Source organism: Taudactylus pleione, unplaced genomic scaffold, assembly GCF_031769625.1.
Source record: "Taudactylus pleione unplaced genomic scaffold, aTauple2 ptg000214l, whole genome shotgun sequence".
Lineage (NCBI taxonomy): Eukaryota > Metazoa > Chordata > Amphibia > Anura > Myobatrachidae > Taudactylus > Taudactylus pleione.
Window position 1 is genome coordinate 12723783 of NW_028284616.1, and position 72089 is coordinate 12795871.

Consider the following 72089-nt stretch of genomic DNA (forward strand, 5'->3'; position numbering starts at 1 on the left):
TTAGGGACACTACTACTGGGGGCACTACTAATGGGGGCATACGACTAGGGACACTACTACTGGGGGCATACTACTGGGGGCACTACTAATGGAGGCATACTACTGGGGACATTGCAAAGGGGGCACTACTACTGAGAGCCCCGCTGCTTGGGGCATTGTGTAAGGGACACCACTGCTGGGGGCATTGTGTAAGGGACACTATTGCTGTGGGCATTGTGTAAGGGACACTATTGCTGTGGGCATTGTATAAGGGGCATTACTACTGTGGGCTTTGTGTATAAGGGTCACTAATGTGGACATTGTGTAAAAGGGGCAATACTGTGGGCATTGTGTAAAAGGGGCACTACTAATGGGAGCATAGTACAGGGGGCACAACTACTGGGAGCACTTCTAATGGGGGCATACTACTAGGGACACTACTACTGGGGGCATACTAATAGGGACACTACTACTGGGGGCATACTACTGGGGGCATACTACTAGGGACACTACTACTGGGGGCACTACTACTGAGGGCACCGCTGCTGGGGGCATTGTGTAAGGGACATCACTGCTGGGGGCATTGTGTAAGGGACACTATTGCTGTGGGCATTGTATAAGGAGCATTACTACTGTGGGCTTTGTGTATAAGGGTCACTAATGTGGAAATTATGTAAAAGGGGCACTACTGTGGGTATTGTTTAAAAGGGGCACTACTGTGTGTTGTAACATAAATAAGACACACTACTTTATGGTGTAATGTGAATCAGGGGCACTATGTGCTGTGTAATGTGAATAAGATTGTGCACTGTGACTCCTTGGGCCGTAGCCCACTGTGTACACAAGTACTGTGACTCTGCTGGCCATACCCCACTTCCCAAGGACAATTCCATCTTGCACTACCTTAGATTTCTGCCACTGCTGTGTGGCAATGTTTCATAGATGTGCTTTAAACTGCGGTGTCTGTGCTGCTGCTCTGTTGCTTAGTAACCAGCCAGCTCACTGCAACCTTTGGCCAATAATGGTGAAAACAATACTATAAGCTGTGAGGTGGTCTAAATTGACTGTAAACGATTGGAAATTAATGTTACTGAGGTTAATAATACTCTAGGAAGAAAAAAAGCCCAATTTATCTGAATTTAGCTTTTTTTGTCAACTTTTGTAAAAAATCCAAATCCAGAGCCAGTCACGACAGATTTGACAAATCCAAATCCAAAGCCGGGCGACGAATTAGAACCAAATCCAAATCCAGCAAAAATGGTCCGGCATACATCCCTAGAACTTTCACACAGTTCAGCAGGGAGCCAGCTATTTTCTAAGTTAGAGACCCAGGTAAAATGGAGAAGACCTCATACAAGAGGGGAAACGTTATTGAGGGCAACAAAGCCAGCAATGAAAGTGCTGCAGAAGAAGAGAGTGATAGAGAGCCCCTGCTCCATGGAGTCCCCTGCAGAAGATGAAAAGTAGTTATAGTTACCAGAGATCAGTGAGGTACATCCTGTGAGTAGAAAAGTGTAAGACAAATCCATTATGTGAGGGTGAGTGTCACGACCATCGCGGCCATCAAACTGCACGCTCGTTTAGGCTGTGGGTGGTGACCCACAGCTATACGAGCGTCCAGGAGGACGCTCCATTTTTATGGAGGGCGGCCCTCATTCAGAGCGTGCGCTCTGCTCAGAGCGTATGGCTCTGAATGAGGGCCTTTGTTTGTTTAGCCCCCTGACAAGTGCTCCCATATGAGGGTAGGAGGGGTGGACTTATGCAAGATGGCAGCATGGCTAGAGGGTAGCCCTTACATCACAGAAATCTGTGAGAGAGCCCAACAGTAAAATCAACTCTGCAGAAAGCTGCCAGCACAACAGAGGTAAGGTCCCACGATTAGGGGATATTATGTGACAGTCCCTGAATATTGGTTTGTCAGTTCGGTCTGCTGGGAAGATAGTCCATGCAAGAAGGTATTAAGCTACCCATACATGGTGCAATGTGCACTTTGGGACATGACGGCCGATCCGATGGCCGACATATCGGGTGGTCCCCACACACGGAGCGATCCACTGCCCGACCACCCGATATGCCTGCAACCCCCACCCGCAAAGCACTGCATGGGATCGTACATCGCATCACCAGATCAAGTGAACATGCAGTAAGATCTGGAGGTGCAATGTACGACCCCACGGGAGCACGCACTGGCCGATATCATGTCCGCACATGGTACAGTATAGCAGCGATATCGTACCAATTGGATTGGCTGCTATATTGCACTGTGTATGGGCACCTTAAGGATAGAGGGTCCCTGTTGGAGGGATGATGCCGCCCTAATGGATTCTCCGGAGAGGTGGGGATCTTTGGATTTGAAGTGCCCTGTATTCTGTGTGCATTTGGTTTAAGCTGTCATGATGTGGAGCCACCGGATAGATGATTATTCACTACTGTGATACCTGTGTTTAAGACTGTGCTGGAACTGTTAGGGAAAATTGTGATTTGCAATTGTGACAAGTACTTTGCCTTTAACATCCACTTAAAGTAATGGTGGAAGAGAAATTTGGTGAAGGTTACCATGATACTTACTGTGCTGGTGGAAGTGAAGAGTTAATAAAGTATTGTTATTGTTTTCATTGCAAGATGGTATGGTGTCCAACATTCTTTGACAACATTGCACCTATACTGCCATATACTTGTCTACACTTGAACGTCCATGAAGCTCCTGTATCTCGAATATTCTCCCAGACACCCGGAAAAGATGGAAATTCTCCAGGAGCTGCCTGCCACCTCCCTGCGGCTGCCTAGTTGATTAAAGTGGCAGTCTGGGCAGCCACTAATGAGATTCACACTGAATGACATCATTGTAGCTCCGTTCCCGCATCACAATCCACTTTGCCCCACCATGCCCCCTGCAGAGCCATCCTGACTGGCCCCTTCCAAAGGGGGCATCCAGTAAGTAAGAACGTATGTGTTGTCTACATGTGTCCAGTAGATTTAGTGCTATATGCTATGCACCAAAGTATTCGTGGACCCTTCTGGTCGCAGAAGCCAATTCCCAGGCAAAGCTGGAGTGGAGAAAAGTCATTGTAAGGGTGTATTCCATACTCTATCCTGGCACCACAAATAAGTGTCATAGTACCATCAGGACTTACACTGATGTCACTGTTTCCTAGCGAATTGATAGACTGTATACTTGTGAACATCAGTTCAACCAGTCAAATGGCAGCCCTCACTGTGTGTAGCCAAGTGGTTATCTCTAAAGTGCTTCTATCTCATACACACAGGGGTGCAGAGAGGCTGAGGGGGAGAGGGTACTAATTACCTGGGCCCAGGCTTGCAGGATGAGCTCGGCAGGGGCCCGGGTCCGACACCACGCTCCTCCCTCTACCTGTCAGCAGCCTAGCTCATGTTGCTGTGTGCTGGGCTGCAGTGGAAGACTGGTCACAGCTGCTGAGCAGCAGCAGTCTCCTCTGCCTGTGGGAGGGAGCGATCACACTGAACGCCCCCCCCCCCCCCGGATTTGCGCCGAGCTGGGGGCTCACAGAGCACACAGGTTTTTTTTCTTCTGAGAAGGCATGACCACGCCTCCATCAAATAGGCCAAGCCCCTTCACCCATGCCAGCTTTCTACAGCCATGCATACACATATGTAATACCCCTGGAGGTGTTTATTGTCCAGTTGAAATAAATATATACCCATATAGTTAAAAAAACAAAACAGTTATTATATGTACATTTAACTGAAAAGTACCACACACATTGTACTTTGTTGTAAGAAGCCCCTTTTCCCCCCCACGGAGAGGACATTGGAGCAGGCTGCCCTGCCTGTACTGTTATGCACTTATGGGCACGGCAAGGGACAGATGGACACTGCCGCCGTGGAGGAGGTGAAGGGGACAGTGAGCGGCGCGTGCGGTCGGCGGGAAGCGGCCCCGCACGCGACCGCTGGTGATATATATAGAGAGACACCCGCGGGGGCTGCTGGGTGCAGTCTGTGAGGAGTCTGAGGTAACAGGACGGAAGGAGGATCTGCCGGGGGAAAGTGTGAGACTTACCTTCAGGCGCTGTGGCAGAGCAGCGCTAGACGAGGGGTGTTAAGCTGTCGGAGCTGTGAGGAGCCGCGGCTGGGCAGGAAGCTCGGAAGGAGACACTGCTGTGAGGAAGCAGCATCAGCGGGGGGCGCCTCTAAGCCCTCCCCGTCGGAGTGACGGACAGCCGGGGGCTGGACTGGAAAAGACTAAAAATACTATTCAGTTAATCTAGAGCATACAGTTGTAGGCCTAAACGACAATTGTTTGTTGTTTCCATTGGTGCATCAATCAACTACGGGTTATATTGTTCTGTTCGCACTAGTGCGTATGAGTGTGACATTATATGTTTGGTTGCAATTAACCTATTTCCTCCCACAGCTTGGAACGAGAATCCAGACTTCCGGTATTAATAAAATTTACGGATCCCAGTGCTGTTTTCTGATTCAAATGTGTATAATACATTGTAGATGATCGAGTTAAAAGTGTAGTGCTACGTATAGTAATTAATTCTTGACTATACTGTAATTGTTTAATAAATACTCTCTTTAATTGCACAACTATTGCCTGTATCTAACTCATCATATTCCAGAAGATCCCAGGACTATCAAGGGAAGTGTTGCTTGGTAAGAAACATTTCAACGCAGCCTACTAAGTGCACTGCACACCATTTAGTATTATCCTATTACACATACAGTGCAGGCAGACATTTTGTGAGAAGAATCACTTTTCATGAATTTGCAAACTCAAGGTGCATATCCACTTGCCGACAATAAAGGACTGAATGATTATGATATCGTTATCGTTCAGTCGTTCATTATACTGTGAGGTGCCCACACTGAACTATATGTCGTTCAGTGCAGGTACCCTCCCTCATCCCCGAACATACTCAACCTGACAATATCGTCAGGTTGACCGTCATGTTCGGGTGATGAGCGATGTCGATAACGACCAGCGGGAACGCGCATCGCTGGTCATTGCCGGCATTTTACCACACGATTAATGAACGATTGAACGATAACGATATTGTTCAATCATCCAATTATATCGCCAAGTGGATACACGCCTTAACAGTTAACTAGTCATGGTCATGATGGCACAATCATAAAGGCCAATTCATTCTCCAAGATGTCCTGCTGGAATGGTCATGAAGGCACTCCACAACGAAGTATCTCACTTAGGGGTTTATTTATCAAGCAGTGAAAAACTTAGTGAAGCGGATCAGTGGAGAAGTTGCCCATGGCAATCAATCAGCTTTGAACAAAAATGTATTAAGTACAGTCAATAAAATAATAGGTAGGAGCTGATTGGGTGCCATGGGCAACTTCTCCACTGGTCCATTTCACTTAAGCTGGCCACACACATAGCGATATTTTATTCGATCTGGACGATTCCGACACATTGTAACAACAGATCGTGTAAAATTTGGCCAAATTGAGAGTAAATCGTGAGTCCCCACTCACAATCACGATGCGATGCGCGTCCCCGCTGGTCGCACATCGCATCGTCAGATCTGACAATCTAGGAGGCAATGCACTGTGACTGTCTGGATGCAGGAGAGATCGTTTGAAGATTGGACACCAAATCGTGTGCAGATCGTGTGGAGATCGCGTGGAGAGCTGCCGGGGAGAGTTTCAAGGGAAATCATACACATCGGCTCATTGTGTGCAGATCGCTACAGTATGTGCGTGGGTAGCAAAAGTTTTTCACTGCTTGATAAATAAACCTATCAGAACTAAATGTGTCTGTTTTTGTACTATTGAGCAATAGTTAGAAGCAAGGTAATGTCAACTGAAGTTAATCACTGAAAACTTTCAGTTTTTGAGTTTGATAAATAAAAAAGGACAAGTCAGCCCAAAAAAATTATAAATTACATCAGAACATCCCAAAAAAGACGTAATTTTTGGGGCAAAAATGAAGAAACTGGGGGGACAAGGATAAAAAGTAGTGAAATAGGTTTATTGGGGGGCTGTATGGATGGGGCAGGTGTTTTTAGGGTTGTAGGTGCTTGCAGCTGGTGGATTTTTCACTTTTTTTTTTTAAAGTGCACTTTAGAAACAGAAAAATATGCTAGCATCCATTTTCAAGAACTCCAAATTTGACTGGGCTATTTATTTTAACCAAAAAATACTGTTTTACATCATTCTTTACCACTTTTGCAAAAAACTTCTAGAAAGTTTTTAACACAACTTAAGAGCACAAAGTACATTTATTAGGGCTAATAGTACACATCTGTAATGATTTCCAGTGTCAGTGCATCTTATGTTGGGATACAGACTGATTCCCCCATTCTATTCAGTACTTTCCACCTGTTATGCATTCGCCTATTTGCGTTTTCGCCTGTTCTGTAATTGAATAGGGCAAAACGCGGGGACGCGCATGCTGCGAAATTCACATCCCAAACAGGCAAATGCGGCGGAAAGTACAACTAAGGCGGCTATTTGAACACTGGCCTAAATAGGGATTATGAACAGGCCCCTAAATGATTTATTACAAATTCCACCAAAATAAAGTTCTATAATCTTGCCAAAAATAATACACACACACAAATGTTTATTAGCTAGATAGATTAATAAAGAAACAGAGAGATAGAGCTCTATTCAGCAAGAGTGATGATGTTACCCGGAATATTATTGGGCAACATCGTCATGATTTTTTATCAATTATTACATTTTATGGATGCTATTCAGCATTTTTGTACGCAGGCGCAGCAGTTGCGGTAACACGCTGTCCCTGTGATGTTGCAGAAAGCATTGTTTTCAGGATTCCGAAAACAAAACATTTCTGTTTCTTCTGCGCATGCTCAGTCATAGTAATAGTCTCCGTCCCTGCTTTGTGGGGGCTGCCAAGTGTAATAAGTCAGAATCCAGCCTGTCAAAACTGTCTAAATTGATTGAAATGTGTACATAGGCTTTATGTTATACTGTATACATTTATATTTATGTGCTTTTATATTTACATTTTCTATATACATTTTTAATATAAAAGCACATAAATATAAACAGACTTATATAAAGCCTGTGTACACATTTCAATCAATTTAGACAGTTTTGACATGCTGGACTTGGCCTTACAGTCATCGCACGGAGACTGGGCAGTTTCAAGATCCTGCAGGAAGTTATGAGAAAATTTCCCTCTGTCCCTGCAGTTTTCGGGATATTTAAGGATTTTCTTCATATATTGCCATGAAGAAGGTTAGGGTTAGGCACTTACCGGAGGCTTAGGGTTAGGCACTAGAAGGGACGGTTAGGGTCAGGCACCTACCAGACGTTTAGGTACCAGGAGGGAGGGTTAGGGTTAGGCATCAAGGGGAGGGTTAGGGTTAGTGTGAAGATTAGGGCTAGAAGAAAAAAACATGTGTCGACCATTTCTGTGTCGACCTAATGATCCCGTCTACCTTCTTACTAGTCGACCTTTACTGTGTCGGCCTTCAGACCCTGTCGACCTATTGCCTAACTTGTATTGTCTACCTAAACATTGCTAGACCGGATATCCAAGAGCCTATACTGTACTTTCAGAAGAAACCAGACAAAAGGTTCAGCCTTCCAGTTTCACACTTACTTCTCCTTCCCTCAGTCCCTCCCCACTACTCACTCTCCCCCTCAGTGCACAAACGTGTTTCTAACTCTTTTCCGATGCAGGAACCGCAAACCTGAACCGGCACAAGGTAAATGGCATTTGTTTCTCGTTTTGAAATCTGGGGAACAGTTCAGAATAGTTGTAAAGTGGGAAATCAGAAGAGAACATTCATAATGAGCAGGTCGTAATAAGCAGATCATTTTATGGCACTCATTTGTAAGCAGGGCGGCAGGAATAATGGCACATGATGAAGACAGCACATAAAGTAGGCAGGTACAGCAAGAGACAAGACTGAACAAATACTTCTGGTGATGGAAGAATGGAGCTACTGTATCATGTAAGGGACATGAAAAAGAGAAGTGCCAAGACCAATGCTGAGACTTTGGTCAGGGTCAGGGTCCAGAAACAGTGACAGTAGCACGTAACCCACATACAGGCTGCACTGTGCAGCAAGGGAGAAAGGAGCGAGAGGTTTATACTTTAGTAGATAAGCGCTGAAGAGATAAGTTAACAGGAAAGAATGCAGTCACACAGGAGACCGGTAATGCACAAGGGAGTGTCGAGCCTGGCATTGGTAGTGCAAAGAAAACTGAGTGAGGGGACATTTGCCAGGGTGGAGGCTCACGGTCACCACACACCAGCAGCGGTCAGAGAGCAGAGGAAGGAAATGCAGCAGCTACTTCATCGACGCTGCTGGGACAGATAGAAGAGGAGACTAGTATGTGACAGCTAGTGACACATAACACACATGTAAGTAAGCTACATTTCCTATTACATACAACTACTTCACTCCCAATGTAGTCAGCCCGTGACAGTATGTCGTACATCTACAGTAGCTCTATGTAGCATAGCATGCGTCTGTACATTGTATTTGGGTGTAACATGTTTCAACCGCTCCCTGTACACTTGCAGCAGTCAGACCGTTAAACCCCGGGGAAGGGCCATGAGAAGATCACTTGCTATATATACTGTATCTGTGGTATAACAGATCACTTGTTAATTAGTCCTCTTATCTCTGGTATAACAGAAACGACTGCTGTGACAGTGTAATCTTTATCTCTGGTAAGTGTTGTTGTGCTCATTGCTGATACTATAGCAAATGTAGCTTTTATTATTATTATTATTATTATTATTACTACTACTACGAGTAAAGGGATATACCGGGTCACATCAGTCTTTCTGCTGCTCTGCCTCCCACTCGTTCCCCTCTGTCTGCTGCCCCGCTCCATTGCGCCCCATGCTTTGGCAGAGCGGTACGCCCTCCACCTCTCTGCCCGCTCCCCTCCACCCTCCGCTCCTCCGAGCGTTCTGTACTGCTCTGCCCCCCCCCCCCCCCCCCCCCCACCAGTCCATTCCATTCCCTCATCTGCCTTCAGCTGGTGCATACAATACTTCCCTCCTCCTCTCCTGCTGGGGTCTGTCCTGTCCAGTGTTTCCCCTTTTTTCCTGTTTATACCTGACATGTTATGTTAGGTATAGTGTTTCCCCTTTATTCCTGTTTATACCTGACATGTTAGGTATAGAGGGGTATTCAATTTGAAACGTAAACTTCGACGTCTATGCGTGTCGAAGTTCTCGCCGCACATCAGAGCTTTTCACGGCGAAAAAGTATCGCACGCGCCCCCGCTTAAGCCCGTATTCAATTTGAAATCATCGAAATCACCGTAACATCCCCAAAAAGATGCTCTGACATGGGGGATCACTCTGGATACCCCCGATTAGCCCTGCTGAAGGTTTTTGGGGTCTTTAAACGGGCTCGATATCTGCTATTTTGGGGATTTGGGAAGGTGGTGAAGAAAAGTATTTAGAAGTTTTTTTTGCTGAAAATAAGTAGTCCCAGCAAATGTTGGGTACTTGAAAAAGGCGGGTGAGCATATTTAAAAGTTGCTAATGTGAAGTGTTTTAAATAAAGTGAAAAATCCACCTACCATTGCAAACGCCTGCAATGAAAAAAACACCTGGGGCATACTTGGGGACCCCCCTAGATTGTAGTTTGCTAGTTTTTAACTCTGTACCCCCCAATTTTTTTTTTTGCTCTTTTTTTTAAATTTTACATTTTTTGACCCAGTTTATCTTTGGGGGAACTGTCTGAAGGTTGTAGGGTGGTTTCCGAAATGTTGCACCCCAAAACCCCAATTCTGCACTTTTTTCGCCACCCATTCCTTGGTGAAGGGTCGAATGCAATATACTTTTCGCACCGGCGAAAAGTTTTCAAATTGAATACGGTGTAAAAGTAAAAGCGGCGAAAATGACGTCATCCGAGCAAAAACATCACAGAAACTGAGTTTTCGTTCCCTCTTTTCCTGTTTATACCTGACATGTTAGGTATAGTGTTTCCCCTCTTTTCCTGTTTATACCTGACATGTTAGGTATAGTGTTTCCCCTTTTTTCCTGATTATACCAGACATGCTAGGTATAGTGTTTCCCCTTTTTTCCTGATTATACCAGACATGCTAGGTATAGTGTTTCCCCTTTTTTCCTGATTATACCAGACATGTTAGGTATAGTGTTTCCCCTTTTTTCCTGTTTATACCAGACATGTTAGGTATAGTGTTTGCCCTTTTTTCCTGATTATACCAGACATGTTAGGTATAGTGTTTCCCCTTTTTTCCTGATTATACCAGACATGTTAGGTATAGTGTTTCCCCTTTTTTCCTGATTATACCAGACATGTTAGGTATAGTGTTTCCCCTTTTTTCCTGTTTATACCAGACATGCTAGGTATAGTGTTTCCCCTTTTTTCCTGATTATACCAGACATGTTAGGTATAGTGTTTCCCCTTTTTTCCTGTTTATACCAGACATGTTAGGTATAGTGTTTCCCCTTTTTTCCTGATTATACCAGACATGTTAGATATAGTGTTTCCCCTTTTTTCCTGATTATACCAGACATGTTAGATATAGTGTTTCCCCTTTTTTTCTGATTATACCAGACATGTTAGGTATAGTGTTTCCCCTTTTTTCCTCTTTATACCAGACATGTTAGGTATAGTGTTTCCCCTTTTTTCCTGTTTATACCAGACATGTTAGGTATAGTGTTTCCCCTCTTTTCCTGTTTATACCTGACATGTTAGGTATAGTGTTTCCCCTTTTTTCCTGATTATACCAGACATGTTAGGTATAGTGTTTCCCCTTTTTTCCTGTTTATACCAGACATGTTAGGTATAGTGTTTCCCCTTTTTTCCTGTTTATACCAGACATGTTAGGTATAGTGTTTCCCCTCTTTTCCTGTTTATACCTGACATGTTAGGTATAGTGTTTCCCCTCTTTTCCTGTTTATACCTGACATGTTAGGTATAGTGTTTCCCCTTTTTTCCTGATTATACCAGACATGTTAGGTATAGTGTTTCCCCTCTTTTCCTGTTTATACCTGACATGTTAGGTATAGTGTTTCCCCTTTTTTCCTGATTATACCAGACATGTTAGGTATAGTGTTTCCCCTTTTTTCCTGTTTATACCAGACATGTTAGGTATAGTGTTTCCCCTTTTTTCCTGTTTATACCAGACATGTTAGGTATAGTGTTTCCCCTTTTTTCCTGTTTATACCAGACATGTTAGGTATAGTGTTTCCCCTTTTTTCCTGTTTATACCAGACATGTTAGGTATAGTGTTTCCCCTCTTTTCCTGTTTATACCTGACATGTTAGGTATAGTGTTTCCCCTTTTTTCCTGATTATACCAGACATGTTAGGTATAGTGTTTCCCCTTTTTTCCTGTTTATACCAGACATGTTAGGTATAGTGTTTCCCCTTTTTTCCTGTTTATACCAGACATGTTAGGTATAGTGTTTCCCCTTTTTTCCTGATTATACCAGACATGTTAGGTATAGTGTTTCCCCTTTTTTCCTGTTTATACCAGACATGTTAGGTATAGTGTTTCCCCTTTTTTCCTGTTTATACCAGACATGTTAGGTATAGTGTTTCCCCTTTTTTCCTGTTTATACCTGACATGTTAGGTATAGTGTTTCCCCTTTTTTCCTGATTATACCAGACATGTTAGGTATAGTGTTTCCCCTTTTTTGCTGTTTATACCAGACATGCTAGGTATAGTATTTCCCCTTTTTTCCTGATTATACCAGACATGTTAGGTATAGTGTTTCCCCTTTTTTCCTGTTTATACCAGACATGTTAGGTATAGTGTTTCCCCTTTTTTGCTGTTTATACCAGACATGCTAGGTATAGTGTTTCCCCTTTTATCCTGATTATACCAGGCATGTTAGGTATAGTGTTTCCCCTTTTTTCCTGTTTATACCTGACATGTTAGGTATAGTGTTTCCCCTTTTTTCCTGTTTATACCTGACATGTTAGGTATAGTGTTTCCCCTTTTTTCCTGTTTATACCAGACTTGTTAGGTATAGTGTTTCCCCTTTTTTCCTGTTTATACCTGACATGTTAGGTATAGTGTTTCTCCTTTGTTCCTGATTATACCTGACATGTTAGGTATAGTGTTTCCCCTTTTTTCCTGTTTATACCTGACATGTTAGGTATAGTGTTTCCCCTTTTTTCCTGTTTATACCTGACATGTTAGGTATAGTGTTTCCACTTCTGGCTTTTGTTTCCTGGTCACACGGAAATTGGATTATGGAAATGCCTTTATATTGGAGACCTTTTCAGTTTTGAATTTTTGTTTTCTGTACTTCGTTTTGTTAGCTTTCATGTTATGTATTTCCCACAGCATTTTAAGTGAATTTTTGAAAGGGAATTTAGTGTTCACTCTAGCTCTGGCGGCAGGTAGGGTGCTGGAGCTAGAGAGGGCAACTTTGTGCGTGCGTCCGAAAAAGGGGCATGGCCATTAAAAGGGGGCGTGTCTATAAGACACGTCCCCATTTCGTCATTCTTGGGGGCGTGCCCGGCACTTACGGACACTCCAGGCAGCCCTCAAGCACTGCAGACAGTGAGAATAGGTGCCGGGTGCATGCGCCCGGCGTCTATTCTCCGGTGGTGACTGGGTCACCGCACATTTCTCCACCCGCGGGACACTGCGACCCACAGGTGAACACAGCACCCGCAGGCTCTGAGGGCAGGGCGCTTTTTACCAGGGTGCTTTTTGCCCTCCAGAAGGAGGGCAGGGCGCCGCGCCCCGCTAAAACAGCCAAGCGGTATCGCTAGGAATTTGACCAGGAAAAAACGGGTAGACACCAAGAAATCTGAAAATGTGAGAGTGGAAACACTGGTCCCATCACAGTGCAGTGGAAGCCGTTGAAGAGGTGGTGTGCGCTTCCACTGCGCTTGCATGTACAGTAGGAGACTGACAGACCTTAGAGGATAATTATATATACATTGTCTTATTTTTTTTTTGGTTAAAAAAAACACCATAGGGCTTATTTTCGGGGTAGGTCTTATATTAATTAATATTGACGGCAGTGCCCCTTATGCTGGCCCCCCTTGCAGAAGTGCCCCTTATGCAGGCCACCCCCTTGCAGGCCCCCTTGTAGAAGTGCCCCTTATGCATGCCCCCCCCTTGCAGGCCCCCTTGTAGAAGTGACACTTATGCATGCCCCCTCCCTTGCAAGCCCCCTTGTAGAAGTGCCGCTTATGCAGGCCCCCCCCCTGTAGCAGTGTCCCTTATTGCAGTGCACTTACCTGACTCGCCGCCGTCTGGGATGTCACTCTCACCTGCGCGCTGACTGGATCTAACATGATCCAGCAGGCGCGGCCGCACAGGATCCTCAGCGCGCGGGTGTGACGTCATGACGTCACCCACGCAGTGCATGACTGGGGACGCTGGTCTCTGCAGCGTTCCCAGCTCAAAATGAGTTCACGTAGGTATTATTTTCGGGGTAGGGCTTAATTTGGACCGGGTTACAAAATTAAGGGTAGGTCTTATTTTCGGGGTAGGTCTTATTATCGGGGAAACACGGTAGAACAAAATCAGCACTTTGTGGCAATATTGTGACACTAAGGGGCCCCGCAATGCGATCTGGGCATGACATTACCGCCCAAGATCACATATGCGATCATAGCACCTGGATGTATCATACAACACATGCAGTGACAGCGGCTCTGAAAGGAGCTCGCCCTGCGATGTGCCCGGAGAGCTGCAGGTGCTACTGAGCATGTGCAGTCTCACTGACTGCACATGCACGGAACCCTCCGCCGGGTAATTATGCACAGTGTAGCCCATAGGTTACAGCGGTTAACACCATCTTCAGATGGCATTAGCTGCCGGGGCCAATATCTGAAATGCATCGCATTCCGGATGTTGGTTAACTCGGCAGCATCGCAACCCCCATAGAAACCTATTGGGTATGCGGCTGCCTGCGATCCCTCCTTCATACATCCAGGGGGAAACTTAATATTTGCAGTTAACCCGCGAAAATGAGTTTTTTTTGGGAGATAGCTGCAAATATAGGGGGAGATGTATGCAGCTCAGAAGCGGTATCAGTGCACGTTATGTGCGCTGATACCTCTTCTCCCCGATGTATGATTGAGGGATGAGCGGAAAATGACGCCCCTGACATTATCGGCGCTGCTATCTACAAGATAGCAGCGCCAATAGCCTGGGCCGTGTATGAATGGTCAGATCGCCTGACCGCTCGGCCCGCTGTAGCTGCCGCTATCGACAGCTACAGCCTGGCACTGCCCTATCCCCACAGCAGGGACAGCTCTGTTATACATCTACCCCATAGAATGATAAATGGGATTGTAAGGAGTGTATTTATAAAGTCCATTTTTCATAAGTGATTCTGCATAATTTTGTATATTTCACAGAATATGCTAATTAGCTCTGCAGAACGCAGTCCACATTATTCTCAATGGGGACTATGGTCTAATATATATGTACTTCAAAAACCATAGCTATTTATGCCTATGGATCCCTCTCCCATAGCCTCAGACCAGCTTTGGTAACTGACATTGGAACTGATTTAGACCTGCTCGCTAGCAAGCGATTGCTCTTGGCTGGCATTGTTTTCAAATGTGCACATGCGTATAGTTCGCAGTGCGCGTGCGCAAACTAGTATGAGCGATCGGGATGTGCATGCTCGCCCTGCAAAGACAGCTCAGTGGAATGAGTGACAGGAGAAGCCGTTTGTGGGTGGTAACAGGGGCAGGGCAGTAGTAACGGGGGAGTGGAGTTGCGGAAGCAGGCGTGCCTGAGTGTTTCAATGCCGTTTCTGAGACGTACATAATTAACCAGCAGTGTCATAGTACACATCACCTTCTTGAATTATACACTGAAGTGCTCACAGGTCTTGCAGTACGGTACAGTCAACTGCTGCGGTCAGATTCGATGGAACCGATGTACTTATGGTTGTATATACTTCTTGGAGATGGCGTACGCTAGTGGGCAGCGGAAAACACAAAGTGATCTCTCGCCAATACATAGTGGGCGTGCTTATACCTTGCTGTGCGAGCGCCTGCCTTGACGTCACTTAGCTGAGTTTCCATACCCTGGGAGCGAGCGGCCGTATCTAGCGAGAGGGTCTGAATCAGGCCCATTGTGCGTATGCACAGTTTCAGTCAGAAACTTAAGGAAAGGCTTTTGAAAATGTGAAAGACTCCGATGGATGTGCCTGGGATGTAACTTTTCCTGCAAACTAATTTTAGTTCATTGCTGAGATAGTTTAGTTAACAATAAAAAATTAATCACGCACTGCCAAGATTATTAATACATAGGGACATATGTATCAAAGCTTGATGTGAGATACAATTGTGAGATATAGATCACCAACCAATCAGCTTCTAACTTACATTTTGCAGGCTGTGTTTAAGAAATGATAGTTTGGAGCTGATTGGTTGGTGATATATATTTCACAATTTTATCTCACATCAAGCTTTGATCCATATGCCCCATAGGCCGCTAATTGTTCTAAAACTATAAAAATGTAGATTTATATTTTGACAAAATTGCAGATGGCAAAATAGTTTTCAAGAGAGCAACCAGCTGGTAACAGGCAGACTTAAGGCCCCCATAAATCAGCAATTGATTGCAGCAATCGTGCAATTTGCAATCGATTGTGTATAAAAATCTTTCCCTTTTTCAATCGATTGCAGAATTGCCACAATCGATTGAAAAAGGGAAAGATTTTTATACACAATCGATTGCAAATTGCACGATTGCTACAATCAATTGCTGATGTATGGGGGCCTTTAGGGTGGCTATTAACTGGCATTAAAAAGGTGACATTGCATGTCATTTGTGATCATGTTAACGTGGTATGTAATTAGTGTTTACACATGCAAAGAAAAGGCAGTGAATATGCAGTAAATGTGAGTGAATAGAGAAAACATTGTCATGCCTAACCATCGCTCCTGACCACAGTATACATCCCCATAATTGTTTACATGCTTGTATTAGCTTGAACTATGGGCCTGATTCAGAGCCGCTCGTAAGCGGCCGCTCGTTCGCTCCGAGCGATGTTTGCCCAACTGCGCATGCGTACGAATCGTAATACGCATGCACGAACCAGTCAGTGCGGCCGAAAATCGTTTGTTCGCTAAATAGCAAATGCCTGCTAATATGAGTGACAGGAGGAGGCGTATGTGGGTGGTAACGGGAATGTGCTTGAAAATGGGGAGTGGAAAACAGAACGCAGGCGTGCTTAAAGGTCAAAACGGGCATTTTATGGGTGTGCATAATTAAAACAGCAGCGTCATTGACTACGTCACTGGGTTATTTTATAGCCAGAACTGCTCGCAAATTTGTGGTAGCAAACACCAGCCCCAAGAATAGCGAGCAGTTCATGCGCTGTCCGATGTACTCGATTAATCTAATAAATAGCGGACATGACGTATGGTGCGAGCGGCCAGGGGGCGTCTTTTTCAAAATTACAACCGCAAGTTTTGTTCGCTTGTTCAGACATAGAGGCGTCAACAGACCGCAAAGAGCGAACGGTTCATTTGAATAGCCACCCCTTTTTGTTGAACGAACGACCGCAAATAGCGACCGGCTCTGAATCAGGCCCCATGTCAGTAAATGCAGTTTCTTTTTTAACGATGAGTGACTGGCATAACTACCCAGAGTTAATAGTGCTTTATGTAGGCAAACCTGCTATCAGGGATCTAGGTGAAATACATTTTCATTATCTTGTTTATTTAAGAGGTGCCAAAAAACACAGCAGTGACTAGCAGTTAGTATAACAAACCTACTTAGAAACAAAACAAGGGCATACAAGGTTTACTGAGATGGTGTGAACGTGAATCAGGGTAGAGAGGGCTTTGCTCTTGACAGCTTACAAGCTAAAGAAAATGTTATAATACATTATTTAATATAAATTATATAGATATTAGAAATCACCAAGGAGTTCTGTAAAAACATAAAAGGATGCAGGTGCAAGGTCATAGTAATCTGAGGTGAAATCTACAATAATTTATAGTAAGAATTACATTATTCTTTATAAAATACAAGTTTTCCCAATGAACACTGAAGTGATCACATAACTCACTATTTATACCAATATTATTTATAAGAGAGTGTATACATATAGTAACATCACTTTTATGTTGTGCTCCCTGTTCTGTGATTATATATAGTAAGAATTATAACCTGGCTAATGGGTCTATTTGCTGATAATCACGGACCAGTCGCAATTATTATTTATCCATATCGCCGGGGATATTTTTATTTTTAATGACAATATCCCCGCATGTACAAAGGGGAACATGCAGGAACAGCGGTTGCGGTAACCACTGTCTCTGCGAGTTATATCCATGGCAAATTGTCCTTTGCCGCGTATCCACTACACGATATAAATGAACGATTGAACAATATCGTTATCATTCAAGCATTCATTAATCGTGCAGTGGATATGCCATCACCGACTAGCGATGCACGCTCTGGCTGGTCGTTGGCGCCGTCGCTCATCGCCCGGAACCTGCTGTCAGGTTGTGCAGGTTCGGGGATAAGGGAGGGTGTCCAACACTGTATGATATATATCGTTCAGTGTGGGCTCAATGTCCACTGCACAATATAATGAACGATAATGAAGTCGTTATCATTCAATCGTTCATTAATCGTGTAGTGAAAGACTTCTCCTGTGGAAGCTGACACTGCTCATGCGCATAGTGTCAGCTTCCGGAGCTGGCTGGGGGCTGTGAGAGAGAGATAGAATGATCTAGGCTTAAAGCAGTTTACACCATCTGAAACTGCTGTTTCTGCATAAATTTATGTAAAAAAAAACTTGATACATAGGGCCTGATTCAGACCCACTCGCGAGCGGCTGTCCGCTCGCAAGTGGGTCGATGGTCTGCACTGAGCATGCGCATGACGGAGGGAGCTCCGTCGTGCGCATGCGCCAGACGCGACGAGCGAAGGAAAGTCCTTCGCTCGTTGTGTCTGATCAAAGAGGGCGTGCTGTAGATGTTGATTGACAGCACGCCCCCTTTGGTGGGTGTGCCGGGGGCGTGCCTCCCTGACGGGGGCGTTCCCAGGCGTTCCCAAGGGAACGCCTACCGTCAGAAGCCGGCCCACTGACATCACTCTGATAGAGCCGAAATCACTCTGGGCCTTGCGGTTGAAAACCTCAACCGCAGGCTCCGGCTCGCAGTTTCGATGGTCGCGATGGTCACGACCATCGCGGCCATCAAACTGCATGCTCGTATAGGCTGTGGTTGGTGACCCACAGCTATATGAGCGTCCAGGAGGACGCTCCATAATTATGGAGGGCGGCACTCATTCAGAGCGTGCGCTCTGCTCAGAGCGTACGGCTCTGAATGAGGGCCATAGTCCCCTGTATGTCTTCATTTAATACTCTAGTGTAGAAGATAGAAAAAAATAATTAAAACAAAATTTTGTACTGAGCCTTGAAGCTCTGTATTTTTGAAAGTTAAGATGAATAAGGAGGAAAAAGCTAGTGTTTTGGAGACTCTGGGAATTAATAGAGCTCGGAAGAAGAATAGCTGGAAAGAAGAAAAAGTTGTTTGTATGCAAAAGAACTAATCATCTAATTCAATCTGTCAGTCTTGAAAGGTAGATAAACACGGCTGGGTATGAAATACTGGCAGCGTGCCGAAAGCGGAAAATCCACACAGGGGGTCATAAGTATATTAACCCTACCCCTCTCCCCCACTAACCTTAACCCTCCCTTAGTGGTGTCTAACCCTAACCCCCCCCCCAGTGCCTAACTCTAACATCCCCCCAGTGGTGCCTAATCCTAACCCCTCCTTCCCACACCCTAAACCTAACCTTCCCTAGAGGGGTGTCTGACCCTAACCCCCCCTTGGTTTGTGCCTCCTCGTAGCCTAGCCTAACCCTAAGACCCACCAGGGGTGCCTAAACCTAACCATCTCCTGTCCCCGCTTACCTTCGTTCGGGATGCCGACTGTCGGGATTTCGGTGTCGGGCTAAAGATAGGTGTCGGGATTTCAACACCTATCTTTAATCACGAGTTGGGCTTTCGACGTCGTAAATTGACTACATCCCGATAAATAAGCCAAAAAAGACATGTACAGTATTTTAGTTTATGTAATAATACAGTATGTGTACTAGGTATAATAAATGCACAATATGCTAAAACATGTTTTATGCACCACAGATAAAATGACACATCAGAATTATGTTAATGTTTTTTTTATATTACATTTTACAGTTGTTTAGTACTAACATTGCCCCTTAACGATTTTGTATCAAACAATTAGGACAACCCAACTGATTCCAGCAAAATTGAAATGTTTAGTTTTCCTGAGTATATGATACCATATATTATACTTTAAATGCAGTTCTACATACAGAGTTACAAATAACAGAATGGGTTGTCAGTGCATTGTTAAATAGATTAGATAGGGCAGTTCCACTGTTATGCTTCCTATCAGAGAACACCTGCTTTATGTGTCCTCTATACTGTCACAGAATAATATCACAGGATTTCTCCAATACACTAAAGCCATGTACAACATTAAATGCCTTGGGCTATATTTACTAAAGTGCAGGTTTTTAGAAGTGGAGATGTTGCCCATAGCAACCAATCAGATTCTGCTTAACATGAAGAAGATCATAGTTTTTCACAGTTATAACCAAATACCCATAACCTGGACGCTGTAGTTCTTGGTGTTGTAGCTTTTCATTGTGCGTTCATATTGTGTTTCATTTTACATTGTGCTGCAAGAAGTTGTGCTGCTATATTATAAGTTGGCTAATGGTGTTGTCAATAGCATTGTTAACATATTATTTTATAGAGATAGAGACATACTTTTCAAATAGGAATATAAAAAAGGAAGGAAAGTAAATTGAGAGGTAGAAAGTTAAATTGGGAGCAAAAAAGAGTGAAAGTGCAAAGGAGAGAGAAAGGCACTTACTTTGCAAATAGTAATATAATGAGACTAACGTTAAGTCAAACTGCACATTTTTAATCACCTGACGGGTTGCACACTTGGGGCAAACCAAAAAAGCAACTAACGTTGTATCTGGAATAATCCATGTTGCAATGCAAGGGGTGAAAATATATTTATTAATATTGGCTGCTTTTACTTGTTGCCCACAAATGCAGGACAGCTTTATTTTTACACTGCAAGTTACAGACGTGTTCTCACACATCTAGCCTCAAAATGCCACACAGCGCGACTTGCATGGCATGAGTGAGCTGCCAGGTCCCGCAATACTCTGCTAGCGTTGGGCGGCTTTTTTTGTTGAAAATGCGTCTAAGTAGCAAGGCGATGCGAGACCGTGCTGACTAATTTGTTATGATAATCTTGTATATCTGTGTGCACCTAAGTCTGTAAATGAAGCACAACAGAACTTGGAATGAAAAAAGTTGAGGCCGCTACTTTGTAGCACTTCGTATAAGGGACTCAGTCACACACACATATACAAGTGTCACATGTCATTGTGACTTTTAGACATATTTCTGGCAAAAAAGATGCCCGGCGCTAGCAGAGTCTTACGGGACCTGGTGCACCGAGAGCGTGACTGCAGCAAAGATATGTCAGGACACATCTGTAGATTTTCATTGGGACCCGCCCCTCTCACATCTAAATTTCTCTGTACGTTTAAATCATCCCCACCTGCAGTGCAACATGGTTTTGACAAGGTGTAAAATTACTTGCTCTTCTTTGCTTTGCTCCCATCTCAGAATCATCCCACAGTTGTAATATGGGCCACAAGGAGAATGGGACAGTACCCACTGGGCCGGCTCAGATGTGACTTGTCCCCCCTCTCTTAGGGCATGGTTGACCAAAGGTATCCGCTGCCAGATGCTCTATTACTCAGTGTTCTAAGGCCAGGCTTCATGAAAACCAGCAGTTCAGTGTCCAAAACTGGCAGCACCATGGCAGGCTGCATCTCTGCACAGCTGATGCAGACTCCCTGATAACTGGCATCCTGGGACAGCGGAGAGGGGTTGTCTATGCTGATCTCCTCTCTCTGGAAGCACTGTCATTGCTGTGGAGCCGCACAGCCCCGTCCCCTGCCGTATATGCCGCTGTGCAATGAGGGCAGCGTTCGGACTGTGGGTGAGGTCTGTGTGACAGGAAGGTGTGGGCCTGGCAGTAGCTGGGGATTGAGAGTCTCAGAGCCGGCTCCAGCTGGAGCACAGAGCAGGATCCAGTGGCATCATGAGGGGGTGTGGACCGCACTCGGGTGTCACCCTGGGAGGGGGTAACACCAAAATGCTGGCTCCTCTGCAGTGACAGGAGCCGGCTGCTGCAGTGTTACATTCTCTGCAGCTGGCAGCCCAGTCTCCAGGGGGCAGCCCAGCATCTCTGGTGATGCTCGGCTGCCCCCGGAGTGAAGTCATCGGGATCCCCCAAGAGGCCATGCCCCTTTATTTTAGGCCATTGCCCCTTTCCGGGCGCAGATGTGCCTTCGGTGCACAGGGATAATCAGAGTGTGCACCGGGTGTCACCGGACCCAGTGACGCCTCTGCTAGGATCTAAAATGCTGGCAGACCTGGAGCATCATGTCTGCGGCCAGGGGGGACGCGTTGGAGCTGATGGGTGAATCCAGCAGGTGACTGTGATTGCTGTTATATAGGGGCTGTGTTACCTTATAGAGAGCTGTGTGTTGGTATGTAGGGGTTGTGTTACCCTATGGACTTTGGTGCTATATAGAGATGTGTGTTGGTATATAGGGGATGCGTTATATATGTTGCTTGGGGTTATATAGACCTGTGTGTTGGTGTATACAGGCTGTACTAAGTATATATCACAAAGGGGACCCTATGCTGTATGACAGTGCTTTCTCCTATAATTCCCTATGGGGAGAATTCAATTGTTTTTGGGCACCTGTAGCTTGTCAGAAACTATTCAGTTGATTGTGCTGCTGGGCGCAAGTGTTGTAGGGGCCCAAAACTTATCACAGATATACGCTTACAGCCTCCTGATGTGCGAGCGGAAATCCGACCTAAGTGGAGCGTTTGGGCGCCTTAACCACAACGCGCCTGGCTTTTTTTTAATGAGAATAGCCGCTTTACGCAGCTAATCCCCTGCATTTTGGATTTAGATGCATGCACAGTTCACTGATAGTCGCTACAATCTGTAAGCTTTGCATAGTAAATTATCCTGCCCCTAAACCCCCCCACCCCTCCACAGACCACACCACCCATGTAGGACTGCTTCCAGAAATTTCCCAGCTGGTTTTACATTCCAATCCCCCACTACCTGAAAAACAGGTTGGGTCTATCCTGGGCTACTGTTTAAAGCATGGCTTTGATAACCATTTATGGTGCAGTGTAATTGTATATAATTACACTACACCATAAATATACTTAATTAGTCACCCACTTGTGCTTGAAACAGTTGTACAGGATGGAGCCAACCTGTGTTTCAGGTAATGAAAAAAGGTCTACTATGTTGCTAAGGAGCCAGATATCAGTTGATATTACCTATAATACAGATCTTCCCTTTTGAGATTTGTGGACCACCAGGCTTTCACTATTATCTCTTGGAAAACCACATTCTTTAAATTTATCTTTGTATACCTTATATTGTCGACCAATTGTAACAAGAGTTGTACAGTTTCTTCTCAAGCAAGCAAATTGAGTGAATGGAATGTTCCTTTTCCACTGATTGTAATGACATCTTGAATATTCAAGATAACCATAACTGCCCACACTTTTAAAATGTGTACATGTTTCAACTGTCTTTTTGTTTCAAAGTCAGTAGTAAATTTCAGATTAAACATATTCACATTAATTATTCCATAATTAGCATAAACCCAGTCTCAGTGCCACTCTGCACTATTAGAATGGGTCGGGTATGGGCAGAGGAGGTGAAAGGGGGGGAAGCGGGTCCGGTGTCGCCCCCCCCCCCCCTCTTAAATCACAGCAGCCCAGCACACGCTGCTGTGTGCTTGGCTGCAGTGGGAGATTGCTCACGCAGCCGCAGCAGTATCCTATACCTGTAGGGGAGAGCAATCATGCTGATTGCGCCCCCCGCGGCTTTGTGCTCGGCTGAGGGCCTTACCCTCCCCCTAGTATCTAACCCCTAACCCTTCCTCTAACCCAGCTGCATACTTTCAGGATTCAGGCAGCAGGATTCTGACAGGTGTCGGGATCCCGACGGTGGCATTCTGAGCGACGGAATCCCCGTGGTCGGTGATATGACCGGATCCCATTAGAATATCATCTATGAACCTCTTAAACTAGAATTGTAGGTTCACAGATTTACGCAGGCAGTATACATCTTTCCCATTCTACCATATAGTTATTCCTGATGCTTGCCACACAAATCATGGCCTTTGCCATTCCACACGTCTGGATGTACCATTTATCTAGAGATGTGAAATAGTTAACTATTAACACAAATTTCAAACAATGCACAATAAACGCTACTGTTATTGGTGACATATTAGGATTGGGTTGGGTATGAAATACTGGCAGTCGGCATGCCTACTGTTAAAATGCAGATAGCGGCATCCAGATGCTCGGTATCCCGACTGGGGTACCTTCTCCCCCTAAACCTCCCTTCTTACACCCTAACCCTCCCCACCCCACCCCACACCCTTCCCTCCCCATTAGTGCCTAAACCTAACCCCCCCCCCCCCCCCTGGTGCCTAAACCTAACCTCTCCCAGTGGTGACTAATCCCAAGCCTCCCTTGTGGTTCCTAACCCTAACCTCCCCCACCCAAAAGCGAAACCTAACACCCCCAATGGTGTACTTTTGATCGGGATGGCGGCTGCCGAGACTCCGGCGTTGGGATTTAGATAAGCGTCGGGATTTTAAAGACTATCTTTAGTCCTGGGTCAAGCCTCCGATGTCAGAATTTCGAAGACCGGCATCCCGTCCGCTGGCATACTGACTACATCCCATTAGGATTACATATATACAGCAGTTTCCTCATACATCCAGCCTGAATATGCCACGCAACGCGACTTGCCTGGTGTGAGTGAACTGCCAGGTTCCATGCTACGCTGCTAGCGTCAGCAGGGGTGTATTTATAATGGATGCAGGGTGTGCGGTGCACACGGGCCCCCTGGGTCGACGTGGGCCCCGCACCGCACGCCCTGCACCCATATTATAATTACCTCTCCAGAGTCCCATGTGGGCGCCGAAGCTAGCGCTGTAAAAACGTTTTGTGCATGTGCATTTCAAGGAAAATGGCTGTTGCGGCCATTTTCCCGTTTACCTGCTCATGCGCTATAGACTCTGGGCACACTCTAGTGGCCAGAGTCTATAAGTGCGGCGCTGGCCGCACTGCGCTCAGTGTGCTACCGACCGCCGGACTGAGAGGAGAGGGCCCGTGACGGTGACTGCACAGGGCCCCCCTCCTTAGATATATAATTGTCACATATCAAATGAATCAGCACAGTCTGCTGGTGGCTACGGACCTGTGTAGTGGCCCATTGTCATGCTAAAAGTGAATGAATGACATATGCATGCATAACAAATGATCCACAAGGACAGTTATGTAGTATCTGCTGGTCAGTGATGTTTGCAGATGTATCCGTTGTCCTAATGCAGCCAGCTGAAAACAGCCCACATCATAACAGCCACCAACATCCTGGACTGTCCATTGGGGGTTCATTGCCTTGTGGGGTTTTCTCCAGATGTGTAATCATCCATCTGTCCAAAATAGTTGAAACCTCGACTCATCGGACCAGTGGACACGTTTCCAGTCATCTTGCATCCAATGGCAGTGTTCACAAGCCCTAACCATGCACAGAACTTTCTGCCTTGGGGTGAGCAATTGTACCTGAGTTGGCTGCCAGCCCCCAGCAGCCCCCTGGACTCCCAGCAGCCTCCTCGCCAGTAAGAAGATGGAGGGGAGCCACAGAGACCACCGGATACCCCCGGGCAGGTAAGTGTATTATTGTTTACACGGCGCAGGGCTTTCAGAGCTGAAAACCCTACGACCACTTGTTTTTAATTGGATACCGCAGCTATTGGGAGCGAGCATACCCGCTGTAATCCAAAATTGGGCGTGAGGGGAGCAAGGTATTTTCCTCGTTAAACCTCGCGCCCAATTGAATATGCCCCCATGTCTATTTAATATAACTCACCTAACATACATTTTTTGCAGTGATTTTTGTCTTACTTTAGCCTCTTACATGCCTTGTATGCTTCACAGACTGATATTTAACAATATTGCATGTGCATTTAGTAGCTATTCCTAGCTGTACATATGCAACTTGTTTTGATGACTCCATGTAATAGGTGGTCCGACCATAACCAAACACACCGATAATGTGTAGGATGATAAATTACGGTAAGTTTTAATTATAAAAGCTCCTTTCTGGGTTTAATAGAAAGGATTATAAAGAACATATTAAAATACATATAGTTGATTTTTTTATTCCTGTTTTTCCGTTTGTATTCTGTATACAACCTAACACGCTTTATTTACCTTGGCTGAAGTTTACACCATACAGGTTCTTGTGTGGCTTTCTAGCACATCTGAGTCACTTGTCTGGCAGAAATACTGTCAAATGTGTTGTACTTTTATTACAACATCTCTCTTTATTTGAAGTAACTTCTCCTTGTGTGGTTAAATCTTTACTGTTAAGATCGTTAGTCACTCTATGTAAATAATGAATGACAGAAGTCTGATAACATTGACTAATTAGGATGCTGAGAACATTGGCCCTCATTCAGAGCCGCACGTTAACAACAGTACGCTCGTTGCGTTCCGATGTTGACTAACCGCGCATGCGTCGGTGTTACACTGCGCATGTGCGTACGGCAGATTGCGAGCTTTTTTTCTCTCGTTCCTAAAATAGCGTACAGGAAGTGACATGTCAAATGTGATTGACAGAACAGGGCGTTTTTGGGTGTTGACGGGGGTGGAGATGAAAAAACGCAGGCGTGGCGAGGCGTTTTTGGGGCGTACATACATTAGCAGATGCGAACGTCAAATGTGTTCGGACCGTCTCATACGTCACTGAAACATCCGCTTTCCCTTCAAAATGCTCGCACAGCTTAGGGTCAGGATTACTCGACCACATTGGCGATGGCCTTCTCCTCCGTCCCGGGACTCCACGATGGTGCAGCGATTAATCGCGGCTGGTCAGTAAAGTAATTAGTGTTGGATTGAAATCCGGCTTGGTATGTGTTTGGAAAGCAGTTTATTGGGATAGCACAAAAGCGTACGCAGGTGGAAATCAGAGCTGCTAATGTCATGATTACACAATCAATTAGCGTACATTTTTGAGGTTTTATTTTGGCCACAATTTGTTGGTTATGGCCTATTGTAACAATAATGTCATCATCTTTTAATTAGCTCCCCTTTTTTTTGGTTTACTGTGGAATTTGCATCGCTATGTGATTTTTGAAACGTTCCTTAAAGAGGCCTTTTTTTTTTTTTAAGAGGGTCAGTTTTTGCCTTTAGGGCCAGGATTAAATGTAACCCATTTGTACAATAATGTCACAATACAATGTCAGTGTTTTGTTTTTAATTTATTGTTTAAACACAAACAAATTGGCCTAATTTTTTTTGGCCTTTTTTTGTGGCAAAGATATTTGATCCAAAAAAAAAAAAACCATAACTACTAACATAAGCGTAAATACAAAATTTAAAAACATTTCACAAGAAAGGAGAGGGAAGTTTTGACCAGAAAGGAATATGAGCCAAGCACAGAAGGAGTGTGGGAAAAGTCGCCATTGCTGTCACCGTTTTCTCGCCCGTTTGGCTGGGTGAGGGTGGGCGCCAGACCGGGTCCGGGATACCATCGGGCTGGCCTGTCCAGAGGCAGATGTTGTGGCCTCTGGACTAGGCACAGGGCTAGGCACATTTGGAGGATTGGCTGATGTTGTGCCAGAGGTGGAGGATCCGGATGTTCCGGCAGGAAGGGAGGTCGGCTCCACCATGTGCTGGCGAACGAGCTGCTCCAGGGCATCGGCGATGCGGATGTTGGCCCTGGTATTTTCCGCCAGGGCCTGAGCAATGGTCACGTTGGCCGCAGCATTTTGCTCCAGGGCCTCAGCCACCCGTATCAGACTGGCGTCCATCCTCTGCAGAATCTCCGTATGGCAATCCGATTTAAAATTGAGTTCTGTGAGGAGGCCCACTGCCTGCGAGGGGGCACGCCCTGGACTGGCTTCTGCAGGGTCCTCAGCCGGATGTACTGGTTCCTCCCCTGCAGAGCCAGCAGAAATTCTGCGGCCAAGGCTCCCCTCTGGAGCAGACTCATCCGCCTCTGTCTCTGTTAGGAAATTGGAGAAAAGACTCACATTAGAATCTACATATTGGCACAATAGCATTTCAGAGTTGGTGACATCACAAGACTTACCTTGGCCAACATGAGGAGCCGCAAAGTCTGGCATGTCCGTATCCATGTTGGACACGCCAAACACCTCCACAGCCTGCACACACCCCTGTGCCATCTCTTCTAAGTCTGTCAACTCCAATGACACAGGGGTGGGACCCCCACCTGTCCCCCTTGCATGCCTAGCCCTGTCGGCAAGTTTTTGTTTGAGACGATATTTGAAGTCTGCCCATCTGTGGAATGAATTTGGAACCATTATCCTTTTTTTTACAATGGGGTTTGTTTATAGGATGGGAAAGTGTTTACTTACCGCCGTTTGACATCCCGGGCTAGACGGACATAATCACCCACCCTATTGACAGCAACGGCGACCTCCTCCCACATTCTCCACTTCTGGCTTTGGCTCATATTCCTGGCTGCCTGGGGCAGGATGTCAACGCACTTCTGGATCAAAACCTCCATCTCCTTGCTTGTGAAATGTGGCTGCCTTTTTTTTTTGGCAGCTTTGGCGGGTTGACTGGGGCCAGCAGTCTCTTCCATGTCATCCTCCTCACCTATTTGGGTAAATATGCAGATTTAGCCACTTCACAACTTGCACAATATTATGTTTTAAAAGAATCATTGACCCAAAATGCATGAAGGCCTTACCGCCGGAATTTTTACCATTGTTTCCCTGGTTTGAAGCCATGTCTCTGCTTCCAGCATGAAATCATCCAGAAATTCTATGTGATTTCGTGACGTATTTATACATGCGTCCTTAGTTTGCGGCCGCATCATTGATTGTGCGTCCCTATGATTCATCCTTAATTTGTGCGGGAAAATAAACACTATTTATGGCTTGGTGTGTGTGGAGTCGAGGTGGGGTTGTTGGAGTGTTGTCGGTTAAGTTGTTTGGATTTGGTTGTTTGCGGTTGGAGGATTTGGCAGAGTTGGTTTTTTGTTTGTTTTTGCTACATTTCTTTTGTTTTTCCGTTCGCATTTTTTTCATTTTTTCCACATCCTTTCCTGATTTGGTAAGTTTTGTGCAGTCAAATTTGTGGCCAATTGGTGTATTCTTCTGTTTTGTGGTTAGTTAATTTTTTTAACACTCATTTCATCTTTTTTAGTTTTTTTTGGTTTTCGGACCCAAAGAAGTTTTTTTGGGAAATCTTATATATTCGATTTGGGTAAGTCCATTTTTTGTCTTGCATTTGCGAATTAATTACCGCATTTTTGACTGTTGGTGTAGTGACTTGCATTTGCGAATTAATTACCGCATTTTTGACTGTTGGTGTAGTGACTTGCATTTGCGAATTAATTACCGCATTTTTGACTGTTGGTGTAGTGACTTGCATTTGCGAATTAATTACCGCATTTTTGACTGTTGGTGTAGTGACTTGCATTTGCGAATTAATTACCGCATTTTTGACGGCTTATTCATCATGTAAACCAGTTTTGCTTTTCCCTTTTCCATTTTTTGGGTCCATTTGAACCCTATTTGACGTACGGTGTGCAATGTCGTTTTCATCGATGGCCAAATGTGTGTTTCCGCTATTTTCTGTGTTGGCTTGCAACAATTTGAATTAAAAAAAAACACCCTCTAAATTTTTGAAGTCTCATTGTTGGCTTTTTTACAGTTTATACGTATCATGACAATACCCCGGCATGTAAGCAGCTATGGATGGTATCAGAAAGCTAAGTTGTTATTTTTTACTTTTGGGGTGGGTCAAAAGCCTTACATTGTAAACTTTGAATTTCAGGTAGATCTGGGGCGAATTGTTCTGGCCCTGCTCCCGGAAGACGACCAACCTCAAACTCGTCCGAGGCGTAGGCATCGTAGGCATGCAAGGCCCCAGATATTTCGAACACGTGTCACCCTTTTTGGAATGCCCGATGATGAGGTTTTAAGACGCTACCGTCTACCTCCCAAAATCATCATAGACACTCTCTCATTAATAGAAAGTGATCTTGAGCGGCAAATTGACAGTCCAACAGCAATACCACCACTGACGCAATTTATGGCGGTGTTACATTTCTGTGCCTCAGGATCGTTTCAAACAACGGTGGGAATAGTGGCGGGCATCTCCCAATCCTCCTTTTCCAGGATCCTGAGGGCAGTGATGGAGGCACTTTTCAAGCACCTCCATCATTTTATTAAAATGCCTTTGGATATGGGTGCCCTTAGTGTGGCCAAGGCCAATTTTTACCAAATAGCTGGCTTCCCACACATCGTAGGGGTTGTGGATGGTACTCACATACCACTTCAGCCTCCAGCACGGCTGGAGGCAATATTTAGAAACAGGAAACACTATCACTCCCTGAATGTAATGGTGGTATGTGATGCCTCCCTCCAGATCCTGTCCCTGAATGCTAAATTACCCGGAAGTGCTCATGACTCCTTCGTCATCCGGCAATCAGGGATATGGCAGAAATTAACCAACCTACAAGCTGGTGATGCGTGGCTTCTGGGTAAGTGGAGACCTTTAGTACATAACAATGTTAAGCTTGATACACAGTGTTCCTGATGTGGTCTATTTTTGTTCACAGGAGACAGTGGATACCCTTGCATGTCCTGGCTGCTCACTCCTTATTTGGCTCCCACACCAGGGCCACAAAGTGCGTATAATTCCGCACTTACAGCCACCAGGCAAGTGGTGGAGCGCTGTATCGGCCTTTTAAAAGGCCGATTCAGATGCCTCCACCGCTCTGGTGGCGAGCTCATGTATGTGCCGGATATGGTGTCGAAAATTGTGGTCCTGTGTGGGATATTTCACAACATTGCCATAAGGAGTGGTGTCCCAATGCAGCCAGAGGATGCCTTACCTGAGGATGGCCCCCCCGAGGTTGGTCGCAGGTCAGTATGTGGGGGGGCCATACGCGATGATGTGGTGGCCAGATTTTTTAGGTAAGTTTGAACAAAACTCCAGTGTTTATACCTAATGTGTTTGTGTTTTTTGGCGAACATCTAATTTATTTTTATTTTTCTCACCATCTTCTGTTTGTTCACATAATCTTTGGCACTCCAACGCTCACTACTTCCTGCTACCCTTACCAAACCTGGATCTGGTCCTTTTGGGCATATATTCTGGAACCCATATCGCAACGCCATGTTTGTGGAATCATGTTGGCATGGTCCTTCGTCAACCAGTTCTTGATTTTGTGTTTTTATTTAATTATTTCTTGGTATGTGTTGTATTTGAATTTATCACTGTGTATTTTTTTTGGGAGTGACCACTTTGTTTTCTCTGTTATGTTGTGAATAAATGTTTGAAGAGTGAAATGGTCTTCCTTTTTTGGGACGTTAACAGCAAGTGTAACCAGGTTAACACAAGTTACATTTGACTAAGGGGTAAACCAGTACTGACGCCAGTTGAGCAAAACTGAAATATGTTTTCAGCTTCCCAATCCACACCAAAAGGAAGCCTGGCCCAACCTTGGGATTTGTAAGATTGGCCTAAGCAGCTTGCGCACCAAGTAGGAACCTGGAAAATGTAGAAATCTGTAATTGACACTACACCCAAAAAGGGAAATGACATTGTTACTGTTATGTGTTTCTGGTGTCTGTTTGACATACAAAGACAAAACACAATCTAACTTTTAAAAAAGGGAAATCCTTGCAGGAACAGTCTACTTATGTTAGGCTAAACTATCTTGGTTTTGGTTTTTAAAAATGAGCCACAACGTATATTTGTCTTAATAAATTTAATTGGAAAATAGAAACAAAATAAAAAAGCTAATGCCGAAGGAGGCCAGACAGCCGGTCGAGGGCCACCAGAATGCCGATGACATGTTGGCGCATCTGCCCCACAACATCCGCCACCTCTTGCCGACGCCTCTGTTCCTCTGTGGGTGAGAAAAGTGTGTGGGTTAATACAACAATAGGGAATCCACAGAAAAATTTAAAAAAAGAACCAAATCACTCCTAAACCCAAAAACAAAAATAAAAAGGGTGGGCTGGCAAAAATACAAGGCCTAGGTACAAATTCCCACAGGTATGATATGTGTATGTTTAAATCACCAGGAAGAGGTAAAGGCAAACCTTCACAATCAACAAAAGTCAAGCCACAAAAACACGAAGAAAGGCACGACACATGATTACATACAAACAGTTTGTGCTTTAAAAAAAAAAAAAAAAAAACATACCGGGAGACAAATCGGGAGCTCCAGCCAAACCTCCATGATCCTCCTCGGAGGATCCGTCATTCCCCAAAGAATGGGGCGGAGTTATGCTGGACTCCGGGGAGGGGGTAATTGGAAGAGGGGTGGGTGGAGGAGAGGGGGAAGTGGGACGGAGGGGAAGGAGGCCCGACATTTCCGGGAGAGGGTCTGGGAAGGATGGGGAGGAGTGGGGAATAGGGGAAAGATTTGGGGTGGAGTGTTGGCTGGGGGTTGGGGAGAGTGGGCGGGAACGCCGTCTGGACGGACGGTGACGGCGGAGTCTTGGCTGTCCCCCTAAAATATGTCAAAGAAATTGCGTTTAGTTTATGGACAAATCCGGGCAACCAAACTGAAAAAATAAAAAAATTAAAAAAAAATAGCAGTAGAATTAAAAAATCAGAAATAGAGGGGAAACATGCAGACGCAGATATGAGTACAAATAATAAATAGAACAGACAGGAAAACATGCAGACGCAGATATGAGTACAAATAATAAATAGAACAGACAGGAAAACATGCAGACGCAGATATGAGTACAAATAATAAATAGAACAGACAGGAAAACATGCAGACGCAGATATGAGTACAAATAATAAATAGAACAGACAGGAAAACATGCACACGCAGATATGAGTACAAATAATAAATAGAACAGACAGGAAAACATGCACACGCAGATATGAGTACAAATAATAAATAGAACAGACAGGAAAACATGCACACGCAGATATGAGTACAAATAATAAATAGAACAGACAGGAAAACATGCACACGCAGATATGAGTACAAATAATAAATAGAACAGACAGGAAAACATGCACACGCAGATATGAGTACAAATAATAAATAGAACAGACAGGAAAACATGCACACGCAGTTTGCCCCACAAACACAAACATTAAAACCACAATACATAACACTTACTTGCCAGGATCTGCATGCGAAAGCATGCCAGCAAGCGGGGCGTTCGCCGTTGCAGGTCGGACCACCTGCGCTCCAGCTGCCCGATGTTGCGGCGTGAGCCGAAGGACCGCAGGCGGGACCGTACCTCCGCATACGCGGAGCGCTTCTGCCGGTTGGTCATGGGTTGAGGCTGGCTGGTGATCCGGCGATCCATGACCTCCGTAAGCACCAGCAGCTCACGCCTGGTGAATGCGGAGGCTCTCATGATGGCAATGGTGTTTTTCTTAAAAATCATTTTTGATAAAGTGTGTAAAAATTTTCTGATTGGCTAATGTATTTTGGAAATTAACAGGAGCAATTTTATTGGTTAGTGTATGAGTCATGTGTTCGACAGGGCCAGAAATCTCTGGAGAGTTAGGATAGGCTTGATGCAGTGACATGCGTAAGCAAATTTAAATAAAGAAATGAACCCAGGGAAATATGCGGGGATCCACAGCAATAGTACAATTGTTTAATTGTGGTTCACATGTTTTTTGAACAATAAAAGCGAATGTTTCGTCCGTACGTATTCTGCGGGTAAACACAAACACGGACAAGAGTAAAGTTTCTTGCATTGTGTTGAAAAAAAACAAACAATTAAGCTAATTGATACATTGATTGGCATGATACGATTGATGGAGGTAGGCAGAATAAAGGAGCAGGTAATCGACATCTGACAAGGCCACTTCCTGTTTATACTTGTGCGTGCGTTCCTTTCAAGCCATTTCGGGGATGTACGCTCGCTATTTCGTACGCTCGTTAGTTAGAGGAGGGGTCGTCAGAGTTTAGGGAGGAATTTTAGATGCGAACGAAAATACGAGCGAGCCATTGAATTTAAATATTTTTGTACGTACGCCTAACGTACGTGCGCCCGCTTGCGAGTGGGTCTGAATGAGGGCCATTGATTGTGAATAAGTACAGCATGAACGTGGCCTATTATTAATTTAAAAGTACTTCTCAGGTCAATCAGACTTTTTAAGAAAGATCAAAGTAGCCCAAGTAGCCCTTGAAAAAGAAATTGCATTGTAAATCATCTTTGATTCCTTTACATTAGCTTGATTTATTTTAATCCACAGGATAATGGCCCTCATTCAGAGGCGGTCGTAAGAAGCGATCACTCTCTCAGAATGAGGGCGGCTGCTTCATTTTTGAAGTGCGGCCTCCTGGTCGTTAGTTAAGCTGTGGATTACCACCCACAGCTTAACGACCGACCAGGTTGATGGTCGCGATGGTGATCACCATCGCGACCATCGGGGCTTACGACCAGACCCTAAGGTTGGGTCTGGGCACTTGTAAGCCCCAGGGAGCTTTCTGCTCTGATGGAGCAGGAAGCTCCCCACTGACATCACTGATGATGTCAGTGCGGCCGCCCACAAAACGGCAAGCGTTCCGTCAGGAACGCCTCCGTTTTGGAAACCACCCCCCAGGCCCGCCTACCAAACGGGGCAAGCTGTCGATCAACATCGACAGCCGCCCCTTTGGTAGCGAGCTCCAGAGCGACAGAGTTTCTCTGCGCAAGACTAACCATCGAGTCGGTTACGAGCGCATCGGCGCTTGCGACTGACTCTGAATAAGGTCCAATATCCCAGCAAATGTGGGAGTTTGTACAGTTTAATCTAAATAATGTATGTTAAATATAAAGATGTTGTAATGATGTATAGTTGTATAAAAAAATGTAGATGAAAAATAAACCTGCCCACCAAAAAAAAAATATTAATGAATGCGTTGATTTAACAGGAGACTTTTTAAAGTGGTGCTCCGAATTTATATTTTGCTATAAGATACACACCAACACTTCATTGTTTGGAATGTAATATAAAAATCATACCAAGGGAATCGGCAGTTTGATTCCCGGCAGCGGCAGCCCGACAGATCAGCAGAGCCCGGCAGCGGAAGCCCGACAGCGCTGGAAATCCCAATCGTCCCTAAGGTAAGTATAAACTAACCTAACCCCCTAACCCTCCTTAGGGGTGCCTAACCTCCCCCCCAAGTGCCTAACCCTAATCCCCCCTCTAAGTGCCTAACCCTAACCCCCCCCTTCCCCGCTGCCTAACCCTAAGTCCCCGTCGGGGTGCCTAACCCTAACCCTCCCTCCCCCTAGCCTAACCATAACCCTCCTGGGGGGGTGCCTAACCCTAAGTCCCCCCCGGGTGCCCTAAACCTAAGCCCCCCCCCCCCCCCGCGCGGCTGTCCACTCGCGGCGCCCGGCATCCCTTCGATCAGGATGCCGGGCGTCAGTCTCCCGGCATCGGGGAAATGACAGGCGTCTAGATATAGACGCCCAGCATTTCACCCTCGCCGGGATATGACAGTAGGGAAGCTGGCTGCCGGTATTAAGGCAGCCGGTTTCCTGTTTGTATACCATACTAATAGGGGTATTCAATATGGAGCGAAAACGCCGTTTCTGCAATGTTTTCACTCAGATTACATCATTTTCGCCGCTTTTACTTTTACACCGTATTCAATTTGAAAACTTTTCACCGGTGAGTATATTGCATTCGACCCTGCGAAAAAGTAAACCAAGGAATTGGTGGCGAAAAAAAGTGCAGAATTGGGGTTTTGGGGTGCAACATTTTGGAAACCACCCTGCAACCTTCAGACAGTCCCCCAAAGGTAAACTGTGTCAAAAAAAAAAAAAAAAAACCTCAGAAGACCCCAAAAAAAAAACACTTTCATTTTGGGGGTGAAAAAAAAATTGGGGGGTACAAAGTTAAAAACTAGCGAACTACAATCTAGGGGGGTCCCGAAGTATGCCCCAGGTATTTTTTTCATTGCAGGTGTTTGCGGCAGGTGGCGTTTTTTATGCTCACCCCCATTTTCAAGTACCCCAAATTTGCTGGGACTACTTATTTTCTGCCAAAAAAACTTCTAAATACTATTCTTCACCACCTTCCCAAATCCCCAAAATAGCAGCTATCGAGCCCGTTTAAATACCCCAAAAACTTTCAGCAGGGCTAATCGGGGGTATCCAGAGTGATCCCCCATGTCAGAGCATCTTTTTGGGGGTGTTAGGGTGATTTCCCCAAAAATCAGCGAAGTTTTCGCTGATTTCACTTTCGCCGGGTGCCGTTTTCGACAATTTCATATTGAATACGGTATAATTCGGGGCGCGCGCGATACTTTTTCGGCGGCAAAATGTGCGGCAAAAACTCTGATGTGCGGCAAAAACTTCGACACGCATAGACGGCAAAGTTTACGTTTCATATTGAATAACCCTCCAAGTGTTTTAGCTAAACGTTTTAGTGGTAGTTTTATTTTAAGTTGCATGCAGGATTTATACTATATGGTTGTTGTCAACCATCTAGAATAAAATACACTTCTTTATAATTTGTATCATGCCAATTATGTAAATAGAGCTTTCCCTTCTCACATAAAAAGTATAACACTGGGCCACCCTCGGTTCTTGTACATCATTAGACCGTGCTGGGTTGTCAGTGCAACCTTAAAATCTAGAACAAATAGTGAGATTTAGATATAATATATGTGGTTCTATATTGCCTAAGTGTAGCAGTTTGTACTCCGGGCCTGCTTCAGCAGAGGACACCAAACTGTCGCTAGACGCAGATTCCTTATAATCGTGAATCTGCATCTCTGCAGGACCCATTCTGCACATGTGCAGAACAGTTCCTGCAAGATTGCTCGCAGTCCCTGCTATGCCGTTTGCGGGGCGAGAGCAGCCTGCATTCCAGGAAACGGGGGCATATCACCCTCGTTTTCCAGGAGTGCCAAGGTCAGGGTCTGCATCCATGGACGCAGATTCCTGTCCTCACATAACGGCCAGCCTGCATAAGCTGAGACTTACTCAGCTGGCCGGCGCCGTCCAACATTGTGACCGATGGTCACAATATTGATCCCAGGCTGCGACCTTGGTCACAGCGCTGGGATCGTAGATGCAGCAGAAGGTGTCAGACACCTCCTGCTGCATTTGCATTTTAGCAAGGACGGAATTGCAAAGCTGCTTGTGTACAATTCCGTCCTCTACTGAATCAGGCTCTCTGTTAACATAATGCCTGTATGGACCAAGATACAAATGTAAATACACACTGTCAGGTCACTAGGGTTTTGTTGCTCTGGGTCAGGACCTTAAGGATAACTCTAGTGTTAGGAGAGTGTATGAAGCTAGGCAGCTTGATGAAGCTCCTCATGCAGTTTAGTAGTAGTGTGGGTATGAGACAGAGGGCCTGATTCAGAGCTGAATGCTCTGACCAGAGCGCTCACTCTGAATCAGAGCTCTCCTCCCTGAAAATGGAGCGTCCTCTTGGACGCTCGCATAGCTGTGGGTGACCACCCACAGCATATGCGAGCGTCCATGATGATGGTCACGATGGTCTTGACCATCAGGCTTGCGACGGAGACCCTGCGGTAGGGTCTCGCTGCCGCAAGCCCAGGAGTGATTTTGGCTCTATCAGAGCCAAAGTCACTCCCACTGACATCACTAGTGATGTCAGTGGGGCCGGCTCCAGACGGTAGGCGTTCCCATGGGAACGCCTCCGTCTGGCAGGCACGCCCTCAGCACGCCCACCAAAGGGGGCGTGCTGTCAAGTCAACATCGACAGCATGCCCCCTTTGGTGCGAGATCCGGAGCGACAGCTTGGCTATCGCAGTCCGGGTCTCGCGCATGCGCATGACGGAGCTCCCTCCGTCATGCGCATGCGCAGTGGGGGAACATCGACCCGTTTGCGAGCATCCTTTGCTCGCGAACGGGTCTGAATGACCCCCAGAATGCGGATAAGCTGGTGAGCCGCCTTGTGGCCTGGAATATTAAGGCAAACTGGAACAGGAATAATTGAGATACGAGATGGAAAGCACAGATTGGATCAGGCTGAAAGGCAGCAGGCACTGGGACACCAGGAGACCAGTAGATGAGTGTGAGCAAATATAATACACAGCTGAGACACATAAGAGATATATTTGGCTCACCCAACCTGAAGTAGATGGTACGATCTGCTGAAGTTTTACAGTGTTTAGCTAGATACCAGGCACAGGTGATGAATTCCCACTGGAAACAGGGCAGAACCTGGATGGAAGGAGTGTGCCACGTAGGCAGAAATTAATAATTTGATCAGCCGTTTGGAATACAGTCTGGATTGGATGTTGAAGTCTACTTTATGATGCTAAGCCTGGAACAGATCCAGTAGTTGATGTGCATATAGTGAAAAGCCTGAAACTGATATAGTAACTTGCTGTATATAGGGCCTGATGCAGAGTTGTATGTCAATAGCATCTTCTGTCAGCATCTGCGATCTGAATGCTATGTCCAAAGACGCAGTCATCATCCATCTGAGTAGTCTAAGCTTACTCAAATGGGTGATGGAACTTCATTGTCAGGGCCATGAAATCTGCAATGGAAAATGCAGACCCTGGCCTCGGCACATCCTCAAAATTGAGGAGGTATCTCTGTTTTGTGAAACGGTCCCCTTAACCATCCATTCCCCACCCTCAAATGGCAGGCTTGCACAGTCCACCCACCATTAGACTTGTACGCAAACCATCAGGGTTGCATAAAAGTCTGAATTGGGCCCATATCACACAGCCTGAAAATGTTGTAGTTGCTTGCTGTTTACAGCGCACAGCCTAGAATGGATGCTGTCACTTACTGTATGTAGCGCACAGCCTGGAGTGGATGCTGGCACTTGCTGTGTGTAATGCACAGCCTGGAGCGGATGCTGGCACTTACTGTGTGTAATGCACAGACTGGAGTGGATGCTGGCACTTGCTGTGTGTAATGCACAGCCTCGAGCGGATGCTGGCACTTGCTGTGTGTAGCGCACAGCCTGGAGTGGATGCTGGCACTTGCTGTGTGTAGCGTACAGCATGGAGTGGATGTTTGTACTTGCTGTATGTAGCTCAAAATCTGGAGTGGATGCTGGCACTTGCAGTGTGTAATGCACAGCCTGGAGTGGATGCTGGCACTTGCAGTGTGTAATGCACAGCCTGGAGTGGATGCTGGCACTTGCTGTGTGTAGCGCATAATCTGGAGCTGGTGCTGGCACTTGCTGTGTGCAATGCACAGAATGGAGCGGATGCTGGCACTTGCTGGGTGTAATGCACAGCCTGGAGCGGATGCTGGCACTTGCTGTGTGTAATGCACAGACTGGAGTGGATGCTGGCACTTGCTGTGTGTAATGCACAGCCTGGAGCGGATGCTGGCACTTGCTGTGTGTAATGCACATCCGGGAGTGGATGCTGGCACTTGCTGTGTGTAGCATACAGCCTGGAGTGGATACTTGCACTTGCTGTGTGTAGCGCATAATCTGGAGCTGGTGCTGGCACTTGCTGTGTGTAATGCACAGACTGGAGCGGATGCTGGCACTTGCTGTGTGTAATGAACAACCTGGAGTGGACGCTGGCACTTGCTGTGTTAAGAACACACCCTAGAGTGTATGCTGGCAATTAGTGTGTAGGGCACAGCCTGGAGTGATGTCATACTCATAACACCAGGAAAGGATTGGAACAGATGCAGGCACACTGGGCTGAAAGCACCAGTGCTGGTTAAAAATTGGGGACACACACACATTTTTTTAATTATTTAGTTTTTTAAAAACACCCTTAGTTTAAAAAGTAATAAATAACTGCACATACAAACATTAGTTTTTTTAATCAAATAAATATTTATTTCAGACATGTAGAAGTAGACAGTGTCCACCTACTTCTGTAACATTACAAATTGGAGACAAGTTGACTGATCTGCTGAAAAAAGTTAGCTAGTTGGATGGTCTGATGAAAAAGTTGGTTAGCACATTTCTCAGCACATTTTCAATCAGCTCCACCTGCAGTGCAACATGGTCTTACCAAGGAGCAATGTTGCTTGCTTTTTTGTATTGATCCCAACTCAGAATCAGCCTCAAAAACAATACATTGTCTGTGGTCTAGTGACATTTTGATGAGGTTCTCAATAGATCAACAGGGCCTGCATTTTAGGTTGATAATGTGGGCATTTGTCCAAGGGTCTGAGCCATTGCAATTGTTAGATAATGATGACTTAAGGGCAGTAGTTTTTCTCTAAATACAGGAAGTACAGTTCCTATAATTTAGCCTTGTAGTGAAATCTGCTATGTGAGGGTTTGCCAGATAGCCACATTTGTTTTACAAAGTAACAATGCACTGAGTTGACTATAGGCCTGATTCAGCAAGGATCGCTGATGCGAACGCGGCAGCAAGTGCCTACGCAGATCTGCTGCAAAATTATGCAAATTAGTGCAATCGCAATGCCACCACAGCACAACATAAAGACACCCACTTCCCTTTACTCACATCCATAATACCTTGCAAGTCTGCGAAAACATCGGTACTATCGACTACCATCGGAGCCTAGCACACAATTAAGGCAGGACAGACCTCACTCACAAACTGCTAAACTTCCTGTTGGTATCTACAGCTCAGGCTGCGTATGCCGTCACAGGGGCTTAATTATGCACACCCCGGTAACGGCGTTCAAACCACTCCCCGTCACAACCCACAAATGGTACTCCCTGTCAATCACTCTGCGATGGGTCTGCATACACACTGTGATCTCATTCCCGTTCGCAGTAGCTAGCTCGCACACTGCGATGCATGCGCAGATCGCGAAAATCGAGCGACTGCGTGCGTCTTAGAACTTGCGATCCTTGCAGAATCAGGCCCTATGTACCACTAATGTATTTATTTTTTGTTCCTATTGCTGCAGAGCAACAAAACAAAAAGAGAGAGACTCTTTTTTGGGGGCACATTTTTAGAACCTTTTTTGGGGGCACATTTTTAGACCAACCATGTAGGAAATACTCAATATTCTGTGCCTAGTAGAATGCTAGTTATTCGTGATATGATGTTGGTGGTGCTCCCCAGAGTCAAAATTTAAACCAGTATTTTGTTCCTATTGCCGCAGAGCAACAAAACAGAAAGAGATACTCTTTTTTGGGTGCACCCTTTTAGATAAATGTGTGTTTTAAAATATAACTTTACTAAATAGTTCAGTAAAATATGATATTAAAATATAAATATTGTATATTTTAAAACCCAAAATAAAATATTGTGTTTTAAAATATAACTTTAATAAGTAGTTCAGTAAACTATGATATTAACAAGTCTCTATGTGGTAAATTTACTAAGATTCGAGTTTGGTCGAGATTGCAATCTCGGGTGAGTTTAGCCATGTTTTTCATCTCGCAACTGTACTAATGACAAACTCGTGTGAGTTTGGGAGAGAGTTTTAATTTTTCACTGAAAAACTCTGGTGAGATTGCAAACTCGAATCAACTCACCATGAGCCAAACTCTGAAGTACTTTTCATGTAAAAGATGCAACTCGGGAATTTACCAAGAATCGAGATTACAAGCTCGGGTGAGAATGTAGCAAACTTGCAGAGTTAGCCTGACCAGCTTGGGCTGAGAATGCTTTGGCCATGGATCCCTGGTAGGGGCTCCTGGCTGTGGCATTACACCGGTCGGTTTGGGTCCGGTGCTGATTTTAAATATAGGGGGACCCCTATGCATTCCCCCCCCCCTATATTTAAAACCAGAACTGGCCCTGCAGCCAGGTGCTGGTTTCTAAATTACGGTGGAACCCTACTTGTTTTGTTCCCCGTAACTTTAGGAACCAGGACTGACAATGCTTTGACCACAGAGCCCCGGTAATAGGGGCTCTGTGGCATTACAGCCCGGCTGTTTTTGGTCCAGTGCTGTCTTTAATTATAGGGGTACCCCTACGCAATTTTTTTCCCCCTATAATTAAAACCAGGACTGGCCCTGCAGCCTGGTGCTGGTACCTAAAATATGGTGGAACCCTACTCGTTTTGTGCCCTGTCAATTCGGTACCAGGACTGGCTGGTTAAGCTTTAGGGGGGGACCCTATGTAAATTTTTTTTTTTACATTTAACCCGTTTATTACAGGTACAACACAAGCACCCTTCACATATCTCACTGATATGTGCAGACTGCTTGCTCGGGAGAGTTTTGCAGAGAGAAGACACTGCAATCTCGGGTGAGTAATCTCCTGCAAAACGTGCTACTCGGGGAGATATCTCGTTCTGCTTCACCATCGGCCATCTCACTCTCAGCTAAACTCACTTCTTGGTAAATTTGAGAGTTTGACGGCAGATAAGAACCACTTGGCCCATCTAGTCTGCCCCATTTTAAACATATTATTAACTCAACCTTATTGATCCTTACTTCTTCTGAAGGATATCCTTATGTCTAAAAATGTGTCTTATGTCCTTATGTCTAAATTTCCCCTGAACCTACCACCCTGCAGTTTTAGAACATGTCCTCTTGTACTTCTCTTTCTTTGAAGACTGTCTCCTTCCTTTACCTTGTTAAAACCCTTTATATATTTGAATGTTTCTATCATGTCCCCCATATCCCTTCTCTGCTCCAAACTATACATATTAAGATCTTTTAGTCTTTCCTGGTATGTTTTGTGGTGTAGACCTTGCACCATTTTAGTTGCCCTTCTTTGTACAGTCTCTAATGTATTAATATCCTTCTGGAGATATGGCTTCCAGAATTGAACACAGTTCATCTGACACATCTGACAAATTGGACCATGTGTATGCACCTTTAGTTTGTGTACTACTGATGTCAAACCGATGAAGCTGGGTACACACAAGAAAGATATATCCCGGTGGCCTCTGCAGCAAGTGTACAGGTGATCGGCCGACCGCCTGTACATACAGCATGATGAGCAGATATATCTGCAGATATATCTGCCATTGGCTGTGCAGCACAGCTGATGCGATATGTCTGTGAATGACGTAGTTTACAGACATATAGTCTGTATGCACTGGCTGATGTGCAGACAATATGCAGCCTTCGGCCAGTGTATACCCAGCATTACTCTGGGATAAGAGCAACTACTGGGCACAGGCTCAACTCAAGTTGATTTGCTCTTAGTATTGTCCCCTCTCTTCACTTGTTAGTTTTCTTAAGCTATAATGAAATGCTCCGCCCTGCCTTGTACCTTATTGCTGTTTGTTCTGTTAAGCTGGGTACACACTGACAGATACATTGGCCGATCAATTGATCGGCCAATGTATTAGCTGCCCGTTGGGCAGTGTGTACTCGCGATATACCAACATATCTCATCGGCTGTGCTGCAGTCCTCCCGTACACACAGAGCGGCAGCAGCGAGGAGGGGGGCGGGACATGCCCCGTCTGCCAGGACACGCCCCCTGGCCGCCGGGACGAACAACCATCATCTGCAGATATATCTGCAGATCACTCGATCTGCACGCTATGAAGCCTCAGACTGCGTATGGCAGCGCAGTAGCAAATTTGTGCACTCCTCTGCAACGGCTTGCGAACGCACTGGCACGCCTCCGTTTCCCCGACCATCCCCCCCATTAACACCCGCAAACGGCACTTCCTGTCAATCACTCTGCAATGGGTCTGCATAGCCGCTGCGATCGCAGTCCCCATCGCAGCGGCCCGTTCGTGCACTGCGCATGCGTACGCAATTGGCAGCTTGCGTGCGTATTCACAAGTTGCGTACGGTAGTGAATCAGGCCCTTTGTACAGTGCTAAAGACTCTCTGTGGTGTCATAAAATGAATTTACAATACCTCTGTACCCCTTGCCTGCTGTTTCTACAAGTTTCCTTTGCACTATTACTAAATTCTTAAAAGAAAATAGGCAGAATTTTATTTTGAAACACAATTTCCCAATCATTATTTATGTCCTGCAATCCCCACAGATGTACTTATTTACTCCCTGTATATTTTCCTTTCACTTTTGTTTTGTCCTTATCATCGTTTTAATTGTTTGCAATGCTATCTGCCTTTTTAATATTATATGAAGGCTGGAGAGACACAGCCATAAGGAAATTTAATTGTTTTATGATATGCCTTGGTGTTTCTTCTTGACATAAAAACTTACTTCTGCTTTCTTTTTTAGCGTCAACATGAGGCGAACCTCTCTCAAGGTAGAGAGCATACTCCTTCTCAGTGTGGGTTTTGCTGGTCTTCTGTTTATTATGCATGCTAAAGAAAATAAGGCACCATCTTTGGACAAACCAGAACATCAGCCCGCTCTTGCCAAACGGCTTACTGTTGCTCCGGCTGAGTTAAAAAACCTTGAGTGGGTGTCTAGATGCCTGGAGAACAAATCAGTGGAAAGTCTTGATGGTTTTCTTAAGCTACCTGCACACATCCAGGATTTCTTGAGATATAGACATTGCAAGAGCTTTCCACAGATACTTAACTCACCAAGGAAGTGTGGAAGTGCAGCAGCATCTAAAGGAGTTTTCTTGCTTCTTGCTATAAAGTCTTCTCCAGGGAATTATGAAAGGAGAACCATCATTCGTCAAACATGGGGGGAGCAAAACAGCTATGAGGGTGCCCGTGTCAAACGGATTTTCCTTTCTGGAACTTCCAATAATATGCGTGAGGACAAACATTTGAGGCAGCTTCTGAGAATTGAGAGCCAAACATATGGAGATATCCTTCAGTGGGACTTCCATGACACCTTTTTCAATCTCACCGCAAAGCAGTTGCTTTTCTATCAGTGGTTAAAGGAATTCTGCCCAGGGGCTCATTTCATTTTCAATGGAGATGATGATGTATTTGTCAACACTTTCAATGTAGTCACTTACCTACGTGGACTGGGAATGCATGGAGCAGACAAGCACCTCTTTGTAGGACAGCTAATTGCCAATGTTGGACCTATTCGCGAATCTGGAAGCAAATATTATGTCCCTGTAGAGGTTACTACATCCAAATCTTACCCAATGTACTGTGGAGGTGGTGGAATACTCATGTCTAGATATACTGCCCATACCATATACAATATGTCTCAAGATATCCAGTTGTTCCCTATTGATGATGTTTACTTAGGCATGTGTTTGGCAAAGGCTGGCCTGGTCCCAGCCTCTCACATGGGCATGAGGACAGTAGGAGTGCACGTGCCTTCTGCTAAATTGGACTCCTTCAATCCTTGCTATTATAGAGAACTTTTAATGGTACATCGTTTTGTACCTTACCAGATGCTGGTCATGTGGAACGCTGTTCAAGACCCTAAACTTGACTGTGGCCAGAAACTGTCTGTTAATATGGGCATTTAATGGAAATGAACTAATGTTAACAAAAAACTTACATCCATGTAATAGACAGTTGACAAACAGTTAATAGTAATTACTATAAGGTATAGTATATTTGATGGAGAAGCTCTTGTGAAGGTTTTAAATATTTATGTTTACTTTTTGTTAATTTATTTAATATGTTTCCATTAAAAATAATGTCATTTAAAATGAGCAAACTTTTTAACATAAATTTCAAAAATAAAAAGGATTAGTATTTCGACAATAGGCCAAAAGTATTACATTTTTAATAGTAATAACAAAACCTTTGCTTCATAAAGATTAGAATGCCTTAAATTTTGGACTTTCACAGTGGTGGCTACAGATAACAGCCAGGGGCCTCATTTAAAGACCTACTTACCAGCATTTATTTTCTCCCCTCTGAGAGAGTGCCTAGAGGGGAGATGCAACTGATGAGGGTGGGCCGAGTGCTTGTCATTAGGCCCTTCCCCCTCGCAGCATAATGCTGAGAAGAAAAGGGGGGCCAAAATGAAGTGATTTTCATAGAATAGCATCATACTAGGGTTAAAAAAAAACTGGTTTTAAAAAAATAAAAACCTGGGTTTTTTGGTTTAAACCGATTTTTTTTTTTTTTTTTTTAACCATTTTTTTTTTGCATTAATGTTTAAATGAAAAGAAAATTGAATCCTGCTTGGTATATTAATACTGTGAAACATTGCTATGTATTAGAAGCCTTGATCAACCACGTTTTAATGCTTTCTAACATACAGTCAGGTGCATAAATATTGGGACATTGACAGAATTTTCATATTTTGGCCTCTATTCACCACCACAATGGCTTTGAAATGAAACAAACAAGATGTGCTTTAACTGCAGACTTTCAGATTTAATTTGAGGGTAATTACATCCAAATCAGGTGAACGGTGTAGGAATTACAATGGTTTCTATATGTGCCTCCCACTTTTTAAGGGGCCAAAAGTAATGGGACAAACTAAACAATCCTAAATCTATGTTTCACTTTTTAATACTTTGTTGCAAATCCTTTGCAGGCAATTGCAGCCTGAAGTCTGGAACGCATAAACATCACCAGACGCTGGGTTTCATCCCTGGTGAAGCTCTGCCAGGCCTCTACTGCAAATGTCTTCAGTTCCTGCTTGTTCTTAGGGCATTTTCCCTTCAGTTTTGACTTCATCAAGTGAAATGCATGCTCAATCGGATTCAGGTCAGGGGATTGACTTGGCCATTGCATGACATTCCACTTTTTAGCCTTAAAAAACTCTTTGGTTGCTTTTGCAGTATGCTTCGGGTCATTGTCCATCTACACTGTGAAGCGCCGTCCAATGAGTTCTGAAGCATTTGACTGAATATGAGCATATAATATTGCTCGAAACACTTCAGAATTCATTCTGCTGCTTTTGTCAGCAGTCACATCATCAATAAATACAAGGGAACCATTTCCATTGGCAGCCATACATGCCCACGCCATGACACTACCACCACCATGCTTCGCTGATGATGTGGTATGTTTTGGATCATGAGCAGTTCCTTTCCTTATCCATACTCTTCTCTTCCCATCACTCTGGTACAAGTTGATCTTTGTCTCATCTGTCCATAGGATGTTGTTACAGAACTGTAATGGCTTTTTTAGATGTTGTTTGGCAAACTCTAATCTGGTCTTCCTGTTTTTGTGGCTCACCAATGGTTTACATCTTGTGGTGAACCCTCTATATTCACTCTTGTGAAGTCTTCTCTTGATTGTTGACTCTGACACATATACACCTACCTCCTGGAGAGTGTTCTTGATTTGGCCAACTGTTGTGAAGGGGTTTTTCTTCACCAGGGAAATAATTCTTCTGTCATCCACCACAGTTGTTTTCCGTGGTCTTCCGGGACTTTTGGTGTTGCTGAGCTCTCCGGTGCGTTCTTTATTTTTAAGAATGTTCCAAACAGTTGATTTGGCCACACCTAATCTTTTTGCTATCTCTCTGATGGGTTTGTTTTGATTTTTCAGCCTAATGATGGCTTGCTTCACTGATAGTGACAGCTCTTTGGATCTCATATTGAGAGTCGACAGCAACTGATTCCAAATGCAAATGTCACACCTAGAATCAACTCGAGACCTTTTACCTGCTTAATTGATAATGAAATAACTAGGGAATAGCCCACACCTGTCCATGAAATAGCTTTTGAGTTGATAGTCCCATTACTTTTGGCCCCTTAAAAAGTGGGAGGCACTTAGAAACCGTTGTAATTCCTACACCATTCACCTGATTTGGATGTAATTACCCTCAAATTAAATCTGAAAGTCTGCAGTTACAGCACATCTTGTTTGTTTCATTTCAAAGCCACTGTCTATGTCCCAATATTTATGCACCTGACTGTATAGGGGCCTATTCATGATGTTAATTATCGCGGTCCGGACGGACCATGAAAATTAACACATTGACTCGGTGCGAACGCCGGAGCAATTCATCATTGCTCCGGCGCTGAGACAGCTGATTCGAAAATAGTCTGTCCCAGCGAGCGACTTCACTGCTCCTTTTGCACAAGAGCCCCGAAGTCCGGCGTAAGGAGCCGGACAGGGGCGGAGGGATCCAAAAGGATCGCTCTTCGCGACCTGGGAAGGAACGGGTAGCGGTAGCAAATGCCATCTGAAGATGGCGAATGCTACCGCAATCAAGCTCCAAAAAAATATTTTCGGAACTTGATGAATTCTGTCCTCATACTAGTGTATGGGGACAGCGGGCCATTCCGCAAGAGGAAGGTAAGTAGGAGATATCTGTGATATCTCTTGTTTTCCCTTTCTTGATGAATGGCCCGATCACTTAATTTTTACAATTGCAGGTGAAAATGTTAATTTTTACCTGCTTTTGTAAAAATTAAGTGATGATGAATAGGCCCTAACAATCCAAAGTTTACTGTTTGATATGATTTATTTGACATCTTTCCATAAAACCAATTTTAGACTAAGCAAAATTAAAACATGCAAAAGCACACCACAGAGACTATGGGGTAAATTTACTAAGAATCTGTTGTGTTTTTTTTTTTCAACTCGATTAGCATCGCCGAAACTCGGGTGATTTTTTAGGCTCTGGAAACTCACCAATTTACAAAGAAGTGAGTTTAGCTGAGAGTGAGATGGCTGACGGTGAAGCAGATTGAGATATCTCCCCCGAGTAGCAAATTTTGAAGGAGATTACTCACCCGGGATTGCAGTGTTTTCTCTCTGCAAAACTCTCCCGAGTAAGCATCCTGTGTGTTGTACCTGTAAAAAGATGGGTTAAGTGTAAAAAAATGATGTGGGGTCACCCCCCAAAAGCATAACCAGCCCCGGACTGCTCAGCCAGTCCTGATTCCTAAAATTACGGGGAAAAAAAACGTATAGGGTTTCACCGTAATTTAGGAACCAGCACCTGGGTGCAGGGCCAGTCCTGGCTTAAATATAGGGGGGGAAAAAATGCGTAGGGTTCCCCCTATATTTAAAGCCGACACCGGACCCAAACTGACCAGGGTGTAATGCCACAGCCCGGAGACCCTATCTCCGGGTCTCCATGGCCAAAACATTCACACCCCAAGCCGGTCAGCCCAAGCTGGGGATCTCAGGTGAGGTGGGGACCCCCCCAAGAAGGGGTCCCCCTCTCCCGAAACCCCAGGCTTGGGATGAAGCTCGGGGCTCTACCCCGCACCCCTGGGCTGTGGGTACAGGGTAATAATTTGTTAAATTGTTGAAAACAATTCTATTTTACAGTGGTATTACAGTTGCCAACATACCTGCCCTTTTGCACTTTTGAACTACAAATGCCAGCAGGCGTCTGGCACCCGTACCTCCACTGTAAAATAAATAGTTAATAAAACACAGTACACACACTGTGTACAGTAAACTTTATTACACACCTACCTTCCTCACACATACTTACCTGTTGCCAACTGGTCTGTCCCCTTGTCCCCGTAGAATTCATTTGGAGTACCTGGAATAAAGATATTATACTCACCTCCATCCTCGCGCTGGTCTCTGTAGCATCCAGGTTTTGGCAAATTAAAGAAACGGAACCCAATCCATATACTTACTGTAACGGTGTATGTATGTGACCACATCACCGCTACCCGGCTCCTGACTGATCAGTTTGAACTGTCAGGAGCCGGCAGCCAATTAGCAGCACTAACTGTAGAGCGGTCGCTGATTGGCTCCGGCTCCTGACAGTTCCCACGTGGGCTGGTCAGTGAGTCAGGAGCTGGAGCCAATCAGTGGCCACTCTACAGTTAGCGGCCGCTAATTGGCTGCCGGCTCCTGACAGTTCACACTGATCGGTCAGGAGCCGGGTAGAGGTGTATGTGGTCACACACATACACCGTTACAGTAAGTATATGGATCGGGCTCCATTTTTTAATTTTACCATGACCCCTGGATGCTACGGAGACCAGCGCGAGGATGGAGAGGAGTATAGGATCTTTATTCCAGGTACTCCAAACGGATTCTTCATGGGACAAGTGGACCGACCGGCTGGCACAGGTAAGTATGTGTGAGTGAGGTAGGTAGGTGTGTAATAAAGTTTTACTTTAGATGGTGTGTGTGTATTGTCTTTTTTTAACTTTACTTTACAGTGGAGGTATGGGTGCCGGTCGCCTGCTGGCACTTGTAGTTCCACAAGTGCAAAAGGGCAGGCATGCTGGCATCTGTAGTACCACTGTAAAATACAATAGTTTTCAACTATTTAACACATTATTACCCCGTACCCACAGCCCAGGGGTGCGGGGAAGAGCCTGGGCTTCAGCCCAAGCCTGGGGTTTTGGGAGAGGGGGACCGCTCCTTGGGGGGGTCCCCACCTCCCCTGAGATCCCCGCTTGGGCTGACCGGCTTGCAGTGTGAATGCTTTGGTCATGGAGACCCAGTAACAGGGTCTCCGGGCTGTGGCATTAAACCCCGGTCTGTTTGGGTCCGGATCTGATTTTAAATATAGGGGGACCCCTACGCATTTTTTTCCCCTATATCTGAAACCAGGACAGGCCCTGCAGTCAGGTGCTGGTTCCTAAATTACGGGGGAAACCTACTACTTTTGTTCCCCGTAATTTTAGGAACCAGGACTAATTGAGCAGTCCGGGGCTGGTCACGCTTTTGGGGGGAAACCCTACGTAATTTTTTTTATTAATTTAACCTTTTTTTTACAATTTACAGGCAGAATCATACATGGATCACACTGATCTGTGTATGTTTCTGCCAAACTCGCAGCTCACAGGCAGGTGAATTGATTTCACTAATTTTTACAGGAGTGTTGTCTGTTCTCATGACAGTTTATAAACTCTCATCTTGGTAAATTCCCGAATCATATCTTCACTAGTGAAAAGTTACTTGAGTTTAGCCGATGAAGTGAAGAGAGTTTGCTAACTCTCCAGTATTTCCCCGTAGGAAAGGAGATTTCTCTCCCGAGTTTGTCATTAGTAAATTTGCGAGTGGAAAAAAAATGCCCAAACTCTCCAGAGATTGCTAACTCGACCAAACTGGAAGCTTAGTAAATTTACCCCTAAGTCTTTCTTTCTACCACTCATCTCAATAAGACTGAAGGTTTTGAATTGATATACAAAGGTAAACATAGAGATGAAACCATGAGGTGTTTTTCTGTGTATTACCTGTTTTATGTGTTGGTGTTGTATAATCTTCAAGATTGAGAATGATAGCTGTGTATTTTTTCCCTTTTCCCTGCCCTATGGGATTGATGGGGGCGAAGTCTTAGCTTGATGCAAGGCAGATTTAGCACCTCTCTTTTCTGGTTCACCCTCCCTATATATTTATAGTGTGTTTGATTTACTGCATTGGTACAACTTACTCCAATAAAGACCAGAAGCAACAAGAATGTGGAATAATACCAGTCACAGTGTTTTGCCTGTAGTCACAGCATAATAATAAAAAAATAAAAAGTATGTGGCTTAAATCAGCCAACCCTGCATCATACTGACCCTTCTTATTCTGCACGGACCCACGATTCGTGATATTATGCTCCTGCCCATTTCAACAGGAAGTGTGCAGGATGCAAGAGGGTCACCTACTTTCCCAGGAGTAATTGGGACTCCCTAAAAATTCTGTAGTCCTCCATATGTTCCATTATGTTTAAAGTTGGACACAAATCCTGTTTATTAGCATAAAATACACTTTTTCTTACAAAGCATGTGTACAAAAAATGCATATCCCTGTGTCCACCCCCTTCCCCCAAAAAAAATAAATAGTCAACTCTACCCTCTCTCCCCTCTGGGTTTGCAAACAGTGTGGGTTCCACCAGCATAAGATGCAACCAGCACCAGGAAATGCCAGAAAGATCTGGTCGCATCATAGCAGGTAAGCCTGCAGCATGGGATCCTGCTGTCATATGTGACACTCTTCCAGCCAGTTCACCTAAATTCATATTGGAATTGGGACCACCAAAAAAAATAAATGCTACTTGAGCATGCGGGTGCTTGTACAACTACAAAGCCAGCATGACCTATCATCCGTGGCCCATTGAGACCTGTAGTGCCACATACATTGCATACACCATGAAACAATGGCCCTCATTCAGAGCCGTTCGCTATTTGCGGTCGTTCGTTTAAAAACAAGGGGTGGCTATTCAAATGATCCGTACGCACATTGTAGTCTGTTCACACCTCTAAGTCTGAACGAGCGAGCAAAACATACGCTCGTTTATTTGTTAAAAACGCCCCCTGGCCGCTCGCATCCTACGTCATGTCCGCTATTTATTAGATTAATCGAGTACATCGACCAGCGTATGAACTGCTCGCTATTCTTGTGGTTGGTGTTTGCTACCACAAATTTGCGAGCAGTTCTGGCTCTAAAATAACCCAGTGACGTGGTCAATGACGCTGCTGTATTAATTATGCACACCCATAAAACGCCCGTTTTGACCTTTAAGCACGCCTGCGTTCGGATCTCCACTCCCCATTTTCAAGCACCATCCCCTGTTACCACCCACATACGCCTCATTCTGTCTCTCAAAATAGCAGGCACTCGCTATATAGCGTACAAACGATTTTCGGCCGCACTGACTGGTTCGCGCATGCGTACTAAAAACCGTACGCATGCGCAGATGTGCAAACATCGCTCGGAACGAGCGTACTGCCGCTAACGAGCGGCTCTGAATGAGGGCCAATATTTGATATATAAAGACTCCCAAGAACCCTTTATTAATCACCAGATCCATGGTAGAATTCATTTTCTTTATTCCAGCATTTCATCCATAAGACATAAAAGAACAGAAGTCGTATATGTCTCATACTAACAAAAGATTGGGTACGGGATGCCACCGCTAAGGATCCCGGTGCTCAAAATCCGGATACCGGCATCCCGACGGGGTTACAATTCCGCCACAAGCAGGTAAGTATACTGCCATACCCCTAACCCTTCCTCCCTGCAGCCTAAACCTAACCCTCCCCCCACAGCCTAAACCTAACTCTCCCCCCCCCCACAACCTGACCCTATCTCTTCCCCTAGTGCCTAACCACAATTCCTAACCCCAATACTCACTGTTGGGATATCAGCGGTCGGAATGCTGGCGCCGGGATTCTGACTAGTGTTGGGATTCCGATGCAGAGCCAGTATCCTGACAGCCAGGATCATGACTACATCCCCTAACTAATATCAATCGGCTGTGCTCAATACAATGTATCAATGAACTGTGTTATAGCATTCCAGTCCACTACTGGTAGATCCAACTATTAGCAGAGTGTATGGGGGATCCAGAGCTTAACTTGAGACAGTTGGGCCCATAACCTATAAGCAGAACTGTGTGGTGCACAGCAGTGATGCTGTATGTAGTAGTCCCCCAGACAATTTACCCACCAGGCGGGAATACACTTGGCCAAAGTATATATGATGTTAGATGTGTGGTACAGCTGTTTGGTGCTGGTGGTGGTTAGTCCACATGTTGTACAGCTTATTCAGTTCTTAGGTTTATTGAACCAGGTAGTACAAGAGTAGCATAAGACAAGGATATGCAGAGTATAACTAGCTTATAGCAGCAGCTAGGAGATTTTGGGTATCACTGAGTATTGTAGAGCGCCAGGTATCTGATCGGTAAATGCACTGCGATATTAGCAATATGTGTGGTGTTTGTTTAAGCTCTGCACTGCTAGTATGCTAGAAAGTCTTGGAGTCACATCTACTCAGCATGAATATCAGGAGGAAAAATGCACGGTGTCGCCGCGAGTTTGGCAGAAACATACACAGATCAATGTGATCCATGTATGTTTCTGCCTATAAATAGTAAAAAAAGGTTAAATTAATAAAAAAAAATGACATAGGGTCCCCCCCATAAGCATAACCAGCCCCGTACTTGTCAGCCAGTCCTGGCTCCTAAAATTACGGGGGAACAAAACGAGTAGTGTTCCACCGTAATTTAGGAACCAGCACCGGGCTGCTGGGCCAGTCCTGGTTTTAATTATAGGGGGGGGAAATGCACAGAGGTACCCCTATAATTAAAACCAGCACCGGACCCAAACCGACCGTGATGTAATGCCACAGCCCGGAGACCCTATTACCGAGTCTCTAGGGCCAAAGCATTCTCACCCCAAGCCACTCAGGCCAAGCCGTGAATCTCAGGGGAAATGGGGACCCCCACAAGAAGGGGTCCCCCCTCTCCCGAAACCCAGGCTTGCCCTTTGGCACTTGTGGAACTACAAGTGCCAGCAGGCGGCCGGCACCCATACCCCCACTGTAAAATAAATTGTTAAAGACACAACACACACACCATAGAAAATATAAATTTATTCCACACTTACCTCGATTACATATACCTGTACCAGCCGGTCTGTCCACTTGTCCAAAGTAGAAATCCGTGTGCCTGGACCTGCAAAAAAGATCGTATACTCACCTACATCCTGGCACTGCTCTCCGTAGCATCCAGGGTCTTGGCAAAACAACAATCCAACTTACCCGAACCATGCCGAACAGATGTACCGTATATATTCTCGTATATAAGCCGAGTTTTTCAGCACAAAAAATGTGCTGAAAAAGTACCCCCTCGGCTTATACTCGAGTCAAGTGTAGCGCTGACCGGACGGAGTTCGGTCAGCGCGAACACACTGCCAAACACACAGCCGCCGGAGCCGGCAGCTGCGTGTTTGGTGTAATCAGCAGCCGCTGAGAGTCTGTCAGACTCTCAGCGGCTGCTGCTGCTCCCACTGCGGGAGCCATCTTCCGGCTCCCGCAGTGGGTGATGGGAGACACGTCGTCATGACGACGTCTCTCCCATGCAAAGCGGCCGGAGGAGCGGACAGCGGCGGGACCAGGAGCGGGAGTTACAGGTAAGTGATTTTTTTTTTTAGTCTTGTCACGTCTCTCTCTACTGGGGGGTGGGGACTACAGGGGGCACTACCAGGGGGCGATTACTGCAGGGGGCACTAAAAGGGGTATTACCACTGGGGGAACTACCAGGGGGGGATTACTACAGGGGGCACTACCAGGGGGGAAATACTACAAGGGGGATCACTACAGGGGGCACTAAAAGGGGGGATTACCACTGGGGGAACTACCAGGGGGGGATTACTACAGGGGGCACTACCAGGGGGGATTACTACAGGGGGGGATTACCACTGGGGGAACTACCAGGGGAGGATTACTACAGGGGGCACTACCAGTGGGGGATTACTACAGGGGGCACTAAAAGGGGGGATTACCACTGGGGGTACTACCAGGGGGGGATTACTACTGGAGGCACTGAAAGGGGGGATTACCACTGGGGGCACTACCAGGAGGGATTACTACTGGGGGCACAACCAGGGGGAATTACTACTGGGGGCACTACCAGCTCCTGCCATTTCCAACACTAGGCTTATACTCGAGTCAATAAGTTTTCCCAGTTTTTTTGGGTAAAAGTAGGTACCTCGGCTTATACTAGAGTATATACGGTAAGTAAATGCTGTTACATATACTTACACCTCGCGAATGACAGATGACCAAAATCATCTGGCATTTCTCACTCTACATGTAGCAACTACTAATTGGCTGGTTTCACATGGGTCCCAGCCAATCAGCGGCCACTACATGTAAAGCGGCCGCTGATTGACTAGCCGGGGCCGTGAGAAATAACATGAATCCAACCATCTGTCATTTCGCGAGATGTAAGTATATGTAACAGCATATACTTGCACATGTTCGGCATGGTTTCGGGTAAGTATTTTTTTAATTTTAACAAGACCCTGGATGCTACGGAGAGCAGCGCCAGGATGTAGGTGAGTATACGATCTTTTTTGCAGGGCCATGCACACGGATTTCTACTTGGAGAAGTGGACAGAAATATCTGGCAGAAGGTAAGTATGTGTGAATGGGATAGGTGTATGTATTAAACTTGTACTAACTACGGTGTGTGTGTGTCATGTCTTTATTTAACTATTTATTTTACAGTGGGGGTACGGGTCCTGGCCGCTTGCTGGCACTTGTAGTTCCACAATGGCTAAAGGGCAGCCATGCTGGCACCTGTAGTTCCACTGTAAAATACAATATTTTACTTCAATTTAACACTTTATTACCCCTGTACCCAACGCTCCAGGGGTGCGGGAAGAGCCCCGGCTTCAGACCAAGTCTGAGGTACTCGGGAGAGGGGGGACTCCTTGTGGGGGTTCCCATCTCCCCTGAGATCCCCGGCTTGGCCTGACTGGCTTGGGGTGAGAATGCTTTGGCCCTGGAGACCCAGTAATAGGGTCTCCGGGCTGTGGCTTTACACCCCAGGTCGGTTTGGGTCTGGTGCTGGTTTTAATTATAGGGGGACCCATACGCATTTTTCCCCCCTATAATTAAAACCAGGATGTGCCCTGCAGCCTGGTGCTGGTTCCTAAATTATGGTGGAACCCTACTCGTTTTGTTCCCCATAATTTTAGGAACCAGGACTGTCTGAGAAGTCTGGGGCTTGTTATGCTTTTGGGGGGGGACCTTACGTCATTTTTTTTTTAAACAACCGGTTTTTTACAGGTACAACACACAAGCAGCTTACCCATATCTCACTGATATGTGCAGGCTGCTTACTCGGGAGAGTTTTGCAGAGAGAAAACACTGCAATCTCGGGTGAGTAATCTCCTTCAAAACTTGCTACTCGGGAGAGAAATCTCGATCTGCTTCACCATCTGCCATCTCACTCTCAGCTAAGCTCACATCTTATTAAATTTGTGAGTTTCTGGAGCCTCAAATCACCCGAGTTTCGGCGATGCTAATCGAGTTGAAAAAACAAAAGCTCAACCAATTCTTAGTAAATTTACCCCTAAGTGTCTGCACTGAGGATGGAGGCAGTGCCAGAACACTCTTTATCCAGCATCAACATGGGGTCTATCTACTACTAACAAATTTGTGGGGTTCCCTCAAGCCCTTGCCTATCAAAACAGAGTGTGTTCAATTCTAAATGAGCCTCTTAATTTTCAACATGTGACATTACAGTGGTATACATTGATGTAAAAATTAGAAAAATAATTAAATCCCAAAATTATATTGTAACATAATATAAGTAGGATGAATGTGAACACTGATGAAAAACTACAGAATTAAATACTGCAAGGGATCACAATGAGCCTACATTAAAAAAATCCAACAAAATGAATAGTTATTTTATAGCCATCAAACTGTTATTATCAGGCACAACAACAGGGGATACAATGGGGACATCTGTAGTGGGCCCAAAGCTTCCAAAGTTCCCGGAGAGTGGTGGATTAAGACGATGGAGCGCACTCAAAACAGGGTGGGAACTGATTGCCCGCACTCGACTGTTTCCAGCTCCCACACGATGCTCTCCTCCAGCTTCCAGCACCTGATATGACTGCAGGGTTTGGGGGGTACCAAGGGCAGAGGCGGTTTGGTCTGGACAATATTTAAATAATAAAAGAAAGATGTATTTTTGGCAGATGGAAGAGCGGATATAGAGAAAGCATAATAGCTGGACGGTCTGCACGGGTGCTTTATCACTCTTCATTGGTCGTGCAGCTTATTGCTGCAGCAAACGGCCCCTCTCTGGTTGACCCCTCCTCCCTCAGAATCCTCACATGCTGCAACGGTACACTTCGCTTCCTGAAATAAAGCTGTACCGACTCCTACATTCATCGGGTGCTGGGTAGTGAATGTATTAACATTTCTTTTTCATTGACTTTCCTGGCTGATTACACTGACCCCTAAAAGTGTAGGAGTAAAGTTACTCCTATATAAGATAGCAGGGCCGGTCCCAGGTCTATTTGCACCCTGTACGCCCCCTCGCCCTTATCTATATTCATAATTAATACTTTCATTATTTTTATTTAAAAAAAAAAAACACTTTGTCCCTCACAGGAAGAAAAAAATAAATAAAACAAACACCTTGGCCCCAAAAGAAAAAAACATACACGTTGGCCCCCACAGGAAAATAATAAAACAGCAATTAATTGCCCCAGCCCCTCATAGAAGACTTACCTGAACAAAAGAGAGAGAGGAGCTCCCAGTGTCTGCAGCCTTAGTGTCTCCAGGAACTGGAATGTTTTGAAGGGTGTGATAGTCTGTGGGGACAGGTGTTGCTGGTAAATGTCTGTGTGGTCAGTTCTAGTGGGTGATAGGATGAGAGTCTGTGGGGCATGTCTGATGGGTGACAGGGTGAGTGATTCTGCGAGTACAGGTCTGGTGGGTGACACGTTGAGAATGTCTTGGCTTTGGCAGGGTGAGAGAGTCTGTGAGGACAGCCTGGTAACAGAGCAGATGCAGCTGAGCTGGTATTATTCTCTGCCAGATGTGGCTGATGATGACAGCCACCCAAAAACACTCCTGTGCTGGGGCTGAGCATCAGGTAATGAGCGGTGGTGGGGTGGGGTCTTGTCTTGAGCGGTGGTGGGGTGCTGAGGGGTAGAGCCTGCAGTGCTGAGCAGCTCAGCACTGCAGGCGCTGTCCCTCAGCATGCCACCACAGCACAAGACAAGACAGTCAGTACCTGCTACTCGTACTCAGCCCCTCAGCACCCAACCGCAGTACAAAACCAGTCGTTACCTGCTGCACAGTAATGTAAGCTCAGCACCCTACGGCAGTGCAGCACAAGTCAATCATTACCTACTGGCTGCTGCTCAGAGTCAGCACCGCGCAGCCCAATTCTTCACAGAAGCCTGCCTTGCAGTGCCAGTGTCTCACTGCATCACTGTGTGCAGGTCGATGTAGTGTGCCGACGTGATCTATGATGTCACACCACCGCTTTGCCATCCGTAGGGTCATATCTGCTTCTGGGCTACCTGGAAGAGACTAGCGATTCCCATGGCAGGCTACATGTTAACAGATGCAGCACGACGGGTCCCAGCGGCAATGGCCATACTGCATACCCTCTATGGTGTGGCACCCTTGTGCAGCTGTGCCCCTGGAACGGACATCGAGTCGGCCCTGTCAGATTATGACCATTTGCTATGTTTTGTAACTGTCATATTTTAACATTTTGGGACACTGGGCCTGATTCAGACCCACTCGCGAGCGCTGTGTGCTCGCCAGCGGGTCGATGGTGGCCCAGTGCGCATGACAGAGCCGGCTCAGTCGTGTGCATGCGCGAGACCCAGATAGCGACGGGCAAACCGTCGCTCCGAGTCTCGTACCAAAGGCGGTGTGCTGTCGATGTTGAGTGACAAGTGATGTCAGTGGGAGAGCTTTCGGCTCTGTTAGAGCCAAAAGCTCTCTGGGGCTTGCGGCAATGAGACCCTCCCACAAGGGTCTCGTTGCAAGCCCGATGGTCGCGATGGTCTTGACCATCGCGACCATCTTCCTGGCCGCTCGCTATAGCTCTGGGTGGTCATCCATAGCTATGCGAGCGGCCAGGAGGCCGCTCTAAAAAAACAGAGGGCCGGCCCTGATTCAGAGCGAGCGCTCTATCAGAGCGTCCGGCTCTGAATCAGGCCCACAGTACCTACTGTTCAGACAAACACATTGGCAAAACAAACATAGAACAAGCACACGTAGGTTTTTATTTGTTAAATAAGCAAATTGTTTAATTACTTATGCTGGGCATACACGGCCAGATAAAATGCCTGTCAGACCGACAGACATTTTATCTGGCCGGCTGCCAGCCGCAGATGTCGCCAGCATACACTGAGATTTCTCTCACAGTGTATTCGGCAGACATCTGTGCTCCGCCCCGGGGGAGGAGACATTTCCCTGTTCCTTCCGTAGGAAGGAACACAGGAAATGTCTGTATGTCGGCCACAGCTGGGCATACACTGCAGCCGACAGTTTAACGGGAAATATCGCATCGGATGGGCATGCTGGACAATCCGGCATGCCCGACCGAGCAATATTTAACCCTCGGTCGCCCCCCACACGCTATAATTATCGGGGCGATCCGCTGATATCAGGCGGATTGCCCCGATAATTGTAGCGTGTATGGCCAGCATTAAAAAGTAAGTATCACTTAGCTTGAAGATACTCTGTGAATTTGGGAGACTGATTGTCATACTATGTCATCTCAGTGGACAGTGGGGCATACAGTTCTGTGAACTGAAGACACATGGGGTCAAAATATACCAAGATTCGTGTTTGGTCGAGATTGCATTTGCGTGATTGTTTAGCCTGTTTTTCTGACTCTCAAATTTACTAAAGTGAAACACAGGCATGCACTCATGATTATCTCTGCATGTGAAAACACAAATAAATACACCTTCAGCAGGGCTGCCATCAGAAAATATGGGACCTGGGACAAACAAAATAGGCAGGCCCCCCCAGCCCCGGCCCCACCACAACCCCAAACACTTACCTTAGTTACCTCGCTCCTTCAGTTCTGGCTGCTTCTCAATTCTCTCATTCAGCGGTGCAGCGTGATGTCATAGGGATATTAGTCAGAGGCGTAACTATGGTAAATGGCACTCAGCGAAAATGGCGCCCTAACAAAAATGGTGCCCCTTGAACACGGCACCCAGCCGGCATATAGTAGGACCTACTACATACACACTGTGACCTGAGGGACCCAGACTTTTTACATGGCCACTTCTCTTGCTACAATATGGGGGTAAAAAATAGATGTTATAGTATGTAAGTGCAACACTGACTGCCTTACTATACAGAGAACACAGAAAAAAGAAAATCTATCCTTTTACACTTCACTATCACCTTTTTTTCCCTTTTCGTGTGATGCCCTGGGGATGGTCCTTGGCTGGAATTTTTTGTGGTGACTTGCTTCTCGGACGTGAACCCCTTAATGTTAGGGACTCTGGTATAGAGGAGCCTTGACGTCGGCCCAGCGCTTATTCATATATTTGCAAATGTATGTAAACCAATAAATCTGAATTTCTATTATCATGTAGGATTCAAGTATTTTTGATTTATCTGCAGTGTGCTGGGGGGCAATTTTCTTTTTTCTGTGTTCAGTGTAAACCCCGCCCTTTACAAGCACCTGTAGTATATCATTAAGCTGATTGAGCAACTACCATATTTTTTGCTTACTACACAGAGAATAAGAGCTCTGCAGCTCATGCTATGCAATGAACAATGGTGTGGTAGCAAACAAAAATGCAGCTGTCTCATATTGATCTGCTCATATGCTGCCTGTTAAATGCCCCCTGGCAGCAGGAATAAATGCATAATTTCTTGCCAGGGAATTTTTATATGTTAGATTTGGCTATAACAGAGAAAAATAAACACCTTTTCACAGACAATATCTGGATATATGTGATGCTCTGGGGTTTGTTTAGTGATGCACCACTAGAACCAGGTTCACGTGTGGTTGTTTTCTTGTGACCAAACTCCCCGCCGTTGAGGTAGGACACAGTGACAGAGAGGCAAGCCTAAGGTTCCCCTATTTACAAACACATGACCGAGTGTGATGTTCTTCGAAAACAAATTTATTTTAATTGTTGCAGGACATAAAAATGAACAGACAGTTTAAATTGTCTCTGAATGAGATATGCTGAGAAACTACTTCTCCAAAAAAGAAACAGTACAGAGAATACAATTTGGTAGACAGTGTCACAAATGCAATCTATACAATTTTAGATTATTACAATTCACAAGGTACAATGTAACCAATTGCAACTTTGCTTACACTGAATGGGAGGTATCCCCGTGTAGCAGTAACCAATTCCCCTGTCCTCTACCGGTGACCTTAGCTGGCAAGAAAGAGTAAGAAATAAGAGAAAAAGGATAAAATATGACTAACCACACAGTCTGTTTAGCACTTTGAAGAAGGATATATGAGACAAAGCAATATTGCAGAAACAGAGCATAATCACTTGCAGCATATACTGTAATTAAAATGTATTTATGCAGTGCATATTAATCTGGAATGGAAAATACAACACATACAGACTGTTAGCAGGGCTGCCAAGAGAAATCTTGGGCCCGGGTACAGCAACATCCTTGGGGCCCCCCAGGAGGAGGCGTGGCCACAGTATGTTGGGCACAGCTGCTCCTCTTTGTGGGTGTGTCTAGCATGTGAGAAGCACCCACTCACAGGAGCATGACATAGCACCCAGCAGCTGGGACAAAAGGATTCACAATTAGGATGCGGGATACTCCCACAATATCTGCATGTTTAGCTGGATGTAACAGACAGAAATTAAAATGCAACGACGTTATTTAGTACATTTCTCATGTGTATATAAAACATAAATAAAATCTATTTTCTGTCATAGAGATAGATGAATGAAGAACTTAATTTTGACACATCAGGTAATCTTATAACACACACACATTCCGCAGCACATATCCTAACCCACTGCTCCTTCCTCGCTATCTACTCCATCTGTGTCACCTGTCTGCTCCTCCCCTTTAGAATGTAAGCTCTCATGAGCAGGGACCTCCTCCATCACGTGCTTCTCCTTCCCCTACTTATACTAGGCCCTCGTCCTTCACATGCTTCTCCTTGCCCTACTTATACAGGGGTCTATTTACTAAGCAGTGTTAGGAGATAGAGTGAAAAATGATAAGGTGCCAGCCATTCAGCTCCCAACTGTCATTTTTCAAACACAGCCTGTGAGATGGCAGTTAGGAGCTGATTGGCTGGCACCTTATCACTTTCACTCTGTCTCCTAACGCTGCTTAGTAAATAGACCCCACAATCATGTACTCCTAACTCCCCAAACAGCACCTAACACTTGGTTGCTGACACCCTGCTGCTTGTGTTATTCAGCAATGTCTATAAATCATGTCCCTGTTCTGCATTGTTTTGTACAGCTAAATCAAATTATTTTCTTGTATACTCATTTATGTACTGTCTTAGGAGCTGTGGAACCTTTGTGGCACCATAGAAGTAAAGGATAATAATATAAATACAGTAGAATGGCGGCACTCCAGATTAGAAATAAAGACTCATTGCAGCGTTAAAAGATTTCAACGTTTCAGCGCTTTATTGTGCATTTGTTGGGAACAGCATTACTAATTTATTCCGGAGCACCGCCATCCCACTGTATTTATCTATATCAGCAGCATGGAGGGTACCCAGTAAGCAGCAGCTTTATCGAAAACAATGTGTGTCAGATCTTGCATTATATATATATATATATATATATACACACGACACATGTTTAGAGATATGTACATTTTATATACCTATGATATGTGATATAGGGGCCTATTCATCATACCTTAAAAATCGATGGAGGTAATTAGGTTTAGAACTCGCATGGAGTTTTACCTAATTACCGGAGGAATTCATCATTACTCCTCTCCAAAACTATCTATTCTGAAAAGCTGTCATTTTTGCGGTGACAGCTTTTCGGGAAATAGATACTTTTCCCTGCCTACTCTAACTTACCGCAGCTGTAATCAGTGCAGTGCATGCGGTTACATCTGTAAACCCAGCGCATGCGCAGGACTACCTACAGCGGCTGTAAGTTTGTGTACACCCCCTCCCTCCTCCCCCCACTTCCCCCCCGTCCCGCACTTACCTGCAGCGCAGCAGCCTGCGGCTCCGTCCTGCTGGTCTGACACGTGGTCTCCCAGCACACCACAGTACAGTTTAGAAAATAAACTTTTTTTATTTTTTTCTAAACTTTATTGTGCTCTACTGGGAGAACACAGTGTGCGAGCAACCACCGGAGCCAGAGGAGGGACCAGAGTGCCGGAGGGAGCTGCGGGGGACCTGTCCAGCTGACCGCAGGTAACAGTTACCTGCTATTCGCCACCTCACAGTGGCGGATAGTACCTCTATCAAATTCCGAAAGTACATAATTTTCGGAATTTGATGAATACCATAATTTCCATATGCCCATACTAATGTATGGGGAGTGTGGAAATTAACACAGAGGGACTTAGCAAGGAGATATCAGTGTTATATCCTGTGCTAAGTGGCTTCATGAATACTAAAATAACGTTATTTAAGGAAAATGTCCCTAAAAATTTTATTTTAGTGTTGATGAATAGGCCCCGTAAACAGTATCATATATAAAAAAAAACAAGTCACAGTCACTCACACAGTGCACGCAGGAGGGGTTTCTAATTACCCAGAAACCCCCCTGGCGAACCTTTTTTTTCGGATCCAGAGATGAAAAAAGCCTAGTCTCCGTCTCTGCATCAGCCGCGATCCACCCAAACCACAATAGGAGCTGCCCGGCCGCTGCTGGTTCAGCTGTCAGCTTTTCTGCATAAGTTGAATTTCATACATCCTGACGCAGAAGTGCTGACAGCTTAACCAGCAGTGGCTGGGCAGTGCGCCGCTATAAACTCTCTCTCAGAGAGAGAAAGCGAGATTGAGCGGAATGTTCGTGGCCGGCCAACAGCGGCAGTACTCCAACACCCAGGGTCACGCATGAGGTCCCCAACTGCAGCTAGCAGCAGAGTCCACACATCAAAGGACAAGCTACTATGTGTATGTGTGTAAATATGCCATGTGTATGTATGCTATGTGCGTATGTGTTTTTGTAAGTACAGTATGCTGTGTGTGTACATTCTGTGCTTTGTGTGTGTATGTATCTAAGTACGTATGCTGCGTGTGTGTGTGTGTGTGTGTGTGTGTGTGTGTGTGTGTGTGTATGCCGGGTGTGTGTGTGTATGTATGTATGGTGTGTGCATGCATGCTGTGCGTGTGTGTGTATGTATGTATGGTATGTGTGTATGTATGCTGTGCGTGTGTATGTATGCTGTGCGTGTGTGTATGTATGTATGCAGTGTGTGTATGTATGTATTAGGGGTGAGCGGGTTCGGATTTCTGAAATCCGAACCCCCCCGAGCCCCCCCGATCCGAGTCCGATCCGAGTCAGGCTCGACTTTTCCCGCCTGACTCGGATCTGAAATCGAGGCAAAACGTCATCATCCCGCCTTCCGAGTCTCGCGGGTTTTGGATCCTATATAAGGTACCCGCATCGGCGCCATTTTCTCACTCGGCTGTGGACAGTGAAGAGGGAGGGTGGGAGTTAGGGCTGTGTAGTGTAGTGTAGTGTAGTGCTGCTGTTGTCCACTACTTCAAAGTCCATAGGGGCAGGCTGTGTTGTGCTGTGCTGCTGTTGTTAATAGGGGCTGTGTCCACTACTTCAAAGTCCATAGGGGCTGGCTGGACTGTGTTGTGCAGTCAGTTCTCCATAGGGGCTGTGTCCACTCCAAAGTCCTGTGCAGTGTCCCAGTCCTAAAGGAGTGCTGTAGTGTTGTCCAGGGGGTGCTCTGTCCATCAGGGGTGCTCCCCCCAAGTGCTAAAAAAATAATATATTTTCTGTGTTTGTGAATTGTGTGCGCAGTAGCCGCACGTGCATCAACAAAGTAGTGCCAAGCGTGCGCCTGTGTCATAAGTAAAGGGCCGGCTGGCTTGACCGTTAAAGGGTGCTGTAACCCCCGAAAGTACACTCCAGTCCAAACCAAAAAAAAATTATTTTCTGTGTTTGTGAATTGTGTGCGCTGTAGCCGCACGTGCATCAACAAAGTAGTGCCACGCGTGCGCCTGTGTCATAAGTAAAGGGCCGGCTGGCTTGACCGTTAAGGGTGCTGTAACCCCCGAAAGTACACTCCAGTCCAAACCAAAAAAAAAATTATTTTCTGTGTTTGTGAATTGTGTGTGCAGTAGCCGCACGTGCATCAACAAAGTAGTGCCAAGCGTGCGCCTGTGTCATAAGTAAAGGGCCGGCTGGCTTGACCGTTAAGGGTGCTGTAACCCCCGAAAGTACACTCCAGTCCAAACCAAAAAAAAAATTATTTTCTGTGTTTGTGAATTGTGTGCGCAGTAGCCGCACGTGCATCAACAAAGTAGTGCCAAGCGTGCGCCTGTGTCATAAGTAAAGGGCCGGCTGGCTTGACCGTTAAGGGTGCTGTAACCCCCGAAAGTACACTCCAGTCCAAACCAAAAAAAAAATTATTTTCTGTGTTTGTGAATTGTGTGCGCAGTAGCCGCACGTGCATCAACAAAGTAGTGCCAAGCGTGCGCCTGTGTCATAAGTAAAGGGCCGGCTGGCTTGACCGTTAAGGGTGCTGTAACCCCCGAAAGTACACTCCAGTCCAAACCAAAAAAAAAATTATTTTCTGTGTTTGTGAATTGTGTGCGCAGTAGCCGCACGTGCATCAACAAAGTAGTGCCAAGCGTGCGCCTGTGTCATAAGTAAAGGGCCGGCTGGCTTGACCGTTAAGGGTGCTGTAACCCCCGAAAGTACACTCCAGTCCAAACCAAAAAAAAAATTATTTTCTGTGTTTGTGAATTGTGTGCACTGTGGCTGCACGTGCATCAACAAAGGAGCAGCGCCAAGCGTGCGCCTGTGTCCCATAAGTAAAGAGCCGGCTGGCTCATTTCTTAAAGGGTGGTGTAACCCACAAAGTGCACTACTCTCCAGCAAAAATAAAATAATATTTTCTGTGTTTGTGTGCGCTTTAGCCGCACGTATATATATCAATATAACATAAATGGAGGACCAAACTTTCTCCGATAAAAATAAAATAGGGAAAGATCAAGAACCTCTTCCTCCTAGTGCTGTTGCTGCTGCTGGGAGTTGTTCATCATCCCAGAGAGGAAGTAGGAACATCACTACTTTTACTAAACAATTGACCCTCCAACAGTCCCTAGCGATGAGGATGAAGTACGACAGCAGTCATCCTGAAGCAAAACGTATAACTGAGGCCTTGACTGCTATGTTGGTGTTAGACGTGCGTCCGGTATCCGACATTAGTGCAGTGGGATTTAGACAATTGATGGAGGTAGTGTGTCCTCGGTTCCAAATCCCATCTAGATTCCACCTGCATCCTCAAAGCAGCAGCGACAAGCGTGCGTCTGTCTGTTAAAGGGTGGTGACACCCTCAAAGTGTGCTACACAAACAATTAAAATATTGTTCTTTTTTTTCTCTGTCTTTGTGAATTGTGTGGGCTGTAGCCGCACCTGCATCCTTAAAGCAGCAGCGACAAGCGTGCGTCTGTCTGTTAAAGGGTGGTGACACCCTCAAAGTGTGCTACACAAACAATTAAAATATTGTTCTTTTTTCTGTCTTTGTGAATTGTGTGGGCTGTAGCCGCACCTGCATCCTTAAAGCAGCAGCGACAAGCGTGCGTCTATCTGTTAAAGGGTGGTGACACCCTCAAAGTGTGCTACACAAACAATTAAAATATTGTTCTTTTTTCTGTCTTTGTGAATTGTGTGGGCTGTAGCCGCACCTGCATCCTTAAAGCAGCAGCGACAAGCGTGCGTCTGTCTGTTAAAGGGTGGTGACACCCTCAAAGTGTGCTACACAAACAATTAAAATATTGTTCTTTTTTTTTGGTCTTTGTGAAATGTGTGGGCTGTAGCCGCACCTGCATCCTTAAAGCAGCAGCGACAAGCGTGCGTCTGTCTGTTAAAGGGTGGTGACACCCTCAAAGTGTTCTACACAAACAATTAAAATATTGTTCTTTTTTTTTCGGTCTTTGTGAAATGTGTGGGCTGTAGCCGCACCTGCATCCTTAAAGCAGCAGCGACAAGCGTGCGTCTGTCTGTTAAAGGGTGGTGTAACTCTCAAAGTGTTGCAAAAAATAAAAAACTATTTTTTTAATGTGTTTGTGACTTGTGTGCGATGTAGCCACACTTGCATCCTCAAAGCAGCAGCGACAAGCGTGCGTCTGTCTGTTAAAGGGTGGTGACACCCTCAAAGTGTGCTACACAAATAATTAAAATATTGTTCTTTTTTTTTTGGTCTTTGTGAAATGTGTGGGCTGTAGCCACACCTGCATCCTTAAAGCAGCAGCGACAAGCGTGCGTCTGTCTGTTAAAGGGTGGTGACACCCTCAAAGTGTGCTACACAAACAATTAAAATATTGTTCTTTTTTCTGTCTTTGTGAATTGTGTGGGCTGTAGCCGCACCTGCAAAAGCAGCAGCGACAAGCGTGCGTCTGTCTGTTAAAGGGTGGTGACACCCTCAAAGTGTGCTACACAAACAATTAAAATATTGTTATTTTTTCTGTCTTTGTGAATTGTGTGGGCTGTAGCCGCACCTGCATCCTTAAAGCAGCAGCGTGAAGCGTGCGTCTGTCTGTTAAAGGGTGGTGACACCCTCAAAGTGTGCTACACAAACAATTAAAATATTGTTCTTTTTTTTTGGTCTTTGTGAAATGTGTGGGCTGTAGCCGCACCTGCATCCTTAAAGCAGCAGCGACAAGCGTGCGTCTGTCTGTTAAAGGGTGGTGACACCCTCAAAGTGTTCTACACAAACAATTAATATATTGTTCTTTTTTCTGTCTTTGTGAATTGTGTGGGCTGTAGCCGCACCTGCATCCTTAAAGCAGCAGCGACAAGCGTGCGTCTGTCTGTTAAAGGGTGGTAACACCCTCAAAGTGTGCTACACAAACAATTAAAATATTGTTCTTTTTTTTTTGGTCTTTGTGAAATGTGTGGGCTGTAGCCGCACCTGCATCCTTAAAGGAGCAGCGACAAGCGTGCGTCTGTCTGTTAAAGGGTGGTGACACCCTCAAAGTGTTCTACACAAACAATTAAAATATTGTTCTTTTTTTTTCGGTCTTTGTGAAATGTGTGGGCTGTAGCCGCACCTGCATCCTTAAAGCAGCAGCGACAAGCGTGCGTCTGTCTGTTAAAGGGTGGTGTAACTCTCAAAGTGTTCCAAAAAATAAAAAACTATTTTTTTAATGAGTTTGTGACTTGTGTGCGATGTAGCCACACTTGCATCCTCAAAGCAGCAGCGACAAGCGTGCGTCTGTCTGTTAAAGGGTGGTGACACCCTCAAAGTGTGCTACAGAAACAATTAAAATATTGTTCTTTTTTTTTCTGTCTATGTGAATTGTGTGGGCTGTAGCCGCACCTGCATCCTTAAAGCAGCAGCGACAAGCGTGCGTCTGTCTGTTAAAGGGTGATGACACCTCAAAGTGTTCTACACAAACAATTAAAATATTGTTCTTTTTTTTTTCGGTCTTTGTGAAATGTGTGGGCTGCAGCGACAAGCGTGCGTCTGTCTGTTAAAGGGTGGTGACACCTCAAAGTGTTCTACACAAACAATTAAAATATTCTTCTTCTTTTTTCTGTCTTTGTGAATTGTGTGGGCTGTAGCCGCACTTGCATCCTCAAAGCAGCAGCGACAAGCGTGCGTCTGTCTGTTAAAGGGTGGTGTAACCCTCAAAGTGTGCTCCACAAACAATAAAAATATTCTTTTTTTTTTTCTGTCTTTGTGAATTGTGTGGGCTGTAGCCGCACTTGAATCCTCAAAGCAGCAGCGACAAGCGTGCGTCTGTCTGTTAAAGGATTACATCGGTGACAGCATCCAAGTAGGCATGTCAGACAGTCCGTACCTGTACTGGCAGGAAAAAGAAGCAATTTGGAGGTCCCTGTACAAACTGGCTCTATTTTACCTGAGTTGCCCCCCCTCCAGTGTGTACTCCGAAAGAGTGTTTAGTGCAGCCGGGAACCTTGTCAGCGAAAGGCGTAGGAGGTTGCTTCCACAAAATGTGGAGAAGATGATGTTCATAAAATGAATTATCAACTCTTCCAGGGAGACCAGCCTCCAGAACGTACAGAGGGACCTGTGGTTCCAGCAGGGACGAATTAATACTCTGTGAGGATGAGGATGTACACACTGAAGAGGGTGAGGAATCGGTGGATGAGGAGGATGAGGATGACATCTTGCCTCCGTAGAGCCAGTTTGTGCAGGGACACATTAATTGCCAGCTTGTTTTGTGGGGGCCCAAACGAACCAATCATTTCAGCCACAGTTGTGTGGCAGACCCTGGCGCTGAAATGATTGATTTGTTAAAGTGTGCATGTCCTGTTTATACAACATAAGGGTGGGTGGGAGGGCCCAAGGACAATTCCATCTTGCACTTCTTTTTTTTCTTTGCATTATGTACAGTTTGGGGCCTAGTTTTTCAAACTGCCATCCTGTCTGCCACTGCAGTGTCACTCCTAGATGGGTCACGTGTTTGTGCCGCCCACTCGTGTCGCTTAGCATAGTCATCCAGCTACCTCGGTGCAACCTTTTGGACATGAAAACACTATTGTGAGGTGTGAGGTGTTCAGAATAGACTGGAAATGAGTGGAAATTAAGGTTATTGAGGTTAATAATAGCATAGGAGCAGAGAAACCAACAAATTCTGTGATTTTAGCTGTTTTTATGCTTTTTTTAAAAAAAATACAGATCCAAAACACAAAACCCAGAACCCAAAACACGGAAGGGTGGTTTTGGCAAAACCAATCCAGATCCAAAACACGAAGAAAGATCCAGATCCAAAACCAAAACACAAAACACGAAAAGTGGCCGGTGCACACCCCTAGTATGTATGTATGTATGGTGTGTGCATAAATATGAAGGCAAGCTGTGTTTCACATATATACAGTGTGTGTATATATATATGTATATATATATATATATATATATATACACATACACACACATACATACACACACAGTATATAATATATGTATATATATATACATGCACACGAGATATATATATATATTAGGGGTGTGCACCGGCCACTTTTCGTGTTTTGTGTTTTGGTTTTGGATCTGGATCTTTCTTCGTGTTTTGGATCTGGATTGGTTTTGCCAAAACCACCCTTCCGTGTTTTGGGTTCTGGGTTTTGTGTTTTGGATCTGTATTTTTTTGAAAAAAAAGCATAAAAACAGCTAAAATCACAGAATTTGTGGGTTTTTCTGCTCCTATGCTATTATTAACCTCAATAACCTTATTTTCCACTCATTTCCAGTCTATTCTGAACACCTCACACCTCACAATAGTGTTTTTATGTCCAAAAGGTTGCACCGAGGTAGCTGGATGACTATGCTAAGAGATACGAGTGGGCGGCACAAACACGTAGTCCATCTAGGAGTGGCACTGCAGTGGCAGACAGGATGGCAGTTTGAAAAACTAGGCCCCAAACTATACATAATGCAAAGAAAAAAAAGAGGTGCAAGATGGAATTGTCCTTGGGCCCTCCCACCCACCCTTGGCGCTGCTCCTTTGTTGATGCACGTGCAGCCACAGTGCACACAATTCACAAACACAGAAAATATTTTTTTTTTGGTTTGGAGTGTACTTTGGGGGTTACAGCACCCTTTAACGGTCAAGCCAGCCGGCCCTTTACTTATGACACAGGCGTACGCTTGGCACTACTTTGTTGATGCACGTGCGGCTACTGCACACACAATTCACAAACACAGAAAATAATTTTTTTTTTGGTTTGGACTGGAGTGTACTTTGGGGGTTACAGCACCCTTTAACGGTCAAGCCAGCCGGCCCTTTACTTATGACACAGGCGCACGCTTGGCACTACTTTGTTGATGCACGTGCGGCTACTGCGCACACAATTCACAAACACAGAAAATATATATTTTTTTGGTTTGGAGTGTACTTTGGGGGTTACAGCACCCTTTAACGGTCAAGCCAGCCGGCCCTTTACTTATGACACAGGCGCACGCTTGGCACTACTTTGTTGATGCACGTGCGGCTACTGCGCTCACAATTCACAAACACACAAAAAATATTATTTTTTTAGCACTTGGGGGGAGCACCCCTGATGGACAGAGCACCCCCTGGACAACACTACAGCACCCCTTTAGGACTGGGACACTGCACAGGACTTTGGAGTGGACACCGCCCCTATGGAGAACTGACTGCACAACACAGTCCAGCCAGCCCCTATGGACTTTGAAGTAGTGGACACAGCCCCTATTAACAACAGCAGCACAGCACAACACAGCCAGCCCCTATGGACTTTGAAGTAGTGGACAACAGCAGCACAGCGCAGCACAGCTCAGCACAACACTACTCTGCACTACACTACACAGCCCAGCCAGCCCTAACTCCCACCCTCCCTCTTCACTGTCCACAGCCGAGTGAGAAAATGGCGCCGACGCGGGTACCTCATATAGGATCCAAAACCCGCGAGACTCGGAAGGCGGGATGATGACGTTTTGCCTCGATTTCAGATCCGAGTCAGGCGGGAAAAGTCGAGCCTGACTCGGATCAGGGGGGGTTCGGATTGCAGAAATCCAAACCCGCTCACCCCTAATATATATATATATATATATATATATATATAGCCTGCGCTTGCCCCTGCAATGGCAGACTCGTAGCACAGCAGTCAGTGGCATGCTGGAGCTCTTCTCTTCACAGTGCAGTCACACTGAGTGTCTTGCCCAGTCACCACTCACCTTCATTTCTGCATTTATAATAATCACTCCTGTCTCTGATAGCCGCCTGGAGCCTAGAACTGGTGGTGCCTGTTGGTGATGGGAGAGAGCCTCGCGAGATGATGATGTCATCATCTCGCGAGAGCATCAGCTCCGCAGCGGTGCGTCTACACTCCTGCAAGTGGCCAGTGACAGAGACAGATCCCCCGCTCCCATCTCACCATTGCGCCCCCCGACCACCCCTCCCCCTTCGCCCGAACTGCCGCCCGCCGCCAGCAATGGATTAGTAAGGGTGACTTGTCTAAAAAAAAAAATAGAATAAAAAAAAGGAACCTGTAGTGTGCTGCGGGCGGCCTGGGCCCCCTGCCATGCCCCGGCCCGGGTAATCTGTACCCGCTCCCCCCCCCTTCTCAGCGCCCCTGACTGTTAGTGCATACTTGTAGTGGACAGGCTATAACAGCAGAAATCAGTCTATGCAGAATTAAATGACTCCAAGCAGGGTAATGTACATGCAGGCTGTGTAAGTATTTGTAGTGCACCGGCTATAGCAGCAGAAACAATCTATGCCGAAGTAAATGCCTCCAAAGAAGGTATTTGGGGTACCTAAGTTGTGACAATTGGTTCCAATTAGCGCATTAACACAATTGGTGAAGAATAACATTAAGCAATATTTTTTTAAAGAAAATAACTACTCCAAGCAAAATTGGGGTACATGAAAATTGGTGCTAGCATATTTTTTTTTTTTTTTTTTTTATTATGACTCTTTAGCATGTGAACAAGCAATAATATGCCTATGTACATAATGATACGTAACAATTCAGCATACAATAAATAACATTATATTAATGTCCGTCACATAATCAACGGTATGTTATATTACACAACAGTTTAAATAAGTGACTTCAAAGTTGTGATTAAGATCTCTAAAAGTTTTCCCCTACCATGCGGATAGAAGCCCCCCATACTACATCAATATCGGTGGGTCATTATCCACCATTCGCAAGTCAAACCATGATGTAGGAGAGAAACATTTGTGAAGTAGCCTTTTAGTATTCATTGGTAAAGTATTTACATAACTCTCCCACATTTCAAAGAATTTGCCAACTCTAGTCTCCCTCTCCAAGGATGCCTCCAACCATTCCATCCTGAAAATGTAAATCAGTTTTTCCCGAAAAAGGGAGAAAGAAGGAACTTCTGGATGAATCCACATCTGAAGGATAGTTTTCCTTGCTGCTGCGCTTATAGCTAGGAGTAACTTCCGTCCTCCCCTAGACACCCTCTGATCCTTTGGAAGCATACCCAATATGGCCCATTCCGCAGTGAAGGGCAAGAAATTCACCAGATGATCAGTAGCAAACTTCCTAACTCTCAACCAGAAAACTCTCACTAAAGGGCA

At 45.3% G+C, this 72089-nt stretch overlaps 1 protein-coding gene across 4 annotated transcripts; it reads left to right on the plus strand.

The window, feature by feature from the left end:
* The first annotated feature begins 7567 nt into the window (after positions 1-7567).
* Positions 7568-44781, plus strand: B3GNT3 (UDP-GlcNAc:betaGal beta-1,3-N-acetylglucosaminyltransferase 3). 4 transcript variants are annotated; one of them, XM_088478545.1, is made up of 3 exons: positions 7604-7655; positions 41086-41176; positions 43083-44781. In XM_088478545.1, exons 2-3 carry the CDS (start codon positions 41121-41123, stop codon positions 44245-44247), a joined length of 1221 nt encoding a protein of 406 aa, XP_088334671.1. In that variant the 5' UTR covers positions 7604-7655; positions 41086-41120; the 3' UTR covers positions 44248-44781. The 4 variants fall into 4 exon arrangements, with proteins under 4 accessions (XP_088334672.1, XP_088334671.1, XP_088334673.1 ...); XM_088478546.1 differs by lacking the exon at positions 41086-41176 and having other exon boundaries at positions 7568-7655; XM_088478547.1 differs by lacking the exons at positions 7604-7655; positions 41086-41176 and adding an exon at positions 8187-8317.
* Positions 44782-72089: the final 27308 nt, after the last annotated feature.

Excerpts from the sequence above, each read along its gene's own strand:
- B3GNT3 (XM_088478545.1), top strand. The coding sequence starts at position 41,121 with ATGTGCAGACTGCTTGCTCGGGAGAGTTTTGCAGAGAGAAGACACTGC. Across the intron at positions 41,177-43,082 it reads AGAAGACACTGCAATCTCGG|CGTCAACATGAGGCGAACCT; the intron begins GTGAGTAATCTC and ends TTTCTTTTTTAG.